Source organism: Amblyomma maculatum, chromosome 6, assembly GCF_055883805.1.
Source record: "Amblyomma maculatum isolate TAMU_Amacu chromosome 6, ASM5588380v1, whole genome shotgun sequence".
Lineage (NCBI taxonomy): Eukaryota > Metazoa > Arthropoda > Arachnida > Ixodida > Ixodidae > Amblyomma > Amblyomma maculatum.
In genome coordinates this window covers 34,594,972-34,667,060 of record NC_139349.1, presented here as the reverse complement: position 1 = coordinate 34,667,060, position 72,089 = coordinate 34,594,972, and the positions used below count along the sequence as shown (strand labels likewise).

General features: G+C 44.1%; 2 protein-coding genes across 2 annotated transcripts; one reads left to right on the top strand and one right to left on the bottom strand.

The window, feature by feature from the left end:
- The first annotated feature begins 38,159 nt into the window (after positions 1–38,159).
- On the top strand, positions 38,160–44,358 carry LOC146185479 (uncharacterized). Its single transcript, XM_084607834.1, has 3 exons — positions 38,160–39,219; positions 39,460–42,830; positions 44,260–44,358. Exons 1-3 carry the CDS (start codon positions 38,160–38,162, stop codon positions 44,356–44,358), a joined length of 4,530 nt encoding a protein of 1,509 aa, XP_084463960.1.
- Positions 44,359–55,258: 10,900 nt separating this feature from the next.
- On the bottom strand, positions 55,259–67,024 carry LOC146185478 (uncharacterized). Its single transcript, XM_084607833.1, has 6 exons — positions 66,919–67,024; positions 63,784–64,134; positions 60,451–60,765; positions 58,770–59,021; positions 57,017–57,156; positions 55,259–55,366 (listed from the first exon to the last, which is right to left on the bottom strand). Exons 1-6 carry the CDS (start codon positions 67,022–67,024, stop codon positions 55,259–55,261), a joined length of 1,272 nt encoding a protein of 423 aa, XP_084463959.1.
- Positions 67,025–72,089: the final 5,065 nt, after the last annotated feature.

Genomic DNA, 72,089 nt, shown 5'->3' with positions numbered 1-72,089 from the left:
GCGTCACTTATTGGGTGCGAAAAATAAGAAGAGAAACAATAACAGCTCATAAACCTAGTGTTTTCACAAAAAGATAACAAATAGAAGTGACTAGCACAAGTCTCCTTGTACGAGCGCATTTGTTACCGCGCAACCCACCCGGTCTGCGTTCAATGTGGTGTAAGACCTACTTTCAGCTCTCCCTTCCGCGCGCTCTATCTTTTCCAGGAAGTATTCTTTTCCAACTTGTTGGCCACTTTTATTTCTATACTAGTGCGCCCTTTTCTTTCCTCGCGAAGAAAAGATGAGTGGTGGGGTGTGTGTTGCAGCTTCGATCGCCATTACTGTGTCATGCCTCGTGACGGTTGTTAGAGCTGTACGCCGACGAAGAACAAAATTTCAAGAGATACGGGGCACAGAGAACGATTAGGATCGAGTGCGCGCTTCCGTGGGTGGGCCAGTCTAGTTACCGAGACCCTTGTTACCCATGGGCTCTCCTGATTCGCGCTCGCTAAGAGTTCTCTTGATAGAGCGATTTTTTCTCCGGCTTGCTGGCTAGACTGTCAGTTTTTCGGTATATTACGGAGTGTTCAGTCACAAGGAACTCGTAGCGGCAAATGTTGAAGCGCATACTGAACATTGCTGAAAATATTTATATTACAACATTTCTTTACACGTGCAAATGCATGTTTAGTCTGGATCATAAGTACTTATGGCAAGGAATTTTCGTCTGAATTCTTAAATAGATTTGTGACGCCATCCATTAAACCCCGAGTAGCGGCGAAATGAAGACAACACAAAGATAGGAACACAGTCCCGGGGTTCACTACCAACTGTAATACAAACAACGGAACCTGAACTTTCTCTTTCACACCTTCCTCCTGTACGCCCAAACACATCCCACTGCACGCCTCTTCTTTCCGAAGCAGATATGTCTTGCCAACAATAAATGTTAGCAACCCTCACATCCAAGGCAGCTTCCAAGCAACAAACTTTTATCGTTGACCAGACATACCTGCTTGGGAAAAAAGATGTGTGCGAGTGTGATGTGCTTGGGTGTAGAGGGGGAAGTTGTGCCTGGGTCCGAAAGAGGGAGTTCGGGTACCGGTGTTTGTATTACAGTTGGTAGTGTGCGCCGGTGTTGTGTTTGTCGATTCGAGTTGTCCACATTGCGCCGCTGTTCTGGGTATCATGCACCAACTCGCCTCTCAAGCTGTGTTTCTTAGACACCATCATTAGAGGCCGAATGACCTTGAAAATGCTGGGAGATGGTTTCTTGAAGCAGCAATAAGTGTCTCAGAGTATTTTACGGCCCTTTAGTCATTACTGGTGATATGACGGCTTCCTTTGCGACTGAGACAAAAATCCTTTGGGTTTAAGACTTTCGACCAAGACTGTACTTTACTCTCGCAAAGGAATCTCATGCTGTGCGCGCGTGCTCTGCCCTCCTATTCTGTCTCGGTTTCTTATTAGGCCTTTTCAGAACAAGCAAGCCAACAGGTATGCTATACAATAGTAGCGAAGTGAAAATATTTGCTGAACTCTCGGTTCCACTCGAGTCACGGTGAAACTGATATTCACGCAAGACAGCAGTGAGAGTTCACGGAGACATACCTTTGCTTACAGGAATAAATTTGCTAGTATACGTTTTCTTACATATCGTTTTTCGTATGTTAGACTTTGAAACTTACGCCTTTAAATGTAAACGCGATTTATATGCCTACTACACGTGACTCGGAGTTCTGATTGAAAAACTGAAACCTAACTCACAAATGCTGAGAAGGTCGAGGCAAAAGGTCAGATCAATTATATGCGTCAGCGCAACAAATCGCTAGCGAAAGTACGGCACCAGGTCAGAACTCGAATATTAGAATAACAAAAAAAAAGTGTGATTCAGCACATCAGACCACAAATTCCTTTCGTCGGCGCTCTTACACTTTCCTGCCTCTAGCTAGTTTTTAATCTTCGCTTTCACGGCTTCTGTGTCGCAGTTACACTTCAATAATGTACTTTAGGAGAGTTAAATGTTGGACTAACGCCCGTGTTCGTCCTGTCGTTCTGTTACCGAGTCGTTTTGCAGGAACGATTATAATCGTGACTTCAACATTACTTTCCAAGCCAGTGTTCTTTTTGCCAACACGCTGTAGTAGAATACAGCTCAAATCGGCAGTATCCGTCACACAGTTTCTCCGTAGAATAGTCGAGATTGCTGGTGAACGTTTTCTTGCCCCCTTTCTCCCCAACACATAAGAAAACGAAAACACCCCACGCGGAAAAAACTACAGAAAATTTTCTGATGTTACGACAGAATTTCTGTGTGGTTTTTGACGGGAAACCTGTTGTGACAGCAGAAAATTCTGTAGTAACATCAAAAAAATTTGTAGTTACAACAGAAACGTGCTACAAAGCTACAGACAACAGAAATAAACTACAGAAGAACTGCAGAGCTACAGAAAAGTACTACAGAACTACAGAAAAATTTGATGGTTACGACTGAACTACAGGATATTTTGTCGTATTTTTGACACAGTTCTGTAGTTTTTTTCGACTGGGACGTACAATTTCATATTAAAACCTAAGCTCAATAATTTCAATGGCCGTAGATTATTTGGTGCAGCCAAAGAGCAAAAATATATTCCGTTTCTAGTGCAGAGCAGAAATATACACAGGCCTTGTACCGTGGCCTACATTAAGCAATAGCCTTTTTTTTTTTTTTTAGAAATTGTATCTTGCTGTAGTTGCTGTAGTCAAACCTAAAAGCTCCTTTTAAATTCAGCTGCAAAGTTTTCCGCATTATTTCGCGGTAATACCAGCATCTCCCAATACATGCCTTCAATTGCGAAGGCGGTCGTTTTTCATATCGACGTCTATTTGAACTGTTCGCGCTTTGTTAATCTTAATTGCGAGGTTTTTCATTTTCCGCGATAAAATGCCTTTTTTCTTCGCTGTATACTCTGCATGTACTCAAGTCGGGTGATCATTCTGAGCCGTCTCAAAATCACGAGGCTTCTATTCTTTTCGGCTGTTTCGATACCACAAAGCCGTTGGATTATTCTCTCTTCCTGCAGGGATGAGCGCTCGTAAGAACATACAATGACTGAAAGTTCACTCCAGTTACAATGCATACATCAGTCTCAGTCGCCGTCAGAAATGCTGATGACTATGATCGTGGTGCAACATATGTGTGGCCCTTCCTCCTCATTTCACCTTCATCATTCTTCGAAGATAAAACTTCTTCATTTTTTGGATAGACAATATTTTTGTTATACATAAGCGATATCGTAAACATAAGAAATTACACAAAGTTAACTTTATACGCAAACGACACGAATGTGGTCTTCTCAGGCACCGACGTAACAAAGGTTTTTTATCATGCTGACGGATGGCTAGCAGGGCCTAATTCACGGCTTTACTCCAATAAACTTCAATTAAACACCAATAAAATTAAATACATCATCTTCCGGCCGAGAGGAGCCAATCCGGCTACGAACCTGAGTTTAAAATATCAGAACATTCCTATTATACAGTATTTGTTAATTTTTTTTTTTTTTTGGGGGGGGGGGTAGTATTAATTGAAAACCTTTCATGGACGTCTCACATTGACACTCTTCGAAGTGACATCGGGCATGACTTCAAAATTTCAAATATAATAAGATATCACGAGCCGTTCGATGTGAAAAGGTAAATTTATTAGGATCTCTTACATTCACGTTTTTGTTACGGTTTTTTAGGATGGTCCACGGCAACCAAAACTAACTTGGAAAGTATTTTTCCCTAAAAAACGAGTGTTGCTAACAATCTGTAATTTAGAGCTATCAGAAGCTACTATGCATTGTTTTAAAAGAAATAAAATATTGCTCCTCATGTATCTGTACAAATACAGACTAGCCCTTCGAAATATCGCGACAGCACAAAACAGACGACACATTTGAAACAAAATATTCTGCAAAGACTGGTCCATAGTATCCACGGCACATTCGATACCAAATCCATGTTCCGTAGGACATATGGAAGTCAAAAACTAAGTTTTTTCATACCAGATTTTCTAAACGTATACCCTGAATTATTTGAAAAACTGGCTACTGCTATCTCGATTCCGCGACTACGACGCATTCTAAGAAAGTTCTAAACGTGGCCTGAAGGCTGTGGTGGGCTGATTTTCTTTTGTTCCTGTTTTGCTCCTGATACGTATTCTTATGGTTTGTTAAAAAATATAACTTTGTGAACAACCTGCTGTTTAGGGAATCTAAATGAGTTTGTAATGCCTTATTCTTCTAATGAAACTTGTGTGTAATACTTTCAATGTGTATTAACTTGCTGTGTACAACGTGTTGCATGTGCGTGACAGCCAAGAAGGGTGCGGCCTCGTCAGCCTCTATTCTGCCTTTTGTCGCGTTTCCCAGGGCATTCCTGTAAGGAAATTTCTAGAACAAAAGAAAGAAAGAAAGAAAGTGCAGCAAAATAATCACAACGATTGACAGTACTCATAAGGAATTAAGAGTTGGGGAGGCGTGAGTTTGAGAAGCAAGTATCTAAAGAGAAACACGTTGACAAGATTCATAAAAAAAAATTAGGGGAGCACACAAGCTCCACCAATAAGTGTAAGACGGGATAACGTTTCACACACACACTAAAGTGGTTTTGTCAGTTTCTATCTTCTTTTTCACATATTTTCTCTTAAGGTTTGCGGCAAGCTCAAACGCCGCTTAAAGGGACGTACGCATTCAGCGGAACGTACTGTTTCCGTTCGATGCAACACAAAATGGACACCACCCTTGATTACGCAATGGCATTTCACACACACACGGAGGATGTTTATCACCTTTTTCGTTCATGCATTGTGTATTTTCGCGTTACAGCTGATAATGACGCCGACATCGGCTTTTCTGGGACACGGGGCACTTATCCTCTCACGTAAAATAAGAAACACGGAACGTTACATGTGCAAATTCGCAGAGGCGTGAAGAGAACTCGTCCATAGTTAAGACGGGAGTCTCTAATTTTGAGACCGGAGTGAGGTGTACGCCAACAGCATAATTCGGACTTTGTTTATTCGTTTCGTGCGCCAAGAAAAAGCCACTGTCGTCGTCATTTCCGTATTCTACACACGTTGGTATACACAGGTTACATGGAAAATGTTTACTTTAACCATCTCATTCCTTTATGGCTGTCTCCTCACAAACAGATGTTACAGCTCGTTTGAGGCATGGCAAGCGTGCAACGGTGAGCAACTCAGCCTGCATTTACCTTCCACCGGTTATTCTCTCGTTAAGTCATTGCGGGTTCCATCCTTAAAAAAGGTACAGATCATATTCGCAGAACTTTCGCTGTTGGCACACTGGAGCTCTTGATTGAAAGAAGCGTTTTGGAGCTTGGAATCGAGTACGATAATGAGAAAACGGAAAGCCAAAATGCAGCACACTGACAAAGGACACGTTACAGGAGTAATCTTGGTGTAGAATAAATTGCTTCAGCTCATATAATATGTGCTTCCCAGTCAAGGTAAAATCGCAGATGCTAAAGAATAATACAGGTATTTTAATAAGCGTCAGACACAAATCGATTCGCTCGATAAACTTGGTGAACAAATGAAAGCCGTTTTTCATTATAGCGAAGCAATGAAATGTCAGCTTCAAAAACTTGATCAAAATAGGAAACAGAGAGCGTTACCTCACGAGCGTAGGGGCTATCAGATCTAACAATAACACCTTCAATTATATCTGCGGCTTCCGGAACGGACTTGATAATTTGTGCCTGCGGCCCAAGGTCAAACTCTTTAGTCCCAAACAAAAAACTCTTGCGTCAATTTCTTTTTATTCTTCTTTCGTCGGAGCGTCCACATGGTGTCATTTTGTGCAAGCTCCATTCGACGTTAAAGTAAAAAATTTCGATTTCTATATCCTCCCAAGGGTTCCTTCCTGCAAAGCTACCCTTTATGCGGAAAAGCCCACCGCGGAGTTCTATCTCAACATGGGCGCACAAAGCAGAAGCTCCTCTTACCCTAGATGCTTCGCGAAACATGCCGAAAGCCGCGTGCAATTCCGAGCAACGACAAAGCATAGTGTAGGAGGGAGCTGCTCCATGCCAATAGTCGACCACAATTTTCGGGAGCCGGATTACTTCGCAGACCCGCGTCATCGCATCAACAAAAGACAAGATATCTTTTGGGACTTTTCGTTGCAGTTTCTTAGAATTAATGATCCAAAGTACAAACAAAACAAAGAAAGAGAAGTTGAGATATAAAGAAGAACGAGGGGAGAAAATGAAGATATGTCTTCGTAGGCACAACAACAGAAAGGGGGGGGGGGGAGTAAAACTGCCGGGTGATCATGAATGGAATTTGTCAAATCTGGTTTAGCAGAACTGGTTTTACAATTTGATCTTGGACGACTACTTCCCATTGCGTCTTTCGACTTGACTTGGTATTTGCTTTTTCATGCCAGTTCTGCAAGAGCTTCTTGCTACAAATTTGTTCAATGAGTACGGTTTGGTGGATGAATGGCGGAATCCTTCATTATAGTCTAGGTGTGTAGATGGATAGAGAATGCTAGGATGGAAGACGCGGTTTTGAGCGACGACTTGATCTGACCGTCGCTTTGTCATGCAGTTTGTGCACTGCATCTGGCGGGTTCAGGCTACCAGAGGTTAGTAGAGGTGGGCGGGTGAGAGTTTGACGGTTGGAGGTCTTCTGAAATGTGACTGTGAGTCCATAGTAAGAGTGCAACTTTCTTAATGGAAAGGTGGGCGGGTGCTACTCTCTGCAGATACGAAGGGCGTTAGGTGGTGTTTTTGGAGACCGGGGTCGTTGCGGGGTCGTAGGAGACTCGTTGTTGCACCCACCAGAAGGTGGTTACTAATGGCGCACAGTACGCGCGTACATACATGGGTACATACGCGCACACACACTTACATACGGACTCACACACACATACAGGCACTCACATGCGGACACACGCACTCACATACGGACACACACACGCGCACACATACGGACACACATACGGACACACACACACACACACGGACACGCGCGCACCCACATGCGCATACACGCGCGAACACACACACACACACACACACGCGCGCACCCACATGCGCATACACGCGCGAACACACACACACACACACACACACACACACACACACACACACACACACACACACACACACACACACACACACACACACACACACACACACACACACACACACACACACACACACACACACACACACACACACACACACACACACACACACACACACACACACACACACACACACACACACACACACACACACACACACACACACACACACACACACACACACACACACACACACACACACACACACACACACACACACACACACACACACACACACACACACACACACACACACACACACACACACACACACACACACACACACACACACACACACACACACACACACACACACACACACACACACACACACACACACACACACACACACACACACACACACACACACACACACACACACACACACACACACACACACACACACACACACACACACACACACACACACACACACACACACACACACACACACACACACACACACACACACACACACACACACACACACACACACACACACACACACACACACACACACACACACACACACACACACACACACACACACACACACACACACACACACACACACACACACACACACACACACACACACACACACACACACACACACACACACACACACACACACACACACACACACACACACACACACACACACACACACACACACACACACACACACACACACACACACACACACACACACACACACACACACACACACACACACACACACACACACACACACACACACACACACACACACACACACACACACACACACACACACACACACACACACACACACACACACACACACACACACACACACACACACACACACACACACACACACACACACACACACACACACACACACACACACACACACACACACACACACACACACACACACACACACACACACACACACACACACACACACACACACACACACACACACACACACACACACACACACACACACACACACACACACACACACACACACACACACACACACACACACACACACACACACACACACACACACACACACACACACACACACACACACACACACACACACACACACTTGTTGCGATATTTAATAAATGAACGTTACACTAACGCACGTGGTAGCTCAAGAAAGCAATACGAAGGGCAGGGTTTAACGTCCTGAATAGATTCAGCCTATGAGTGGAGGGATCTGTCTATTTCCACCACCTGGTGTTGGAATTCTTGAAAGTTGCAGTTGCAATTTCAGCGCATGCCCGAGTTGCATCGCGCCTTTGTTCCCGTCTATTAGCTGTAGATTCAATACTAAGAATAATCAACTAGCCCAATCTGTTCACCTGGGGTTCTACCATACAGACATCGCAAAGTATACGGGTACTTTGCTTTCCGTCTCACTTGAAAAGAGACCGCTGCTGCTGAGCTTACGTCCCGTGTCCTTGGGTTCAGCAGTGGAGTATCTAAAGCGCTCAGATGCCACGGCGGGGAGCAAGAACCGTTCAGCAAAATTACGCCTAGGAGCATACACATTTCGATAACTGTTCAAGCTAACCAGCATAGTATGGAGTCTCCTCTACTTCCTCTTAATAATAATAATAATAATAATAATAATAATAATAATAATAATAATAATAATAATAATAATAATAATAATAATAATAATAATAATAATAATAATAATAATAATAATAATAATAATAATAATATAGGTTATCAGGGAGGGTAAGGCGCTGTATTTGTCTCACTTGTTTTTGTGGACACCTTAACCGCGCATTAAGGGAAGAGAAGAAGGTGGAGTAGAATGTAAATATGGTTATATATAAAGCTAAGGAGTGCTTAGATCCCCATTTGAGGAATATGCTATATAATTTTTTACACGGTGTTGTGCCATAGATTTGGCCGCGCAACGCTCGTCACCCGTTACGGCATTCAGAACTGCCAGCTCCCTTGGCGCTAGCGATAATTTCGAGCCAGTCTCGGTAAAATGAACAAAATGCATCTTTACACACAATATACAGGGCATTATTTACAGTAACATATAGGCGCAGGGGCTGACGGCCACTAGCCATACTTGAATATTCTCCCCCGGCAATGGCCGGGGAACTCCGTCGCATACTCTCCTTGCGAGCGGCACAGCACTCGACGAACGTTCGTGACAGTCTCCCTCTCCAAGCGGCAGCGCTCTGTGAAACATTTGGCACTCAGACAGTCCAAACTGGAGGCAGCACGTGACTTTGGCCCAACAGGTCCACTCAGAAGAGGCGCTGGTCAACCACTTAAAATCTGCGGCGGCGCCAGGGCGGTTCCGCCGCCAAGGGATCTACAACAAGCTGTCAGGAATTTCGCTAGCAGGTCTCGACATAAAGGTCGCCGATGATTCCTTCCAGTGCGGCGCAGCCCCGCGGAGCAGCATCAAGGCTTGTCAGAGTTTGGCATCTGGTTTAACTGGAATGCGGGTTGCTTTCCCTAGAACAACTGCGATAATAGGACACCAAAAAAAGAGTTCGATGAAAGTCTGAACGAAAATTTTTGTGGCACATCCAGTTGTTAATTTTCGCCTCAGTCTAGTTCGCCTCTTTACCTACATAACACTGAGCCACAAAGAGCCTCTTTACTTACATAACACTGAGCCACAGAGAGAGAGAGAGAGAGAGAGAGAATGAACTTTATTACTAAAGTAATTACGGAAGCGGTTCACCTAGGTCCAGGAAACCACAAAAAATGGATGAACGAGATAACAATAAGTGTGACGTGGAACAGGTACAATATAAATTGGGCTGAACAAGATTTGTTCTCGAGATCAAGAGCAAACAAAAACTTCAAAATTTCAGTTAGGAGCACAGAAAACATCAATTACTTTTTCTGAAGGATTACATAAGCTGTGGATGCGGTCCGCAGGATTCGTCTTCGAACTATACTAATTAAATTTATCGTATTTCATGCAGCTCCTATTCAAGACGGTGAATTGTTTGAGGCGCAATCAATAATTTTGTATCACTCCAAATATATGCCTGCTCTAATATTTATAACCAACGCTTACTAGAACTCTTGATTTCGCTTGCGCGTTTGTCGGACGCAAATTATCTTCAAAGGCAGGATCTGTCAGTCTCTCGACAGAGGCATGTTGTTGAAATTGGAAAAGATGTATCTTCCATTCGGAAATAACGGTTGTGATCTATAAGCACAATCGATACACTAACGCGAAGCGTGCCAGGAACTCATACAAATGCACTAGCATGAAAACATCGATCCCGCTGATACCTTTTTCTCAATGTCTAGGTGCTTCCTCTGGCTTAAAGTGAACGCAATTGAAAACCAAGAATGCATGACACTCTGGCAAGCAGGAACGAACGACCGAAAAAAGTTAGAAACGCAGAATCGCATGCTTTTTTTTTTTTTAGCATTTCGTTCGTTCACATACGCGATGAGCTTCTCTGCAGACGCGAAGGAGTGTTACTCTGTTGCAGAGAACCCCCTGAGATGCTCATTTCTCTTCTTCATAAACTTCCTCCATCATCATTTTGCGGCCTAAGCCTCGCCCCTTACTCCTTACTTCTATTATTGCAGATAAAGACAGAAACAGTCACTGCTAGAGAGCATTACAGCGGGAGCTGCTGATCAAGGGCGCCTCCAAATGAAGGGAGCGCCATGCTTAGATGACCGGCGTTCTTCAATTATCATCCGTAATTCTCTGCTGATCATCAGCAGCCACCAGCATCACTTGCACTCTCGTCAAGTAAAATATGCTCCCGCACGTCCTTCAGTTTTCACTTCGCGCGTTGCTCCATCATGCAGCAAAGCTCACAGTCGAGTCTTACTCCTCCCTTCTCCATTTTCTTCATGAAACCCACTTACCGGAAGAATGTGTTTTTCGTAGTGTTCGCCTGGTGCTTGATTCTCTCCCGCCGAAACTTTTGTCGTCCGCCTCACTTGACCTTCCCACTCTCCGCTCAACTATCATGCCATCGTTCGTACACCTCTAGGGTCATCCGCAGCTATGCGGGCACTCGAGTTGCGCCAGTGTTCCCCAATCTCTGAACGAGCGTAGGCCGATGAAAATAAGATAAACAAGAGATTGAGAAACCTCGCAAATTACTTTTTGTCTTCAGAGCAGCCCCTGGATGAAATCGAGAACGCCATTACGATCCTCTTGCCTGAGTGCGACGCCTTTTGTGTTTCTTTGCCTGTTCTTTAAGCCTTCGCTCCTGTTTCTAACCGGTCACAAGTTTCACTTGAATTCAATTTAATACAACACCTCCTGATGCGTTTTTGCCCGCCTTACCGCCATCCCAGTGTCCTCGTAGATTTCAGGGTGCTCGCGGCCTTTGTCACTCCCATCAGCGAAAAAGGAGAGGCTCGCGACGATGTTTTGCGAGAAATCTTTTCTGCTTCGTGCACCTTATCTTCAAAATCTAAAGCAGTAGTACTTGAGAACACGGCAGACTGTAAGCGTCTGCTTAAATAGGTTAAAATTACGCAAAGCTGTATAAATATAGATGAGTCAAAGAAGTTCATGAATAGGGTGGTGCCGCTGCATCCTTCGACCTGCTTCTGACATCAGAATCGGTAAGTTTGATATTTTATCACTTGAATTTTTGTTCGCTCAAAACTGAGAGAATTTGTTTTTCAAAGTTTAGGAGCCTCGTAAGGGGATTAGCATCACGAGTAACCAATACAAGGCTTTAAGCTTTGCTCTGAATGAATATTTTCAGCAAAAGCAGGCAGCAGAGCGATTTTTCGGCTGGCTAAAGTAAGCAATCTAGAGCCACCGTTCACAACACTCGATAAGTGGACATTTATGTAGTTCTAGTGGTTGAGAAGAACAGAAAGCTAGCAGCCAGGAGATGCTGGCTATTTTGAATAGCCACCTGGTATAATTTGAGGTCGGTATAGTACATTACTTATCCATGCCATGCTCCGGTAAGTTTCGGGTTGTCCTCCGAAAAGTTCCGCTTTTGCTGCGCGCTAAAGTCATAACTGTTATCCGCAAGGTCTGAACGTCATTCGGGCGGGAACTACTTGCCGCTGACATTGCAGAGAGTCGTGTTTTCGGCAAAGAGAGAGCCAGGGGCCTACCTCGGCGTTGCGCACCGGAGTTCTGCTGCGCGCTACTCAAGAGCCGTAGATTTCTGCCTACTCTTCTTTACAACATAAATCACCAAGGAGCTATGTTCGAACACCAACAAATATGCGTGGATGCATATTCTCGACAAACCTTCCTACGGCTAAGCAGACGGTTCTTGACGAAATATCACACCGACAAGGATGAGAAACTTTATTGGGCTGATTATATACATGGACATTGTTCAACTACTGAGAATGCATTGTTCAAGTACCGAAATTGCATTGTTACTGGAGCACGGGAAGCTTGTTTTCAGGCCTCGTTCCACAGAGAGTGATGGCGAGGACATGATTCAAGGCATTGCTCGCGCTCTTAAGTGTGAGAGATCCGGAAGAGTCCACTGCAGAATCCAATGACAAGCTTACCGCATTTCTAATGCATCGATGTAGCAATCGTCAACAGTTTTATACTTCTGGCGCGCATCACCAGGAGCATCCCGACGTTCCAGACTCATCAAGGTCCTGAAATTACGATCAGTTTGCTTTTAGGCTTGAATTGATCGAACAACTACTTGTATTTGATGAGCCACATCCTGAGAACCCCGATGTTCGCCCTCTGTTTCCGCCACGTGGTGAACCTCAAGGGATGCAGCACAACCCCCAGAAGATAGCAAAATACAAAAACTGCAATTGTGCTAGGAAGAAAAAAAAGTGCCTCAAAAAACAAAAGTTTTCTGTGAGACATGTGCAGCACACCTGTGTTTCACGGCAACACGGAACTGTTTCGCGCGGTGGCACGATCGTTACTAGGTGTAACATTTTCTTTCGTAACTTCATTACTATTGTATCTAGACAGTTAAAATTTACTGCATTGTTAGTGCGGTCCCTGACACACAAAACCTATTTTCAAAATTTTAAAATGTGTTTTTGTGTGAAGAATTGTTAATGTGTTTGTGCGTTTTTTATTTTTCACTATGCTTTTTTTGTGATTGTTTTTATTTTTTGGCAATTCTTGAATAAAGACATTCCTTTCACCTACTTTCATTGTAGAGAGAATTTTCTCCTCTACAATTTGAGTCAACACACTCCTATACCACGCAAGTTTCTGGTAAAAAAAAAATGTTTAATGACGCCACCCAAAAACCACTACTTTTCCCGCTGACAGGAAAGCACTAACTAAGCCTTGCACTCTCAATTGAGCTTACAAAGGCATGATTAAACCACTGAGCGTTCAGGTACACTTCAGGTACACTGACACTTCTTTTTCTAAGTTGTGCGTGTTTATGGCTATTCAGTGTTAACTTGACCAATTAGCTTTGTTTTTAGCTTTAACGTGAGCTTGCTCACGGTTGTGTTAAACCTCATGGTAGCCATATGGTCTCTCACAGCCATTACAGTATAACCCCGACTGCAAAGGTATAAGCATGGGTTGTTACCATAAGAATACCTTTATACGCAGATGCAAATAGGAATCCGAAAATGGATGGATTCTGTCGCTCTAGACTAGAAGTGTTTTACCGCTAATATACTAGATTTCACTAAACCCTGAGTGCTGTGCCTTCACCCGTTCTATCGCAGTGAAATGCTTACAGGAACAATACACAAAACTGAATTTGGCACTAAATATTACGAAAAAAAAACATACTCTAAAGCTACAATATGAAAATCAAATAGATTTTACACGCTGCCATTTTCTGCGGTGTTTTCGTGAGCCCCTCATGAATAACTACTTATTTAAGACTCGACGGAGCAGTTAAAAACACTGAATCTAAACCGTAAATAGACGAGGACTCGGTCAAGCAGAAAAGACGAGTATTACTGGACGAATCGGTGATTAGTAGCAACCCTATTAATCTGCATCCGCACATATTGGCGTTGCTAAGCCAACTCGGTTGAATAGAGCGCAAGGGCATATTGCAGTGGTCAACGAAGATTGACAACGTGTTCGTGTATAAGTGACACATGTTGAGAGAATGAAGAATACCTATCAACATCCAAAGTACATACTGCGGAACCAATGAAAAGTCTTGGAGAGCTCTTGCCGGAAGCTAAATTTGAGCTCGTTGAGAGGCTTCCCAAATTACATCTTCTTGCTTTCCTGGCACTGTGGGCTGACAGGAGGACATGGTGATAACCAAATGCGGAAAACAATCCTCGCCAAGGCATGCTTACAAACTGTGCGACGCCTTGTTTTTTTTTGCTTTTTTTTTAATTGTACGCTGTGCGTTGTATTTGCTTGATACTTTCCTTTCCTGCGAGCTTGGCGTTTCACTTCTGTTAATGTCTTTATTCGGAAAACATATCCAATCACCATAAGTAATTTAGTTTTTCAGTGCGACAGGTAGCTCCTAGGACTACGAGAAACCGAAATGCACTGCGTACAGAATGGACCAGCAGACTTTTCTCACAGGGCTTTTCTAAAATGCTGAGTAGTGACGGAGACAGGTGCTACAAATGAAAGGTTCAAGTGTCGAGCTTGCTCAGCACGCTGACGTCTGTAGGGCGATTTAAGCATTAAAACCGTACCAGTAGCGTGCTCCTCCGACATATCAGTACTCCCCTGGACAACGCATAGATGTCCCATTAGTCGAATCAGAGCCGCAATTTGGAACGGGAGGAAAGGGAAAGTGAAAATGGAGCTCGGAAGCACCCGTGGTGCACACATTCGTGTCGTAGGAAAATCGATGCTCCCAATCAGCAAGGAATGTTAATAGCGCAAATAATAAATATCAGCTGATGTACAGGAAAAAAAAGGAGCAATAACTGTCACCCTTTTTCTGTGAACATTTGAACTACGCAGTAAGGAAATAGGAAGGCGGGAGCAAAAGCGGAAAGAACAAAAAAGAAGCGCCGTGATGGAAGGCCACGAGTGTTTCCTAAGCACCTGGGCCGCCGATCGCCTAATTGGCAGCAAGAAAGGCCTCCGGGTTGCCGATCAATCAATTACATTGGTCGGAGATAAATTAGTTTCGGCACGCGAAGATCTGAGCATGAGCCTTGGGCTTCGGAAGAAGGGCTGCTTCTCTCTGTTTTGTCTTCTCGTCGGATGTGAGTGATGCCTTGAATGAGATAGCGGTGAAAGCCCTCTTTTCTTTCTGGAGTTGAACCCTTTTACCACTCTATTGTTGGTTTTTCAAGCTGTCTGTAGCCAGCACTGCTAAAGGAAAGGGCGACCTGGATCAGTCAGGTTAAAGCGCGCAATTACCATTGTCATAATGGCATCCTTTTTTTACAGCGCGGTCGAAAGATTACCACGAATGCAGCACGGATCTGGTACATATGATATGGATGTGTCCAGAAATCGAAAATATAAATCAAGAGACGAAAAGAGAAGAATTTTGGGAGACTTTACTGTTGAGCTCGCACACTGACACTCAGCTAGGTGCAAACCGACTGGCCGAACACGCGACCCAGGTCGAAGGACACCAAAACCGCCGTGTAGGCGGATTGTCGTAATCCGCCTACACGGCCAACAACACAACCACGGTCGACAGCGGCGTATGAGCCCAATCATGCAGTGCGCTCCATCTTGGTCGGCACAAGAGGCTTTTACGTTTCAAAGTTCTACAAACCGCTTGCGGAACGGAGTAGCACTACCTTCTGGAATAAAAAACAGGTACGTCCATGAAATGCATCACATTGTTGCAGCGAAAAGTGTTCATTGTCGCTTTTTAATAGTTTGTTTTTTTTTTGTTTGTTTTTTTTTGGCACTATTATGAGGTTTTAGACAACCTTTGCTGCCAGCGATCTCGGTCAAGGAACGTGACTATCGCAGCTCCGCACTGTCGACTACCAGCGGACAGAAAACTTTGTGTACATCACCTAACCTCATGACTTAACACACTTCGGTGGTGAAACAGCGCTGGCTCTTGTCACGCGGCATTATGATGCCGCACAACCAGGCGTGCAATCAGTGCCTGAATGCCTCTTGCCAAGTGCTACCTGCTGGATTACCTGCTCATTCAGCCATGGTATATATTATTTGATTGAGAGGCTGATGACGATACATGGCTTCGTGACGCCACATGCATCGCCAGCCAATCAGAGCTCAGTGATCGGGTCAGATGATTTTGCTGTCTATTCGCGGAACGCTGATTGTTCTTGAGGTTGATGAGGCCACAGCGTCACGTCACCTCAATTGGCCAGCCAGAATTTAGCGATGCATGCCGCTTGTTAACGCGATGTGGTAAATGACATGTTATCCGGAAAGTCCGACGTCGGCGCTGTGAACGGAACATCACGTGCATGGCTCCGGCCGGTAATAGCTGGCAGCTGACACGGCCAGGCACCGATTGGCCGTCATGAGACCTCGTGACAGTCAATTTTGCAGGAGCTGTCACCTCGGGCTTCTAATTTCCTATGTCTTAAAAATGCTCATTGTAATGTTGTCTCGGTTTTTTTTAAAGTGTTTATTTTTTCGTGTTCTTTTAAGCCGCCCTCACACCATGTTTGAGAGAATAATCGCAGAGAATCGTCGAAAAACCCAGCAGACTTGTGCAACGCAAGAGTCTCTTATTGCTGTCTTAATTATGGGGCATTACTGAGAGAGCACAATAAAAGGCCCTATTTTTTTATTCGAACTTGCCACCGAAACGTGCCGACTAATGATCTGTAAACAATTCTTGACGTGCATGTTACCGACAGTAGAACTTTACATCGGGACGCAGAGCGCTAACTTGCACGATATCCTCACAGCACGAAACGTGGCGATTAAGACATGAAGGAAACATGGTCTAAATGGATGCTCCTTTAAACGCCGTCACTATACCGTCAAGGAGCCATTAGAGTGATAATTCTGATCTTGATGATGTTGCGCCGCAGCGCTGACGATGGAGAGCCTTTTGACAGCCTGAGAAAATAAGGTGGTGACGAACGACACTCATATCCATGTGCCGTATTGTGTCCACATGCGCCTAAGCGGCATGATTGAATGTACGCCTGAACGCAGTGCTTTCCTTCCCAGTAAGTTCACATGTCTAAACTAATTTCAAACATAGCAGGCTAGCTGTTCGTGGGAATGCATTCTTACATATCCGTGTTCATAAACTGCTTAATTATTTATCAGGAAATAGTTTGAGATACCAAATGAGCCAACTGCCGCCGTCCTACGCAATAGATGGGAACTAGAACTTTACCGTCTTAACTTTGATCTTTCGCATAATTTAGTGAGGCTCATTTCAAAACCGCAGTATGACGGCGATGAAAAGTTTAATGTTCGCTAGCCGAGGAACGAGCACGGATAAATACAAAGATACTCTCTGTGTTGCTTTTATTGCTTCGTTCGCCTCTTCGCATAATTTTCAAAGCAAACGCCAAAGCGTCGAACCACTCGCATTAATGTAGCGATACATAGTGCTCGCATTGCCATGCTCGTCCGGAGGAACTTAGTTTAACTCTATAATTCCACGAGACATACGTGGGGCCGCTATTCTAAAAGCCTGATTGACATTTCAGCTCTGGTTTTCAAAGAAGAACGGAAATTTACGGTTTCGATGGAGAAGAATATTTCTGTTTAGGCCGACGCAAAACATTTGTATAATAGCCGATCGCAAATTGAGTACTAAAACGCACTTCACCCCTGCGTGTATCCCCTATCCCATTAAGGCGCATCCTCCTCCCACGGCATGTGGTGTCCCCACGTTCCTCTATCTAATACTGCTTGAGAATTCGCCCCAAGGCTAAGCTCACTCGCTCACTCCATCCTTAAGCCTAGCCCTATGACATTTTCTCGTAGGGGTGACAATTCCATTGGCGATAAATGAGGAGGCTTGAAATTCGCTTAAATAAACTCTTTATTGGGGGCTCTATTGCGCCCGCAAAGGAACTAAGCAATCGACGGCAGCGATAGCAGCAAGCGTGCTCGGCGGTCGTCGATCCACGAATGCCCGTCGCACCCGTCAAATCTCGAATTAAAGGCCGCAAAAAAACAACCAGATAAAGACGCTAACTGTGACTACCATAACCTAAAACATTGTAGAAACACGCGCAGAATCTTCGAGATACATCTCGGTGCATCTTGCGAGGCAAATAAAATGATAAAGCTGCGTCCCGCGGCAACAAGCATGAACAAACAAAGAATACAGACTCGATCTGCGCGCTACAATAACACTGATAAGGCCGCATGCCAGCGGCTGTAACAAGTACAGATTTGAACGGCACATGGCATTACTCCCCGCGTAAAGAATACCCTCGATGTTCCAGAAATAAACAGAGAAAGGTAAACATAAAAATGAGAAAGTTTATGAACTTTTGGCTGGCCCTCCAAGGCGACAGGAACAAGGCTGAGGTATCAGCTTGAAGAGGTAGATAGCTCAACTAGCAGCACTTCCACCAGATGTCACGCATAGATGAGTGCACCCTGTCATGCACTGCTGTAATTGGGCACATCTTCTCCTTTGTGACCGATGCTCGGCCAGCACAGTGAAGGCATCTCTAATGACCTGCGTTCAGCATGGATGCTCCGTTTGGCTCCGTCTAGCGGACCTCGCCGATGGTGTCGCTTCTTATCTTCTCGCCTTTAAACCGAAGCCGCACTCTCAAATCAAAGTGAATAGCAGGACTTTGTGACAAGCGCAGATGTGAGTGCCTAGACGTGACAAGCTCTGCTAGGCTATTCTGTGTTGCCAAATACAAAGGCCGAAAAATGAGGACAAAATGTGTCCGCAAACGACAATGAAAACTTGTGTAGTGATGAGTGGATTAGCAACAAGAAAATATTGATGAGATTAAATTGTAAATAACTAATAACAAAATAGGGGATACACAATTAGTGAAGAAATTAACTAGGAAATATAATAAAATTACTGATTAAGAGCTTAGTGATAGGTGAATTGGTAATGAAGAAATCAATAAGAACATTAGTGGCAAAGAAATTGGTGATAAGAATGCTTTCGTATTTTTCCAATGCGGGTTATCGCTGTGACTTCAATAATTTTTTTCTTAAGCCCCTCCTTTCGGCAATAAAGAAGTAAACTAGCTAGAATATATGGGAGTGCGAATAAATTCATTGAAAATAGCAACCTAATTTATTAATTATAAAACTCGTAGATGCAGTCATCACCCAATACAATATCACTGCGCTCCCGCTAGTTTCTTGCCTTCTTATAATTTTACTGTTATTGTGAAATTAGGAGGCCCAAACCAACAAAAAGAAACCAAATATTTTGTAAGCAAGTGCAGCAGAGGCGATTTCTTGCTTTCCCGGTAATCGTTAAGTGATCCCTTCGTTGTCATCGCCTTCTCAGTTTTCAGACCACCCAAAGATCGATTCACATAAATATAACCGATCGTAACATAGCGCTCGAAAAGGAAGATCAAAGACGCTAGAAACAAAGCAAATTATAATGCACACGCTTCCAAAAATACTGTGACAAATGTGTTTGGCTCTTATTCCTCCTTAAATAATTAGGGCTTGGCGCATTTAGACTTTACATCGAATTTTCTTGTAGCATTTGCAAGCTTTACACCGTATATTGGAAGCCAATATAGACATGCTTGTCATATTAGTAAAATGTTACTCAGTTTCAGTTTCTGTGTGGGGCCTATTTTGAAGTACAAAAAGGGCTCGTAATGTAATCAAAGTGACATTATAGCATTTCCCCGACAGTCTACCAAGAGATACAAGACTAACCCCTAGAACATCTACCGTGAGGGAAGGCGTGGCAAAATAATAGCATCACTAACTATAACAAAGGGAGGAATGCTGACCTCTGTCTGCCGTCCAAATCGGCGATCCAGACGAAGTGAGCAACTACTCTAGTCAAGATTGTGAAATGGGCTGAGGCAGCCTTTGTTCTTTTCGGTCAAGTTGTTTGGTTCTCAAATAAATGCATATATACACGAGAGGGATTTGTAAGACAGGGAGCAATTCAAGCCTGAACATTAGCTAATGCTCTGCTACATGCGGAGAATAAGGAAGATGTTAACATGTTAAGGGAAAAGTGAGTGGCTAGTTTACCTAATTCACATTTGACCTGACCCCGCTGAATCGTCTGTCAGTGATTTTTTTTTTTTTTCACTTGTGAAAACAAACCACGGCTTTTTCAATCCCGCTTTCTTCCTGGCAAGCTATAGCATGCTGACTTTAATTTCGCCGTAAGGTACGATTTTGTATGCGACCGTCAACGCTAACGCATTATATTCAATCCAACGGAACAGATGAATAAGTTTTTGTTTTTGTTTTATTAGTCAGCCTAAAAAAATAGATGCGTTCGTAGTTGGTATTAGCCATTTTTCTATTTGCTTGTTCTATTGATTCAAAGGAAAGAAACGTAAGCACCGCTGGCATTTTGTTTTGTATTTTTCTTGTATTTAATTGGCTCAATGTGAAAATTTTCACACAAGGCATAACATTTTAGACGACTTTCCTTTGTGCATAACCTGTATTCGTATTGTTGCGGTATATTGATCTTGATAGGATTTTCCTTCTACTATGCTGTTGAAAAGTCGCCTCTCAAACACCTCTACAGTCAAGTTCGTCTGCTGTCTAAGATACTCATTTTCTTAAGCCTAATTTAAGCCTTTCCTAAAAAGGAAAAAAAATGGCTATCTTATAACTTCAAGTGTTAACCTTGTGAATAACCGGGCTGCATTGCCTGCACGTATACGGCGATGCTGACCCAGCTACATGTCGCAAGCAGCTGACACGAACATTTGCCGCACAGTTCCTATCACCAGTTTCCAAGCTGGAGCTTGCAGGTATGGCGCGTAAATGCTACCACTTTGTTAGAACTTCCTATCGTACACGGCTCGTCCAGTAACGGTGATAACCACGTTTCCTTGCCGGTGACAGCAGAGAAAATATATTTTTCGGCGCTTGGAAACACGGAAGCTCCGGATTCTCGGTGAATTGCTGACTCCGAAGGTGAAAATCGGCGGGACGTGAAGAAACCTTAACGATATCTTGAGGAGAGTTTGCGTGCGTTTCGAGCAGCAGATGTTCGTGGCACTGCAGATCGGTGACAGGAATAGCAAAGGTGAAAAAGAGGAGAATGAAAAAGGGAGCTTCTCCAATTCCTCCCTGCCGACCTGCTTCCTGCAATCCTTCAATCGAGAACCCTCAGAGAGCCGGATCCAGTACGCAGTTGAGCACGCATGCTTCGCTACGATCATACTTCCTGTTTCCGGGATCCTTGGATGCGCTGGATATGCTTAAACTGCGGCAGAACTGAAATGTTCCAAGGTGCTGATGAAGGAAATGGGAATTTGGATGGTGCCTGCAGATTCTGACTTAGAGGAAGAAATCTTACTTTTCCCCGTTACAAGGTGCCCACTGACACTCAGCCACTCATTGTTTACAAACATTTTGTGCCCCTGATGTATTCCCTTCAAAATATAAGAGAAAAATATTTATAAGTATCTGCGACAGGTATTAGCGCTACTATGTTTCATGACATAGCATATTATACAAGTTCAGACCTTCTGCTCTATGAGACGATGTTTAAAAATACAACGCACTTACTAAACTCCCTCATTTAAGAGGTGTCCTTCATTGGAACATTTTATTGTTGCGTAAATTCTCTGTTCTTTACGTCATTGATCCATTTTGTTTTCTTTTGCTGGGAGAAAGTGTCTCTCCGGTTGGAAGCGCCTTTCCATTTTGCGTCAGATCCGCCTCGTGGGGCAAACACATATACAAAATTACAGTGACAAATACAGGGGCGCCATTTATTAGAAAAGCGAAAACGTTTGTGCAAGAAATATTATCAAAAAACTTGCTCGTTCATTGGACTTGCAAAGTGCTCATGCGTACGGTTACTCTGGAATCAGTGCGCTAGCCCAACCCGAATAGCGGCAGCCACAAAGCAAACTCATGAGAAAAAAAAAAAAGCAAAAGAAAGTCCGGACGCAGTGTTTATAAAAGCGCTTGGAAATAAACCTAGTCACTTTTACGCGCCGAGGGCCTCGTCGTAATTTAGCATTTATGTTGACAGCTCTGGAAAGAATGGCGGGCACAGAACCATCACAGAGAATGAAAAACGAAGAAAACGGTACATGGGGTCGCCTGAGAGACATGCTATTATGCATAAACGTGCCAAACGCAAAAATAAATAAAATAACAAAAACAACCACGAGGAGGAACAACTGCAACAGTGGAGGCTGCGGCCCTTTGTCCCCAAGCACTCTGGCTCCATTCCTGGGAAGGCGGCGCTTTCTGGCCTGCTGTAGATTAAGATTAACGCAGGCATTCGGACGCTCCGCTCGTAAGTAGTATTATTTGAACTAAGGGCAGGGCTTTGACATGCGCAGAAAGTATACGAAGGGAAATGTACAATTACCTCTTCAAAATACGTTTCTTGACGGTGTCTTCCCCGATGAGCAAAGCAGAGGATGAAGGTAGTAGGCGCATGAATTTTTCAGAAGCGGGAGGCAGCTTGTTTCTCTCAACACATAGGGTTCTCGAGACAACAGTGGTTCTTAGTTTAAAACGTTGCAACACCAGTTGGAAGTTCTGGAGATGACACTAGAAAACCTCAGATATTTATCAGTCCTTTGGTCGCGGCGCTACACCGGTATTTTCTGTAGGCCATCTGGGGTACCTATCACCTTTACCTCATGAGGAAAACCGAGCGTTTATAAAAGCATGCTGCTCAGTTTTTTCGTTTATGAATATTCTTGTTTCATCTAATTTGCAGTCTTAAAGGTACATGCTAACTTGGATGCTTTATTTCTGCGTCATACATTGTCACATTGCTTCGCGGTCGAAGTGGTTCGCCGGCATACTTGGACAAGGCTATCGAGGGTTTGCTCTAAGTAATATACGTTAAGAATATTTTCACATCAACGTTTCTCGTTGGCGAGATAGAGGATCAGCTAAGAGTTATTATAAGAGGTTCTTTAGCCAACAATAGAGATAAGTTGGAAGCGATATCATTGCATGCCTTAGAACGTCTGAGGACCACGACATAAATTTTGAACGGCCAGTGAACCTGGAGTTCCATACATTATTTCTGTGTTCTAGAACGCATCGTACTTATACCATATAAATTCCTGCATTATATGCAATATCACTAAGCACTCATAACTACGTGTACAGGGATGGTCAAAAGTTACCAGGCCACAGGGCCTCCTTCTGGCCGGAATATTCTGGCACTTACGATCCCATTAACGATATCAATTATATCAGAGGTTAGAATAATGCTTCTTCTATCCTCCACAGATATTTTGAGACTTGGGGTCGTCATAGCGGTCTGATTATAACTGCTTAGAAGCAGAGCCTGTGGCCTGGGAACTTTTGACTGCCCCTGTACATGCTATGGACGAACACTAACTTTGTGCTAATCTATACCTCTATTTTCGGCTCTTGTTACGCAATGCACGTACTGGGCGGAGTCTAACAGTCACAAAAAATGTCTAGATAGAAACAATAGAAGAAAGGTCGACTACAGCATGTGTTATATATGTATAGGAGACTTCCCTTGAACGCTTGTCTTTGGTCTTCTACTGACAAACTGAGATACGAGAAGGCGCTACGCAATGTGCGAAAAAAGGCCACGTCGTTCTCCTCCGCTACCCGCTCATTGAAATAAAAATCTATGTTCATATTTTAAGCAGCTAAGAATTACAGTTTTTATGACCTCGTCCTCGGTATGGACGAAGTGCGACCTCTTCTGTAAACGATTGTGTGCACAACTGAACATATGGTTTTCCGCTCTCAGAAAATTGAAATCGTACAAAATGACATGGTTTATTATGTCATTTTCAGCGCCATTTAAATCCAGAAAAAAAAAAGCAACAATCAGCTGCAAGCATCTAATAGGTAAAATGACTGACGAGTTTATTGCGATATCAACGAAAATACCAACGAAGAAATTGCAAGGTTCAGTGATTAGTCAATATCTTTTTGCGATAATTCCTTTATGCGAAAACCTGCAAAACAACATCCGTTGGCAGACGGTTTTTTACTATCTCTATTTCAGATACAAACCACACTGATGATGTGGTTGGAACCATCTGCAGACGGGTATGTTGTCGATGTAGCCAACACCGATTATCAAAAGACTACTCTAACAAAAGGAAACAGGAGAGGAGGCAAGTACTCTCTAACAAGATTCATTGCAGCGGCCGCCTGTTGCCATTACTGAGTGGACTGTGCATCCGCACTACTAATGAATGGCAGAGTGATCTCTCTCCTTAGAATTTGGCTGTTTGCCACCCGCAAACCCTGCGCCAACATACGATAGATCCCTTGCACTAGCGTCAGAAGAGTGTGCTAAAATTTGCTATTTCCTTATATAATAAGCCAACTGCACAAAAAAAAATCGTTTGTTAAGGATCGCTGACTTTTACAACCTATACCGTGTTGTTAGTAGGAGTGATAACTGCAACACAAGCAAGTTTCCGCTCTTATAGTCAGCTGCCGCCGTCACGGCGCGGCTCATCGTCTGCGCCGTTACTAAATCTTCGCCGAAAAGACACGTATCTGTCATTTCTTATGAGTCAAAGGGATTGACAGTAAGCTATTTCCATTCACTCTAGCGCTGTGCAATTCCAATGCGTCGTGCGATGTGTCCGATTAAAAGAAATTTAGAGCGAAGACTTGTGAGTACCGTGCATGGCACGAGCGCCGTCGTCCGCCACGCCAGCGGACGGCGCCGCTTGTGTAAGCTCGCGGCATCCGCTGCGCTATAAATGGTGCGAACTTTTCACCTACTTACTGATGTAGCAGAGGCCGCGCGTTTTTTGACGTTCCGCTCAACAACACACTGCGTAAACGATACTGCAACGACGGGACGGGGCGGTGCTGTTGCTGCGCTGTCGGACGTATACTCGAAGGCTGCATAAAAACGCCGTCGGACGGCACTCGAGAAACTGCTTATTTTATGAGCTGCTCTTGAAAAAAGATTTAGCGTGAAAAGTACTTACGTTGCAGAAGCCGGCCAGCTTGATCGCACACTTTTCAAACTAGGGCGGCGGCGAGCCACAGGCGCCAACATTCACCAAGCTCGGTTCGCGATAGCAGCAGTTAGCGGCGTATCCGCGATTGACGCTGACCATGTATAACAAGCCTCAAATCTTTAGTTTTATATGAAAGCAACGCAATACGTAATGCAAATACTGGCCATATCGGAGAGTTCGCTGGCCGCTGGTACTGCTGGTTAAACTGATTTCGCCGTGAAAAACTGGTCCCATGGTTTGCTGGTGCCCTAAAAAACACGAAATAGCATCACTATGCCGGAAAGCTTCCACGAGCACGGCTCAGTATCCGTTGTACACTGCTACTACCGTAGCCCACACGGCGCACGCGCAGCCCGATATGATGCAGAGTGGAGCCGGCGCGGACTTTCCCGGTTTGACTCATACGGCACGTCAACATCAACTGTAGATGGCGGCACCCAAGCATGGAAACTAACACGTACCAGCCGGTAGCAAAGACGCTTCATGGTGAATTTGCAGAAGTTAATAGGCTGTTATACATAAGGGAAAAGCTGATAATTTTTTACTTTGAACGTTTTGTTTCAAATTATAAAAAACGCGCCTTATGAAAGAAGTGTGTCAAAGACATCAGAACGGAAAGTTTTTGTCAAAATTTGTTAGATCCCTGAAGTGGCCAGGAGAGAAAAAAAGCGCCATCTTGCTAACTTTGAGACGAAGGGTGCGTAAATTTATGTACCTATTACTATTCATGGTTCTCTTCTAAATAGCGATTTACCGATTTACCTGTAGTATTTGAATTGCGGCTTACGTAAAGCCGTGTTTAATGTTTCTATGGATGCTGACACGCGTAATAAATGAGAGAGCTGGCTGCTTTGAAATAAAATAATTACAGTATTTGTGGCAACAGTCAAGTAGACTAAGAACCATGAAAAGAAAATAACGACGAGCGAGGGGAAAATGACATGTGATATACGTAAAAGCTGATATAAGAGAACGCAGCCCATTTTAGGATCCGAAAACATCAGTCAGTGCCAAAGGCTGGTTTGTGTGGTTTAACGTCCCAAAACGACCTAGGCTATGAGAGACGCCGTAGTGGAGGACTGCGGAAATTTCTACCACCTGGGATTCTTTAACGTGCACTGACACCGCACAGCACACGGGCGCCTTGCTTTTCACCTCCAACGAAAAGCGGCCGCCGAGGCCGCGATCCGATCCCGCGTCCTTGAGAACCGTAGTCTAGCGCCGTAACCACTGCGCCACCCCGGCGGGGCAGTCAGTATCAAAGAGCGATATACATAGTAGTATGTTATTCATGCAAAAGTGACATTTACGGTCTGACAAAACTCACTAACGTTCTGCTCAAAACAAGCTCTTTTCTGCTCGCAATTAATCACAGAGAGGGGTAAAATTTATTTCGCTGTTTTCTTCATTCGCCCATGAACAGTTGTGTGTGCGAACGCGTGTGCTTCCATGCACGGCAGGCTGTTGATTTTCATGCAGCGGAAGAGGAAAAAATCGATGTCCTGATGGTCCTATCTATCAAATGACACCTTTCTCTTGTTTCCTTTCGTGTGCAGGTTATACATCTTGGGTCAGTTTGAAGGTTTTGATTGAGTGGCTAATATGTTCCCCTATTTTTTTCTCTCTTGCTCTCGGTGGGCAGGCAGTTATTGCAGTCTAGAGTATTACGATACTGCTTTGAAGTGTACTTCATTACATTTGTTTTCAGACGATTTCATTGTCATGATTGAATCAACAATAGTATAGCCAAGAATAAATGACACGGGGGTAGTTTATTTGACCCACAGACGATTTTACGCCGGGGAACCTTTGCATTTTCGATATGCGTTCTTCTGTGCTGACGCCTTCAAATTGAGCTTCAGGCACCTTTACACAACATCTGTAGTCCATTTCAACTCGCCCTAAAAATCAAGCTGCTGCTAATCTATCAACCAACTCTACAAATTATTCGCCTCATGTGTACTGCGGCCCTCTGCAGTTGCGATCTATTAGGTTAATCAAAATTGCGCTTCTTTTGGCATAAACAACCTTTAGGCGCTCAAGAAAGGCTATCATCATCCGATATTGCGTACTGATCACATGAGGACGTTCATGTGTATTTCTGTATAGCTTTTTACCCCTGCATGCCCTCCTGCATATAATTTTAACGTGAAAGTTTACTGTACGGAGACCGGATTTTTTTTTTTTTTTTCAGAGAATTATACACTATAATGTAGCGAAGGGTTAGAAATAATAAAACTGAGCCTGAAAAACTGTTTCGCACACAGGAATAACCAGAGAATTTATAGAAAGAAAAACGGACACCATCGCTGCACTTTCGCCTAAAAGCCTTATACGTCACTGTCATGTGGACACGGTGTTGTTGGAAGCTGAGATTCCAGGACAGCAGCCCTCACTGGGAAAAACAAATCTGTCAAAGCCGGCTCAGCCGTCAGCGTGGCCTGAGAGAGAAACACGATTAGCCTGGAGCTTTTCACCAAACGTCGGCAACAAGCTTTGCTCTTTTTTTTTTTCGGCTGCAGAAACACGAACTAAACAAAAAAGAAACCAACGCTTGTAACATAATTCCTGAACCAAGACACGAAGCTTCGCCCATTTCGCGGGTGACCGCTCATCGACGTGCCTGTGTTTGCTGATCGTATAGGAAGAAGTAATGATAGAAAGGATTTGAGAGCCTTAACGTTACGAAACACTACACCAGCGCAAACATGTGCTCACCCGGGCCATTTCCGCGAGCGAAAGTAGGCTTCTTGCTCCCGTGTCCCCGCACGCCTAGTTACAAAGTTTGGCTGATGTTCATGAAGGGTGTATGTGCTAGTAGCGCTTTCTAAGAAAAACCCACTGTCGTATTTTTCTTTTCTACTAAAAAATAAAGAAACCGTATATAAATAAGGGCACTTCAGGTTAGTAGATATCATTTGTGAAAATGTTTTTAAACGGTAACGACGATCCGCTATCCATAATTCCACCTTCAAAAGGGGCGCCTGGGTGGTACATTTCGCGGGTCAATGTTTGCTGTAGCTGGGCTACTTATCTGCAGGATTGCATTTAGGCTGATACATGTTTCGTTTCCATGTATACACACGGAGTGTTCTCAGCACATATCGCACATTTATGCAGTCGCTACTCTGCGCCCATGTTTTGTGCTGACGCATAGGACGGCGGCCGAGGGTTCAAAGTGCTGCAACAAACGAAACCCAAATTTACACCCATTTACGCAAGGCATCGTGGAAGCTGGGCTTAACTTCATACTGAGGGCACCACTCTACCTGATGCTCGTAACTTCTTAGTACTCTTTGGAGCTTACTTTCGCATTCCAGTTGTCGCTTCTCTGTGGCAAAAGCACTTGCAGGTTATTACCTTGACCTGTGGGAGCCTTTTCGAACGTTCTCGATTTTTTATTCACGTACGCAGACCAATTCATTGAATGAATTCGCAATTCAACACACCGGAATCAAGTAGTTTTCTAGCACTGCCTTCGACACAACAACAGTAATGCTACCACGAACAGCTTGCCTGTAATAACAAAACTAGTTAGGGTGGTTACTGCCTACCCGCCCAAGAAATGCTTGCACATCAACTTTGCATGCTGACCAGATACGCGGGGACATTATAGAAGTGAGGCGAGGTGAGAGCGAGATTCATGTAAGAGTAAGTTTATAATAAAAGAAGAGTAAATAAAGAAAACCTACTTGTGTCATCAAATAGCAGTGCAGTCGCTCAACACCAAATGGTTTTATCATTTCAGAGGCCCTTAATAGGAAAGACCTCGGAAAGTATACACAAAGAGCTGTCCAAAATAAGTCAGAAATATACCTACACACAATCACACGCATGTACAAGCATGCTTGTCAGCACACAGCTTCTTACGTTTCTCTTGTGGTTGGCCATTTTATTTCGGCTTTTTTTTTTCTCGGAAATACGTGATGTCATAAAATGGGTCGCGGTAAGTCAATGCCACCTGCACATATATAGATATCTGGCTGGATAGGTCATACATTAAAAATGTGTTCATTATTTCCTTGTGCTTTTATTGAATGTTATTGGTCTTTCAGTTTTATTTTTCTAAAAGGTGGAAAATCCTGCAGTTCAATGCCTAGTGCCTAAGATTACAGATAGATGCAGCCAATATACACAAATAGCCTATTAACATCATTTTGTTTCATTATTGGCCTATAAAATAAATTCATTTAGGGGTTAGAACAAATTATTTATTTATTCCAGCACTACATATCGCCCTGGTGGGCGTTACAGTACTTCAGCCCCTCCTTGTCCAGCTCTCCATCTACCCCCCCCCCCCCCCCCCCTCTCATTCTCTCTCTCTCTCTGATATATAAAAAGAGAGAGAGGGTAGAGGGTGGAAGAGAAGCTCTCTCTCTTTCTATTCTCCCTCTGTCAAGAGAGGCCGAGAAAGAGAGAGTAAACAGAGAGACAGAGTGAGAGAGTGTCTCATTTTCCTTGACAGACTGTCTTGACCACTTTTTCTCTCTCTTTCTTTCTCTCTCACTCTCGATAATCAGAGGCGTTCCAAGAATCGCAGCAGGGCGTGCAAAAGGCTTTCGCCTTGCTGCACGTAAGTGACTTGTCTTCCCCTGAAATTGATAGAATTCGAGGACCCTATAGGTCAGGGGGATAGGGTAATTGCGGGGTGACAATGAACAACGCGGAGGGCTGCAATAAAAGGGCAGGGGGCGCGGAAATTACTCTGAGCATGCGCAGATTTGCAGCGCTATTACACTACTCCCCTAACTCGTAGGGTCCTCCTATTCTAAAACTCCCTAGTAAGTGGCCTAGGAGCGAGTATCTTTGTCTCGGTCATTTCTGCAGTTAGACAACAACAAAATCGTGTAGCTCACTGTAAAAAAAGAACGTTCTCATGTGTTCGCAGCATGAATCTCAACAATTGTCTTTGACGTGTTTTGTTTTTCGTTCATTTCTTCCTTCTTAAATAGCCGCGTAAAACAGGTCTGTACCGCTGAACAGATGAATAGAGGAGAGAACAGACTATAGAGGAAAGAGAAGACAGGATCTGATTTATGCGAGTAGAGAAAATTGTATTATCTGAAAGATCATATCGCTAGCTCGTCAATAAATCAAATAGGCCCTCTCTGTAGGACTGGATCGTTAAGGCACTTCCACTTATGGAAAACAGATGGACGCAATCGAACTAGGCCTATTATGCCTATTTTATGTTTGGTATTTTAACCATGTGGGAGTGCGCCCTGTCTGCTACGCTGAAAGCCCTCCGGAAAATAAATTTACATGACTTTTACGAAATGTTCAAAGCATATTTCAATTACGGAAAAAATTATGTGTTGATTTGTTATTATTCTTATTCGTCTTGCTTTGATACCTGTCATATATTGCGAAATACTTCTAAACCTGCTTTAAATATCACGGGACCTAATTTATTACATATTCCTGGTAAGCTATTGTCAGGTGCGACAATTTAAGAGTCTTACGGCGCTTAGGATGATCACCTCTAGCCTTCGTACTAGTCTCGATAATAAGGACGACTGTAGAGTGTAAAAAAAGCTACACGAATGTAGAGAGGGAACAGAAGAGCGCTATCCTTCAAGGACTTCTTGCTCTCCAGAAGCGCCAAAAATAATGCAAGCATTGGGAAGAACAGCCAGCCCACTAACATTTCGACTACGAAAAACTACTCGGTGACGAACAAAATGGGTGACGAATGTTTGTTTTGAGCTCACTGCTGACAGCTACGTATATGATGTAGCTGTTTATGCCTAATCGGTTCCCTTCTTCTTCCTAATTTATTACTAAAACTGCCTCACAAAAAAAAATACAAAAAAAAGAGGCACAAATTAAATTCTGGCATTGCACGAATTTTGTGGGCAAAGGAAAGCGCTCGATAAGGCTGCGGCTTGTTGGTAGTCTAGCTTTGACCCCGCTGCAGCTCTGCGGCTACTAAGTTGTGAGTAGTTTCCTCTATGCTAACCGAAGTGCTATTCATATTAGTAAGGTGTAAAAGAAAGTGTGCAGCGCATAGCAACCATACCCCATCCAAGTTTCCGAGCGTCAGAAAAAAAGAAACATCTTCGACTCACACGTGCACGTATCAGCAGCAGTACAAAACTGAATGGAAGGAAATGTCAGTAGCAACGGGCTGCAAAACTCGAAGCACTGAATTTCCTGGTCTGTGATCGATACTCTTTACAGACGGACCTTTTGTCATTTCAAAACGTCTCCGGAAGAAGTGCCCTACATACGTAGGCAACTTTCATTTTTTCTTCTTTCTTTGCCCTCCCCCCCCCCCCCCTTCAGTGCTTTCTCTTTCCCCTATTGCTAGATAGCTGATAAAAGATAAGTGGTAGGGAGTTTTCGGGTACTCGGCGCGGCTCCAGCATGCCACAACATTCCATCGTTCACTGCGAACGTGCCAGTCCAACGCAACGGCGGGGAAGAACAACAACAAAAAAAAGTGATTATACGGCTCGGCATAAAATATTCAAATAACATCGTATTCGTGCTGAGTGCCTTCATCGTCACTACAATCTTTTTTCTATCGCTTTCGTTCCTTTCTACTTCATTTATTTTACATATCTGCCCCCGCAAGAACGCAGGCAGCGAAGTGGTCTCTTCGGGATCAATACCTCTGTTTACGAAGCACTGCTGTATCGCTGTGGGGACTCGTTGGCTTTGGAGCTCGGAAGCCCAACGAGCCTGGCCACTACCGTGTATTCGGTGATGCCCAGTTCGTTTATATTAATTCGATGTCCTCCGAAACGGCTAGCTAACTGACCATCTGGTGCTGTGGAAAGTAAAGCACAAATAAGAGTTCAATATTTTGCATTTACGTCCGCTTTTTTCGGGGCTGCCCACGTGACAAGCAGGAAGAGGGGCCTTTAGGTTTCGAACGGAGACGCTCTAACTAATACGCCGTCACCGTCCCTGGCATTACATAAGACAACCAACCAATGCACGGATCATGTTATTCGCATTGTTCTGTGCATATTAATAGGTAATTAAACAGGAATTAAAAATGCTTGAAGGATGTAGTGAAGATCCTGCTCAGGCTCATTGCGTACCGGAGCCGAAAGAAAATAGGCAAAAACATACAAATCTACAAAAAGCCCGACACGGGAAATCTAGAGGAGCTATCTGGAAATTTTTTCATCATGCCTGCATCATGATTTTATACTTTGCTAAATTTGAGAAACTCGTCTTTGATAAACGAGCAAAAAATAGTCATGGCCTAGGTACAATACGCCGTAGAGTAAAAGAAAGTATCACCAAAATATATGTCCGTTTTGAATAAAGGAATGGGGTCTTTTGCAGGAGGTATCTAGACCGCAGGGGAGTAGAGTTAGATCGTGCATCGGTGCTACGTGCTGTGTCACATAGAGGCTCGTGATCCGGGAACCTAGGACTGAAAAAACTACGAGTAGCTTACTGCGAGAGTAGTATTGGCCAGGCTCTTTTCAAGATGCTGAACAGTTTAAGGGCATGCGACACCTGCCACCGTGTGGGCAATCTAGAGGAGAAATCGAGAGCACCGTTAAAGTTGATGCCCATCATGACGACGTCTTTTAGATGGATAGTTATTGATACACGGTGACCACTTCCGGTAACAGCCTAAGGGCACAGACACATTCTGAGCGTGATTTTTCTGACAACAAAGTTCCCTGAGGCAGTCCCGTTTGAAGAACTGAGTTCAGTAGAGATAGTTAATGCACTGCTGTTCATATTTGCGCTAGTTGATTTTCCTGCGGAGATACAGTCATACCAGGACATAGCCTTAACTAGAGTTTTTGACCATAGCCTTTCTGTAAAGAGCGGCAAAAAGCTGTTGCATAGCTCTGCGTACCACCTGCAGTCGAACTCCGTTGACAAGCTCCACTTCGATATGAAGCGGGTGTTTGTAGCGTAAACCGGACTGGGAGGTATGCCTGCTTGATGTGATGTTGGCGTTAAGAACTGCTCCACGCGATGCTGCATGTTTCCTCACATGAGATTGTGTACGGTCGCACGCTGCAATCTCCGCTTCACATGCTCCGAAAATCATGGGGAGGCCGAGGTGACGAGCCATTCGTGGTCGACTACGTGCTCTGTCTAATCAAGGGTTTAAAATTGGCAGATCACTTATCACAGGAAGTTATCGCCACTTCCCAGCAGAGGGACAAAGTCTATTGTGATCGGACAGCCACGGCCTGTCGCTTTTCAAGTGAGCAACGCGGTAATTATTTTACGCCCATTGCTGAAAAAAAAAAAATTGACGTATAGTGGAAGGGTCCATAAGCGGGTAGGAGAGGCACTAAAATGATTTAAGCGCATAAAAAAATTTAAAATACAATTCATAACATAGTAATTTAACATGCGAATATACAGAGCAGAAATATATTTCGAAAAGGCAAACTGCACAAACAAAGGAAATATGCGGGACAGTTGAATGGACCTAACGGTAAGCGATACACATGGAAAATTGATAAAATATATCATGGTGAGTAATGATTGAACAACTTTCAAAATGGGGCGCGGTTAGGTACGAAAGCAATAATGGCAGTAAGATCATTCCAAAATGGCATGGGCAGGGACAGCGCAGGTTTGGTTGGTTTGGTTTGTGGGGTCTAACGTCCCAAAGCAACTCAGGCTATGAGAGACGCCGTAGTGAAGGACTCCGGTACTTCGGACCACCTGATGTTCTTTAACGTGCACTGACATCGCACTGCACACGGGCGCCTTGCTTTTCGCCTCCACCGAAAAGCTGCCGCCGAGGCTGGGATTCGATTCCGCGTCCTTGGGAACTGTAGTCGAGCGCCGTAAACACTGCGCCACCACGGCGGGGAGCAGATGAACAGAATACCCAAGTAGTATGACTGATGCATGTAAAACTTTCTTAGGTAGCCATGGAGAAGTTTGTGGAAGACAATAAAGTGGAAAGGGACTCGGGGTACTTTACGCATATCTATGAAGTAAGCAAAAAATGAAAATGGAACGATGGATATCTAATAATTCAAGGCTAAGGTGACGTTTATATGTGTTATTCTTGCACTGCGATCATAGGTTTTGGTAATGAATTTGCGGCACGATTGTGGATGGTTTGAATACGGCCTGCAACAATCACTGCAGCCTTTCTCTCCTGGCGACGGAAAAGAAGTCTCATGGACTCAGAGCCCATTAGCCGCATCACCCCGTCGCATCGATGTCCGTTGATGATTCAAATAAATGTGTCAATGCCACATTTATTTGACAAATTCAGCACTTTGCAGGCCCGGCTTACTACCTTGGATAGAGATAAACAGTAGAGAACAGTCAAAAGGCAGGCATCATCAACATCAACATATGCTCGAGGCCAGCGAACCTCTGGCCCTTAGTGATTGGTGTTAGGAAGTAATTATAATGGCAAGAAACAAGTTTGAATATGTCTGATCCTGCGTACTCATTGGGCATTTTCCATGTAAGATACATTTCTGGAGCCGCAGCCAGCTTGTTATTGGGGACGGTGTATAACGTTAAATCATCACAGTTGCGGGTGAATCAGTGGCGCCGTATTGAGAAAGTAAGAAACGAGCATGTGCTGATTCCAGACAGTGAGCGCATGCTGTTGTCTCGGTCCGCTCACTGGTGAACTGCAAAGGTCTAATGTGAAAAGAGAATTTTCTTGTTCATATGTCTCGTAAAACAAAAGTATACCAAAAACGAAAAAGGCCACGGCGTCATTACATTACTTCGAACTAAGCTTTCTGGGCAGTTTTATCTTGGTATGATTATATCTAACATTCCAAACATGTCTTTCAGGAGCTTTCAAGAAAAATAGGGACAGTCTCTGTTGTCAGTAATAAGCATAAATACTGTACTGGGAGGATTCAGTTTTGAGCCCGGCTTGCCTCATCAAATATTTGTATTAAGAAGGGTAAATGATAGATATGATCTTTTGGATTGTTATTTCATAAAACGAAAACCGAATAACCCAGAAACATATTGAACACAATGATTAGAGATGCCAGAACGCAATTTGTAGTGATACGGACCAATAAAAAACCCAATGAAGCTTCCGCTGGGACTTCAGAGCCGATTGCAGGTGTGTTTGAGCAGTGATCGTGCATGCTTGCACAAAAACACAGTTTGTATGAATAAGCAGAAACAAGGTTAACACTGAGGGCAAAAGTTTTAAACACTTTAATTTTATTAATGAGTTTACATCTCTGAATCCAAGAGAAGGTAAATTAAAGTCGAGGAATATGGTATTGACGGGTGGCGCCACCATGATGCGTGTACTTTGATTCAAAACAACCGAAGGAAGGATGCCGTGGTTCCGGGAAGCTTGAAAAAGCGGAGATGAATATCCGACCCTTCAAAATCGTGAAGGATGAAGAGGGCTGACCGCACTGAAACTGTATTTTGAGAGTGATGAACATGACGGTAGTGAGGAGAGCGCCACGCAAGTGCTTTATCGCCGAAAAGAGTTACTCTGTGGTCCTCGAGCTGGAGCGGCAACCTAAAATTGATAGCCTTTTGATGAAGGAGCGTGGTTGACCCAGGTCGGGGCTATGCGTGGCTTCGACGTACTTTGAACACGTTGGTATACGGAGCAGGAGCTTCGCTGCAGGAAAGTGTGAGAGACTGATGGGTTCAGTATCAAGTCAGAACTTCTCTGTAGCGCGGTAGCAGCTTCTCGGTTGGGGTCACTGGGCTGTCCGTGCTTTGTGGATAAGAGACAAGAACTTGTTTTTGTCATGTAAATCGCAAATTCACCGGTTTAACATCAATGTGTCGGTGATGCGCCATGAGGAACACAAGAGCGGAAGGTTCAGAATTAATTTAGACCGCTGGGTATTCAATGAAGTGCGCCAGCGTTTGTACTTTATGCAGTACTAATATTATGAGGTAACAAAATTTATATAACAAAACTTTACATTAGCCTTCTGGTGTCATATAAAGCGTTACTTCCAGCCGTATGAGAACTGACTTAAAATTATATGGGTGGCACTAAATCGTCCACTTTAAGGTATGGCGCGATAACTTTAATGGCTCCCACCTGGGGATCTTTGCGTATTCTTGTTTCGTATTGATACAGATTGCAACTGCCTTAATCGCTCACTCTTTTGACTCCTCTATTCTCTCACATACTCGCTGGAGTACGGTCGCAAGCTACCCGCTCTCTCTGAAAGACTACGCGGCACTGATATCGAGCCCAGCTTAACCAAGCCGTAATAATGCACACTACATGCGTCGCCTAGGAGTAGCACGTCTGACATGGATTGCAAATGCCCTGAAGATCAACTTCCAATCCTTTTTCGCACGTTAAAAGAAGCTACTCGAGTTGGTATCTCCTGTAAACATTGTCATGCAAACTGCGCTCGTGACGCCCTACAATCTGCCGACGAATCTGTCCCCGCCATGCCGCCTGTGATTTTCCTCGAAAAATGCCGAGGCAACCACCGATGCTAGATTTTCTTCAGATTGGTCGCTTTGGCATACATTAAGAAAAGCCTTCTATATATGCAAGCAAATAAATACAAAAGTAACTCAGGACTCTCTGTCTTGTTCAGCGTTGACACATGTTTTGGAATTAAGATTGTAAATCAGAGAGTATGAGAAAAAAGAGCGTTTTCAAGCGCGTAGCATGCATCAAACATTAGGACGTCGCCCTTAACGGTGACAGAGAATGTAATTGGGATTGACGACGTTCTATGACGATTCACCAGCATTTGGACTTTCGATTTCCGCTCCCGGCAAGTAGCTGCTGGCCAAGCCTTTATTTAATGCGGGTTCAACACGAGCACTCTGCGTTTGCACAGGCGGCCGAGAAGAGAAGAGCCTTTAGCCCTGTCGATAAGACCGCTCTCCAGAGTTAAACGACAGCAATATATCGACTCTTTTCACTCGGAGAAATAGCACTGCAAAAAGGATGACTAACCCTCGTGAGCATGGCGGATACCAAGGCCACGGCAGTACAAAAAGTGTTTTACGTAGAATGGTGACAATTTGACGTGCATATCTGAGCGTAAGCTTTCTCTTTTTGTTTTACTTCCGCTTTTTATGTCGTCATGCCATACTTCGAAGTATGTAAAGAAAATACGGAACGTTGGCCTGAAGGCAAGCACCTTATGATAGTCATACGTAGCTAAGTCTTTATTTAGACAGAACTAGATGTTCCACAGCCTTTTTGGAACACCAGATAAAACAGCTGCTCACCATCGCCTTAAAGTCAGCAGAAGCCAAAGGGCCCTTGAGCCTGGACTAAAGACTCCACCCGAAAAATCTTTAACCATCACTTCTGCCCAAAAAAGCATTCATTCATTAATTAAACTCGTCATGTAATTTATATTATATAACCTAGACTACCGCAAACTTTTATCTCGAATCCCTTATTCGAGCTCTTCATCAAGTTAGGCACATCGAACAAGCAGTTACAACCGTTTTGATCGTTTTGTTCAACGACTTGTACGCATCTGCCTTAGTTGCTGAGAAAGATATCAGATAAATTTACGCAGTGAGAAAAATATCCGAAATTGTGATCTGCATTAGAGTAATGTTGCCCAATGCAGCCTGTATGTGAGCCAACGAGTCCGTAGTTATATCATCCTCAATAATGAACTGCTTAGAGTCGTGCGCCCAACAGCGTACGTTGCCAGGAAAATACTTATTTCACTGTAAATCTAGCTTATTCTACACCTTATTCTACAAGCTGGAAGCTGTGGCGAGCGAAAGCTTCGCGAAAGTTTATTACGAATTTTTGACGAAAATCACTTGCGTCCCCTTTACCGCTGTTGCGAAACCGAAACCGAAACAAGACAGCCCCGAGTCGACAGACAAGCCAAGACGAGAAGACTTCAAAGACAAAACCACGGAGAGACGCTTGGGGCGTCAGTCGTCTGCTGTAACCAAAAATAAAAGGATGTCGTGTGTGCTCTGTTACGAAGTTGTCTGATTTAACGAACGCGACATAAAGATAAACTTGGTGCCGAAACCCGGGATGTACGCCGCGACCTAACGAAGACAACTGCCAGTCCTGGAGGCGACTAATAACGAAGAAAAAGCCAATTTCTACCCCGAAGCCGCCGCCCAGTGCTACCAGAGTGCAGCGACATGGAACGACACAAAGCGAAGAGAACGGCTCTTCGGTCTCAGGTGACCCGCCTCTTTTCCGATATTGACTCCTGCATGAAGAGCCGCATGGGCAATATAAAAGAACTCAGTGTTTTTTTGGCGAGACTTAGCGCTCTGCAGACCCAGCTGAACGAAGTTAACGCCTCTGTCGAGACGCTAGTGCCAAAGAAAGGAGCTGAGCAGGACTACGAGGAATCTATCGAGTATGACGACCGGGTCGTTACATACATCGCGAAGCTCCAAGAGGAAATTAAAGAAATTCAAGGAAAGAGGCAGCCGAAAGAAGCATCACACCCCAACGACGCAGCCACGACGAACGAGGCCTGCCAGGTGAAGCTTCCAAGGTTAGAGCTCATAAAATTTGATGGCAAAGAAGTGTCATGGCAAGAATTTTGGGAGCAGTTCGAGCAAATGATTCACAAAAACGACCGTCTGACGACCTTGGATAAATTCGGATACCTAAAATCAGTGGTGACAGGCGAAGCAGCGAGAACGATACAGGGCCTCCCTCCCACATCGCAGTGCTATGACGACGCCATATTGCTGCTCACCAGACGTTTCGGAAAAGCGGACGCCATTGTGCAAGCGCACATGCGTGCGCTCTTGGACCTCGAGCCAGTGCGGAGCGCCGAAGACTTACGCTCCCTCCGGAGGTTATACGATACCCTCGTCTCTCGGATCCGCGGCCTGCAAGCGCTTGGCCAGGAGCAGGAAACGTACGGAACACTGCTCTTCCCCCTCGTACAGCGCGCTCTGCCGAAAGAATTATTGCTCGACTTCCATCGGACCATGGCGAGGGAGGAGGGGTCGGAAGCCATAACACGGAGCCCGGCCGGAGGAGGAATTCCGCTGCGGGACGACGACGCACCGGGAGAGTCAACAGAAAGAGAAACAGCTACAAAAGGTACGCTGTCATTACTCAACAAGCTTGTTGACTTTCTGAGGATCGAAGTGCAAAGCCGCGAAAACCTGGTTGCGCAGCAAAGTATGAGTAAGAGGCAGCAGGCATCAAAGCCGAAGATGTTCAGCCCAGCAGAGAGTAAAAAGAACAGCGCTGGAACGAAATTTAAATCGTCAGCAGCTCTACTTCACCAAACCGCAAAACCAAGTTGTTTCTTTTGCAAACAGAGTGACCACGAAACTGCCGCTTGCTGTGCTAGCATTCCATTAGAAGAAAAGAAGAAAATGCTACGATCGGGAAGACGTTGCTTTCGTTGCGTGAAACCGGGTCACCGTGCTAACGAGTGCAGAAGCAAGATTAGATGCACAATTTGTGCAGGACGACACGCGACAACCATGTGTGATCCGGAATTCACCCATCCGAAAGTCAAGGCTAATGTGAACGATGTGACGACTGTCCCCGTGAACTTGCAGTCTACGTCAGAAGTACCTAAACAGCGAGAAGTACTGCTACAAACGGCAACGATATTGTGTGTCGGTGAACGTAAAGCCCTCTACTTACGTGCTCTCTTTGACAGCGGAAGCCAACGGTCATTCATCACGGAGAAAGCATCTGCAAAACTCGGTTGTAAAATTGTTGGAAAAGAAACGCTGAAAGTTGGTGTGTTCGGCGGACACCAGTCACAACGAGAATTTAACAGAGTGCTGGTGTCGCTAACCGCGCACAATAAGAAGATGTATCAGATCGAAGTTCTTGAGACCAACATAATCTGTGAGCAAAGGATCCCGATCCCTGACCTCAAGATTAAAGAATTACTTGGAGCCCTGACTGCCGCTGACATGACCTGCGATAACGAAAGAGGTGACGTAGACCTGCTTATCGGCTCAGAGCACTACTGGGAACTTGTAACGGGAAGAAACAAGAAGCTCAACGGGAAACTGCGAGCAGTGGAGACACCCTTTGGGTGGTGTATTCAAGGCCCAGTAGGGTACAAGACTTGTGACTCGCAATGCATGCAAATCACTGCTCTTCGCGTTTCACTTGCCGAGAGAGAAGCTACAAACTGCTTGGAACGATTCTGGACTCTCGAGTCGATCGGAGTCACGGATGATGACAGCTGTGCGGAGCACAAGCTGCTTGATTCTTTCGAAGAGAATATCAGGCGCAATGGTTCTAGATACAAGGTAGCCCTTCCATGGAAGGAGAATATAGATTTAAGTGACAACAAGGAAGTTGCTGAAAAACGCTTGTCACAACTGACAAACCGACTTCGAAAAACTCATCTCTTGGAGGAGTACGACGCTGTCATCAGACAGTATTGCATGGAAGGCATAGCTGAACCGATAGTAGAAAAAGAGGAAGAGGGAAAGCTGATCTACTACATGCCCCATCAGCCGGTTTTTCGGGAAACGAGTAATACAACGAGATTGCGAGTAGTTTTTGATGCTTCATCGCATGGACAGAAGGCAAAATCCTTGAATCAAAACCTCGAAAGTGGTCCGAATTTGACAGCCGACCTTGTAGCACTGTTACTAAATTTCAGAAGCCACAAAATAGCTTTGGTAGCCGACATTGAAAAGGCATTTTTGCAAATCGAGATCAGAGAGAACGACAGAGATGCATTGCGCTTTCTGTGGCACCATGAAAAACCGGATGCAAATGGAGCAACAGGCGAGATACAGACTTGGCGAATGAAGCGAGTTCCCTTCGGAACCACCGCAAGTCCTTTCTTGTTGACAGCGACTCTCCAGCATCATTTGAAGATAATGGAACGAGACTACCCGGAGACTGCTTCGCTACTGGCGCAGTGCTTGTATGTGGATGACCTTTTAACGGGAGCAGAAAACGAAGACGAAGCGCTGAAGATCTATGAAGAAGCTAATACAATATTCGGCGCGGCATCTATGAAACTGCACAAGTGGGCGTCCAACAATCCGGCATTGAACGAGCGATTTGTGGCGGATGACTGCGAAGCAAGGCACCTCGGGTACCTCCCAGGAGTTCTCAAAGTGCTGGGATTGACGTGGAACCCAAGCACAGATAACCTGACATTCACCCCACTGGCAAGCGATCCATCCGAGCCAGGTACAAGCACAAAAAGGTCTGTGCTCAAGACTACGGCGAGACTCTATGACCCACTTGGATGGCTAGCTCCATTCACCGTCAGGGCAAAGGCTTTATTCCAGGAGTTGTGGCAGAGAAATGTGGAATGGGATGATATCCTACCGACGGATCTGAACACGAAGTGGGTGCAGTGGTGTGAGGAACTAAACGAATTGGAAAGAGTTCAAGTGCAGCGGTGCTACAAATCCGACACTGTCGAGCCTACCACGAAAACTGTCCTACACGTGTTTGCTGACGCCAGTCCTGTGGCATACGGAGCAGTGGCCTACATTTGCGTAACAGATGCCGATGGGATTACAACTTCGAGCATCCTAATGAGCAAGTCAAGGGTCGCCCCGATTAAACAACTGACTCTGCCAAGACTGGAACTGATGGCGTGCCTCTTGGCTGCCAGACTGAATCAATATATTCTGAAGAGCCTGAAAGAGCCACCGCAAACGACGTATTTCTGGACTGACTCGATGATAGCACTGCACTGGATTGTAGGAGAGCCGTCGCAATGGAAGCAATTTGTGAAGAATCGCGTAATGGAAATCCAGCGTCTTACCGATACCTCAGCGTGGAGGCATTGCCCAGGGTCAGAAAATCCGGCGGATATCATGACTCGAGGAGTTGCAGCTGATCAGCTTGTGGAGAGCTCAGCCCGGTGGGAAGGAACGCACTGGATGAAGGCTACGGAAAACGCTTGGCCACAGATGTCTTCGCTTCCAAGGAACATTCCGCCAATGGAGGAAGAAAGACGAAGCGTAGAGGTCCTTCAAGCGACGAATACCACAGAAGTTCCCATGCTGTTGGACACAGATCGATACAGCAGTGCCACACGACTGTTCCGAGTGACTGCATGGGTATTTAGATGCATCAAGAAGTTGCGACGTCTGAGCAGTGACAAGGGTCCATTGACGGCGGTTGAACAACAAAGCGGCAAGCCGTACAACGAACGTCATCCAGTTGTACTGTCAAGTCGACATCGACTGGCAGAACTGCTCGTGCGTCAAGCACATCAGCAAGTGCTTCACGGTGGAGCAAGAGATACTCTGGTGCAGGTGAGAGAGAGGTATCATGTTGTGCGAGCCCGTCAGCTAGTGAAAAGAATCATCAAAGGGTGCATAACCTGTCAGCGCTACAATGCCCGTCCAGCCACTGAAGTGACAGCACCGCTTCCAACTGATCGAGTGAACGGGGCTCAACCATTTGAGGTAACAGGAGTTGACTTCGCGGGACCACTTCTTGTTAAAGGAGAAAACTCGCTGCACAAGTCCTATATCACACTGTTCACCTGCGCTGTAACAAGAGCGGTGCACCTAGAGCTCGCAAAAGACATGTCCGCAGAGTCTTTTCTGATGACCATCAGACGTTTCATCTCAAGACGAGGTATACCTCGGGTCATTTACAGTGACAACGCGCTTTCCTTTAAGAAGGCCAACAGAGATCTCCTTTATCTATGGAGCTCTATTCGAAAACCAGAAGTTCTTGACTACGTCGCAAAAGCACGAATCGAATGGAAGTTCATAGTGGAGCGCGCCCCATGGTGGGGTGGCTTTTATGAGCGCCTCGTCGGATCAGCCAAACTTGCGCTCAAGAAGGTGATCGGATCCAAGTTTCTGACCTTCGACGAGCTAACTACTGTACTGGCAGAAATTGAAGCAGTCTTAAATTCTCGACCTTTAACTCACGTCTACGACGAACCCGGAGAACCGGAACCCATTTGCCCTTCATTCTTCTTGACGGGAAGACGCCTCACATCGCTGCCTAGCGTGGGGAAAATCGAAGCAGATGAGGTCAACGTATCAGTTCACAGACTATGGGTACGACGCCAGCAGACTACAGAAGCCTTCTGGCGCAGATGGACAAGAGAGTACCTCGAGGAACTGCGAAATGTGCAAAAGAAGAATGAACGCCAAGGAAAAACACTCAAGGAAGGGGATTTGATACTCCTTCGTGATGGCCTGCAGCCACGGCAACAATGGAAGATTGCAAGAATTGAGAAACTGTTTCCGGGAAGAGACGGAAAGGTGAGATCGTGCCTGCTGAAGCTACCTGGAGGATCATCTCTCAAGCGACCAATCCAACTCTTGTACCCCCTGGAAATCACGTAAACGAAGAAAAATGACAAGTCATTTTCGGTGGGGAATGTGTTGCGAAACCGAAACCGAAACAAGACAGCCCCGAGTCGACAGACAAGCCAAGACGAGAAGACTTCAAAGACAAAACCACGGAGAGACGCTTGGGGCGTCAGTCGTCTGCTGTAACCAAAAATAAAAGGATGTCGTGTGTGCTCTGTTACGAAGTTGTCTGATTTAACGAACGCGACAACCGCAGCTCTGGTCGCCTTATGTTTATGAAGGGTCGTCAAATACGAAAAATACATCATGGAAGCCTTTCCACGTCACCTGAAAAGCGCCAGTGTTTTTTACAGCTGGCGCTCCAGTTTGAAGTAAAATTTAGTGAGCAAACATGACCATTTTTTCATGCACAGTTTGTTATAATAATATCAGCTGGTCGCATACACCGCTCGATAACAAAGTGGTTTAAGTTTATATATATGCAAATGGCTATGTATATAGTACTGCTGCTGTCATAATATTACAAACGTTTTTCCTGACTTTCTTTCATTGTTTATATATATACATATACATATATATATATATATATATATATATATATATATATATATATATATATATATATATATATATATATATATATATATATATATATATTTGCATTGGATGTTTTTTATCCCAATAATCGCCATAAGAAATTGCTGTAAATGCCAACAATAATAAAAAACATTTGCCATGTGCTCATAACTGCTCGCTCCTTTAAATTCTCTAATAACGAGCCCCTAATTTCCCTCTCAAATGTCTGCTTAACAGCTTGCGAGGGTCTCGGTTCTGGCAGTCTGGAGGATTATTACGCTGATACTCGTGAAATATATATTACATGAAAGACCACTCTACGTCGGTATGCAATCCCGTTTTAACCAAGTGCCTGCGTGTCCTAGTGGCAGCGTGGAAACTTGGGATCCAATGGCACTACAATGATTGATTTCAGTGCATACCTGCCATCACAAAGGTGAAGCTTCCGCCTCAGCTCCGCCTTTCAAAGTATGCAGAGCCTTCGTTAATGTCTCCTGCCTCCCACTCCCCTTGATCCTCGTTTGCGTACAAGTACTGGCGGGTGCAGAACCGGAGCATGAAGCCCAAGCAATGGCAGACATAAAATGGATGAATGGGATGCAATATAGGAGCGTGCCCTTTGAAACGAAGCGGCAGCAGTTGCTATCATGCTCGTGTTTTTCTCTATATCTTGAAACATTGTTTTATTTCTGTTAACTGTACCATCACTCTATTTATTAAATTTTTGTTTCTACATCAATTACATTACGATATTTTTCTGCTTTTAAGCCACCGATCTTCAAATCGTTTTTTGGTAGTTTTCATCGCAGGTTCATTCATCCGGCCACTGGTATCTCTACACCTCAGGGCCTCAGGAAGAGTGACTGCGCCTGCATAGTCTTCCGGATGGATACCGTCAAATTCAAGTATAAGATGGTTAATAAAAAAAAACTGCATGAAAGGCTATCTAGCCATCACATCTCCGAGCGAGATAGCTAGGTTTGGGCCATTTTTCATCAAGAAGGATGCCAGATAGCTCAGTTCGATGAGTAGAGCTTATTGTCGCCTAAACGTTCCAGCGCAGCGGCAGTCCCTTGAGCGCTGTTTTTTATTTATTAGTTCGCTCCCCATGTGACACGCTAGCTTACGAATAAATTGTAAAAAAAAAAAAAACTTGCGTGAGATAATAGAGGGCAAAAAAAAAAAGGATTAGTTAATCGGCGAGTACAATCGTGCATATAGCCGTCGAGAACCATCCACATGAGTCGCGGAGGGGATTCTTTAAAGATGCCGCGTCAATACCCTTGGAGGAGAAGCGTGAGTGTCCAGGAGTAATTGGAATATAAATATATCAACACATGTTTCCCCAAATGAAGGCGAATCTTCGCGACAAAAGAGGTAGCCAATTTCAATCTTCACGAGCTATGCCAAATCACTATAAAATTAGGAAGAAAAATAACGGGGTCAAAGCAACAGAATGGGTTCGAGAACAGATGGGGAGAATGCAGAGGGCGAATTGCTTGTGAACATTAATATTGTTCCCCCAGTAACCTCTCGAGCAGTTAGCCCATTGTTCGGTTTGGTTTGATTTAGGTGTTTAACGTTCCAAAGCGACTGAGGCTATGAGAGACACCATAATTTAGGCCTCCTGAAATTTTTACCAATTGGGGTTCTTAAAATTCACTGACATCGCACAGCAAACGAGCGCCTTGCTTTTGGCCTCTATCGAAAAGTGGCCGCTGTGATCGGGATTCGATTCTGCGTCCTTGGCCACAAAGCTCGAGAGCCCTAACCATTGCCCCATTTATTTGGTGCATTGCGGAAAAGAAATAGGGAAACGTAACCTAGGGAAACGTAACCTCAGCCAAGTATGGAGCTGACGCAAACGTTTTGATGATTATTGAATCGCAAAACGAACTATATTGCACCGCAAAAAATAGGGATAATAAAAAACAGGTGATACAAGCAAAGCGTTAAATGAAACAACATAAAGTAACCAGAATAGCAGGAAATTAAGCTCGTAATATATTTGTAACCCCAACAACGTTTGTAAGCTCGACAACCTGCTAGGGAAGGAAAGCTACAGCTGTCCCTTTTGTGGCACAGAAAAGACGCGCTCGCAACGTACGCTACTAGCCACGCATCTACAGAAAGACAAAACTCATTATAGTAATAGAGTCTGTACGCAGTGCGCAGTGTTCTTCTTCCTCGTGAAACACTTCGTTTGTCTCAACGGCAGCATGAAAGGAGCAGCAAGATAGTGTAGAGCGTGCTTTTGTTTCTTATCGCGGTCATTTATCAGCGCCTTGTTTGCCAGTATCCCGGTGCTCTACTTCCTTTCAACTTTGTACGTGCGTCTTTTGAGAACCTTTCTTCATTTCGCAGCGCTAGCGAAGCTCAGCATTCTAGCCGTTTATATCTGTTGTTCCTGCATGTGTGCTAGACTGAATGGCTGTCTTGAGGCGCACACCAAGATAAGAGCTATTTCGCAAAGGAAATCTCCTCTGCGAAGAGCCTCTTTCGCTTCCGGCTTTGGCTGTTCAGTGAGAAGAAAAAGCATTGGTAGAAACGGGTAGAATACAGTGGAGGAGCCGTACTCGGACTTCGCCTGATTGCACGCAGATATTGGTTTCGCGTTTACACTCAGCATTCATCGCCTCCTCGCCTACGCGCTTCCCGTCGGACTTTTATTTGTTGTTGTTCCTGTAAAGGCACCATTCCTTCCTTCTCTGCTTATCTCTTAGCGGCACAAGAAAAAGGTGTTTTTCGAGGCGGTCTTCGTGCATGGGGAATAGCTGGATATGTTCCCAACGCTTTCTCACCTAAGCGCAGCGCTCAAAGCTCCTGACATTTTTAGACTTACATAAACGGAAGTGGCGGCCATGTCAGACAAGTCCTGGCAATGGAGAAGGTCTGTTTAGAGCACAAACAATTTGTATTTTGGTTTAGCACTAAAAAATGCTCGCCTTATTATCTTTTCATATCATCAGTGGTTTTGTCAATGCTTTTAGTAAACCACCCAATTGAACATTTCTCTTCGAGTTTCCACACTTCACTTCGAGACCGCACCTATAATATTAGTGAGCAAGGCTATATGCAATGGAGGTCATAACTGCCCTGCCGCACTATATCAGCGGTTAGGGGGCTTGACTGCTGTACACGAGGACATGAGTTTCATCCACTCCGTAACTTTCGCGTCTCGTTGGAGCGCATAGTGCAAGCATTCTGTGCGGTGTCAATTCGCATTAAAAAAACCGCAGGTTGAAGAAATTATCTCGACCATCCCACAACGGCGGCCCTATAAAACCAAATCGCTTTGTGAAGTTAATCCCTATAACCAAACCAAACTAGATTTTATAGTAAGGTAATGAAAAAGAATAACAACGAAGCGCTCTTCATGGAATACAGCGATGGTGATTGTCGGTGTATTAAGTAAATGAATTGTACAAGAAAGGACACGATTAAAACCAGATACAAGCTTTTCGCACTACTGAAAGGCACCATGCGAAAAAGAGCAATGTTTTAGCAAAATGCTCCTAGGCATTGAAGCTGACTAAACGGCCGATATGACGCTATTCTGGTGCGCGCGGAATTTCTTCCAATCACCTATTGGCCTGTACATGTAGCCAGGCGGCTTTATTGTGTGTAAAAATTGTCATTTATAAACAATTTACGCAGCCGTGTAAACCTCGCTTTTTTCCGCGTTGCACTGGTGCTTCCGGGAATGGTACGAAGTTAGCTCGCTTGTCCCAAAATGTGCCGCTTGCAAAGTTTTCGGCATGCGAACTACCGATGAACCTTGCCACAGCGAAGACTCTACCGGGGTTGTCGCACTACATATTGCTTGCTGGACTTTGACACGTAAGCTGGATGAAGGTGCATGTTTGCTTTTTTCCTGAGCACTCTTCTTAGGCAGTGATATTGGTTTGATTGTCAACCGCACACAACAGAAGGATTTGTGGACAACTGAATGGAAAAAAATCTGAGCGCTGAAAGGCTCCCTTCAAAACGACGGTCTCGTAAATACAGCAGGGTGGATCCAGAAACAAATGTCACTTTTTAATTAGTGACAACAAAATGCGTAAACGCGATGTCATTCTACGTCACAAAAATTAACTTCCCCCAGTACAGAGGGGGCAGGCGGCCATCCGCCACCATGTTTTGAAAATATGGGCGTCTATTCCTTCTACTTTGTAGTCAATTATCTGTCTCCCTAAAATGAATACGGTACTATTTCAGGTCAATAGAAAAAGATAAAAAAAAAAACTCCCCTACACATTTCCGGACCTCGCCGACTGCTGGCTTCTTTATGTATATAACCAACCATCCCGTGCATTTTGGTCCTTTAAAATGGAATTTTTTGGCACCATGACGACGCTTTATGGCCGCATGAGCACTTAAATGAGCCAACTGAGTTGATTTGAAGAGAGAGGCAAAAGTGTACTATCATTCCTTTGACTGGAACTTAGTGTTTCAAGTAAGACTTAGGCGGGGCTTCGCCTTATGTCTGTGCTTACGTCTTAGCTTGGAGCAATCAATAACTAACCTTCGACTGCATTACTCTTATAGAAAGCACCACTTTTATCCACTATTTCGCTGCTTTTCTTGGAAGGTAGAGCCAATGAATTGTGGCAGACTAAAACCAGTGCGTAACTGAGGTCTCGGAAGTATTTTAACAAGAGGGTTAAAGCAGAGTGTCGGCACTGCGATGTTTGGCTGCCTGGTTTTATATACACTATCAAAAGCGACCGTTACGCTGAGCGCAGGGCAGGGGCAACTGTACTGTGTTACTCTCAGCCGATAAAAGAAAACTATATTTGAGCCTTCCCAAAAAGCGCATTCATGCATGACATATGGATCACAAAGCGTATTCATGCTAGACATATATGGATCACAAATGTAGTTGTAGCACCGCCATCTGGAAATAAGGATCATTTGCATATGCTATCGAACGGTCCAAACCGGTTTGCAAGAGCACGTAGCCGTCCCATATCGAACGGCTTAGCTCGATTACCCGTTCAGAGAAAAGTAGCTTTGCGAGGCCACGTTAACTTCTGCTTGGGTTTGGCCCCCATCAGTAAAGCTGCAGCGTCAAGAGTTCTCGTCGTCAAAGCGCGAGTTTTTGGAAATCGTGTCAGCGTATTTAGAAAGGAAATGAGTTTGACTCGGCACTCTGCCATTCCAAAAGTACACGGCGATGTTTTTTTTCTGCGCAGGCAACCGGCTTTGTTCACAAACGTAGAAGAAGGAGTAACATTTTATGGGGTAATGCTACTAGTAATATAAAGTATTACTTGAGCTGAGATTGAAGAGAAAAAAATATACAAAATCAGATTTTGCAAATTGTCTTGGACGCATCTGAGCGTTATGAAAAACTAGCCTATATTACTGTCGTCATAGATTCAGAAAGTTTAAACTTTGATGTTTTGTAACCTAGCTTCGCATAAGGAATGAACCAACAGCCTTAGACACAAAGGAAGCATGGGGGATTGTGTTGGTTCTGGTGATTGTGGAGGTCACTGGTAAGGAAAAGAAGAAAAAATAAGCACATGCTGCCGGTCGAATCCAAACCCACGACCTCCTAATTTTGGTTTTGGTGCCGTACCACTGAGTAATAGCGAAGGCTGTTTAATATTTAAACTTCTTAGGTATTCATGCTATGTGGACCCTGCCCTTAAGTGTGTTCACCATGTGGCGGATGTGCAACCTCTGGTGATACAGCAGATATCACGTGGAACCTGGTACCTGCTGGTTAGCTTAACGAGGACTTCGAATTTGTTTGCATTGACGTCACAGGCAGCGTCAGAATTAAAGTTTTTCAATAGCTCCCTACCTCCCCGTTAGATCATGTTCAATGCTCATTTCCTTGCTGAACGTACACATGAATTCGCCGATATCCCAAGCAGCTCATCACGAAATATGTCTCTTGAGTAGGCTGATCATTTCCGCATATACCGCGCGAGTTCTGATGGCAAGGGATTGCCATCATGTCATATGAAGTGCTGCATTTGCCCGGCACCAGATACTGAAATATCAGTCCATGTACGGACTGAAGAAAGTGGCGCGTTAAATTGACCCAGAACAAAAGCTTCCGTGGTAATGAACTCATTCCTTGGTCTGTGCGATGTAGGCGTCCGTGTACTGTGCAATATCAGCACATGTTAAATATCCCCAGGTGGTCGCAATTACTCCGTAGCCCTTAACGTCGGCTCCTCTTTCTCTCTTTACACTTTTCCTGCCACCTTACTTCCTCCCTTTAAGGCGCGTGAGGGTGTCTACAAAGCAAGTGTGACAGATACTGCGCCTTCCTTTCCCGTGAATCAATTACTATTAAATGGACTCATTTGATTTCATAGAAGCTGTTTTCTTGCTTCTAAACAACTTCTGTCTCAATTTCAAAGAAAATCAGCAGCAGAAACAAAGGTCAACGAGTGTGGCCTCTAAGATGTTATTTTTAAGTTAAGCTTATTTTTAACATCGTCTCCGCCCTCATTTGGAACGCTTGGAATGATAAGCCTTGTGTTATTCACTCCACCAAGAAACAATTCCGAGTCTGACAACTCATGTTTTTGTACAGCTCAAAAATCATCTTTAGCGTCTTTTCGAGGGCTCATTTCTGTAGCAGGGAATGATAAAGGTGCTGAGAGGCAGTGGGTCATCGAAAAAACGTACGAATATAAACGTGCATATGTACTAAAGTTGATACTGCGACCACATGCACACTTTTAAGCACGAGCTTCGCATGTTTTCTCCAAATCTTTTAGTACAGTAATGAGGCAAAAAAATGTGGGGATCTTTTCAGCATCTTTGGTCTTTTTAAGCCATTTGCTAAAACGTTTGAGTAGCATATATAAATAAAGTGTGAAAATGTTTAGGCTTACTGGTTCATCTTGAATGGAAACACCCCTCAAGGAATTGCCGCTACTCTGCACGTCGCTCACCAACTCCCTCTCTGTCCAGTTAACACCTGCAAAATTACACCAAATGGAAGAGAAAGGTGTGAAACGCGCCCTTTACAATGTGCCAGCTAGGTGACACTGCACTTATTTATGCCACAAGAATAACCGATATACGCATCATGATATATGCGCGGTCTGACGAGAATATAGGTTTGAATTCTAGAATATCACCGAGATCGTAAAAAGAGGTTTCGCAGAACCTTACCAGCAGCAGAAGAAACTGGCCGCCAGCGGAAATAAAGTATTCTATAAATAACCCATTTCGGCCTTGCGCCAACACAGCAGAAAGAGTTCACCCAGTATAAACAAATAGAAACCATCTTGCAACGGGTAAAGTCAAAGTGCGCGATGGCATTGACACTCTCAGGAGATTATTTCACTTTAGAAGAGATGATTTGTAGATAGTTCGAAACATCGGCGCTGGTTTTATAAAGCGCTGCCTAGTGCACGACATTCATCATTGAACCTTTCGTGTTCGATCACCGATTGCTTAAGGGAATGTCCGAAGGAGGAGTAGATTCGTAATAAGGAATTAATTACTCCTTGACATGTACACAGGTGCAGCCTAATGGCTACAAAGAAAAGCTGTGCAGCTGCAAGCTGTATAGCTTGTAGCTGTAGTTTTATAACTAGGGAATGAAAGGTGGTGATGAAATAGCGTGCGCTAGCTGTGCACTGGTATTCCACATCTGGGATACAGCCTGTAGGGGCCAATCCACTTTATCCTCAATACTCAGTACTACACTGTCAGAGAGTTTGTGTGCCAGTGTTACAGTTTCAACGAACCTAGCACACTTTTTCGTTATTTGCAAGCACACATACGAGCGCGCATATGCAGTCATGTATTGAGAGCAAGAAAATTACCTCCTTCATGTTTCTGTTCAGCTAGGAAATGCTATTCTTCCTGCGAGCGTTTACATGCACGCTGTCACAAATTTTATCCTCTAATCGGCGTGCTAAATAATTATAAATGGAGCTAGCAACGATGGGGTTAAGTTTTCGAGTGATTCTTAGTCAGCGAATAGTTTAACGGGTGTGGGACGTAACCATTTGGTAAGAGAACCACCAGCAATTGCAAGCTTCGTGCGCATTTGACTCAATTCGTTAATTTTAAGGTAATAATCTAAGGTATATAAATGGTACATTTATTTAGAATGGTGTGTCTTACCACACACTGCTGGTATATGTTGATGGTAGTTGGAAAAACGCCTGCACGAAGCTTTGCAGTCAACGGTATAAAGTCAGGTCAAATAGTTGCTTTAACAATTTATTTTGCTCGGAATAAGATCGGAATCAAAAGCAAAGAAACGAAATAAATTAATGGTACCTATCTGAACAATCAGCACAGCTAAATGAACCTTTCTTCAAACATATGAGGATAGCGTAGATGAGTAAGGCGCCTGCATTCCGGAGAGATTCATCGATAGAAGCGTACGAATAGTATGCGGCGAATAAAAAACCTAAGGTGCTCTGTCGTAGAGAATCCATAACTTCGAGATAAGCGGCTGCAACTAGGCTGTAAGGTAGACGTCATAAATTACCACATATACGAGGTTTATAGTCTCTGGGCCGATTACCATAAGAAATGATATCTAGCCAGAGCACTTTGTCCGCGTGCTAACGGTGCGAGGAAGACGAATGGTTACCGTTAGAGAATCTATTTCTTGCGGTGCAAACTGACCGCTTAGATAAGTGCACGTCGCAATTAATTAGGAAATAATTACACCGAGTACTCACAGAGCAGGGAGAAAGATCATTTTTAGCGTTCTGTATTGAGTTCTTTCCTACATCATGATATTTATTAATCGCCTGAGTATTCAGACGCAATAATTAACACGGAATGAGTATGCTGATATTCAAGAAAGTATGCCTGGGCATTATATCTCACTGGAATCTCATTTTCAGCGTTTAACTTTCTCGAGCCTTTCAAGCTGCTAGAAATGAGCGACGTGCTGAATTTTGAAGGCATAGTTAACTCCGTCACGACTGCTTTCATTTCCTTTTCTACCGAATTTAAGGTTTAAATCTAAGATAACAAAATATTTGAATGGATCAACGAAAACTTGCAACATAATATGAAGCAGCCAGAAAACTTGCATTAGTCCTTACTTCAAATATTTGTGTGCCTCCAGATGCCTTTCAAGAAAGACACAGACTCGACACTTGTTTGCAAACTATACGGCCTATATACAGAGTTTCCAGCGAATTGTCGAAAATTTTTTAAGGGTGGAGCTCAAAGAATACTTTTCAGGAAGGGGTGGTCAGCTGCGACGGCTGACTCTTTTCGGTTCCCCATTAGTTCACGGAGTTCAGTTCCTATAAATATAACCTCAAATATTTCGTTACAGTAACCTAATATGATCAAATACATTTTTATTACGGCATTCAGGTTCGTAATGTTATCATGGAATTCAGATCCATGGAGAAGACGATGTTACATGAATTTTTAAAAGGACGAATAATGTTCTCTAAAGCTCTGCAGTGTCAAGTATTCTGGTGCTGTTTTCGGCACAAACTGAGTGAGCGCATGACGGGCTCAGGAATCTCAGTATAGACACGGCGCCCGGTGATGATGTGATGCTGCGCCTGCGGTGCCGTCGTCGTTAAATACATGGTCATTCATTTGGAGAGCTGTGGAGTGAAAGAAATTGCATCACATGAACAGCACAGCAGGCATATCTGATTTCGTGCAGTAAGTCCCTGCAACAGGTCATGAAGGAAAGTTGAGCTTGGACTGGGTTGTTTGCGCACGTGAGCAGTAATCTTTTCCCGGAATATAAAAAAAAAATCGACAGATGCCTTTGCGGCCTGCAAATCTAGAGAGAGTGACTTGCTTTGCTTTCGTAAACTGATATGGTATTTTCTCTGTGGCTTGAGCGCTTGTGTCGTGTTGTCGTTTCTGCCATGTTCGTCTTTTTGTGCTCGTTTAACATAAATACTTACCAACTCGCCCAGCTTCTCACATTAAGTCAAAACACCAGACTGAAGTAATTGAATAAAGGTAATCAGTGAAATTAGCCAATAATCTTATAATGTAAGGACGGACTTGGCCTACCAGGTTTATTGGGGACCTGAAGCCCTGGTCGCAAACCGAAGCGAACCATACCCAGCTCTGATGATGGGTATCTACAAGAGAGAACGATGAAGATGAAGCAGCGCGTGCATCCATCTGAAAGATGAAGCGCCATACAGTGCTCACAATTTGATAAGTTAATTAAAATAAGATGCGTGGCTGCCAATTTGATCCGAAAAATATCAAATGTATGTTTTCCACTTTCTAACATTTCTAATTTTTATAATACATGAGAATAAATAGCCAACATATGGACGTTTAATAAGAGCAACAATCGAGAGAGCATGACATTTTGTCTTCTCAACAAATTGTTTGACGTGATGTTCAAATGAGTGGACACAAAATAATGGTTGTTATTTTTTTAAAAAAACATTGTAGTTTTCTTGGCACAAAATAATATATCACGTTAAATTCTAAAGTTTGGATTCTCACAGAAGAAAAACTAAAATAATATGAAGCGTGAATATTTCATCGGTAACTTAAAGTGATGATCAAATGACAGGACGTTTTGTCATCGATGAGCTGAACTGCAGATCTGAGCCCACAGTTTCGATGAAAGTTCAACAATTTTACACTAACTTGGAATGATGCTTTATCATGATATAAAATAAAAGGCCAACGGGAAGTACGGGATCGGGGAAGAGTTTGTGATCGGGTAACTATAGCTATGTCAGAGCACGCATTCCTCTGACATTATGTTAAACCAGTGCCGTGCATCCGATCCATGCGAAGACAGCCTAAAGTGCAATGGCTTGCGGAATTGCCGCAGCTTGCCGGATATCTAACCCAACGTTACTGGCCGGCGCCAGTTAACCAGAGCTAGCCGGCTAACCATCTTGCCAGCCGCCGTCACCGGCCGCGAGCCATGGACCGTTGAGTCTCGCGCCCATTTGTGGACTTCAAACGGTGATCAGCGGCACTTCCAGATAAGAGGGTTCGAACGGCTGGCATTAGCAACGGATCCCCGCGCTATGAAAGTTGAGCCCCGCCGACAGACGGAGAGAGAGACGCCCTCCCAGATTATCGCCGCGTCTCATATTCTACGTGTGAGCAGGATGGGTTCTAGGCCGCGGAGCCCACTCAGCTTTGCGCAGCAGTGGCCGCAGTCTTAGATATATCAGGTATGATTGTACAACAATGGTGGCAACCCGTGGGAGGCCTAAAAAGCCTCCTACATATCATTACATACCCTGCACGAGGCATAATAATGGTCAAAATTACTTCACCATGCACAGGAAAAAATAACGCAAAAAGTGCTTAAAGTTACAAAAGGTATTTTCTATATATATGCGATGAATATGCGTCTACGAGTGTCTTATCATTCAACGGGATGTAATCATTTTTTCATCCCCGCCGTTCCCATCATGTTCTACGCATCATTTATTCAGGCACCCAGAAAAATGTTAAAAAGCCGAACGAAGGTCCGTCCTTGAGAATGTATGCTCCTCATCCTCCACATTGCCTAAAGCGGACGATTTCGCCGTTCCGCAGCCGCCACGACCAGGCACAACCTGAAAAAAAAGAAAAAAAAAAGATGCAGCAAAGAGTCAAGAATGCTAAGAATGCTGTCGTAGGCAGAAACCTGGGTTAATATTGAGAGCTCATAGAACAGAGGCCCAATCCATTTTTCTTTCACGAGTGGCAGAACTGCTATTCTGTTAGCTAGGGGACAAGGGAAGTGCTGTAGGGGAATGAAGGGTGGCAGGAAGCGAGTAATTTTGTTTTCTTTGCCGCGAGAAGTTGCATTACTTTCTGCCTTAGTTGCTAACTAACCAGATGTGCGACATATCATTGTCGCAGTGCATTTCTGCAAATCTTGCATTGTACATGGAGTAGATGCCAGCCTATAACCTTTTATCGGTGCTTGCTATGGTGCATCTACATACTTAATTTCATTTCATATATTGAAGCTTTAAAGGCCCGAAACTATTATACAAAGAGCGAGGGGGGGGGGGGGGGGAGTAAGAAATTTGGAGGAAAACAGCATATCAATACCAGTTCAAGAAAAAAATGAAGGAAATAAAAAATGAAACGAGCAGAGACAAACTATATAAGAGCAGACTAGTAGGCAATGTCAGATAAGGTATTGAAAATGGCTCGTTAGTTTGTTTCAGAAAATTTCTCGATCTTCATATCAAGCAATATCATCCGGTAAAGCATACCATCGAGTTATTGCATCCGGAAAAAAGTTATTCATTGCTGAAGTGCGCTCAAAAATCACAGCTATCGGGTGACTGTGGTTAAGGCGACGGGACCTTCTTGAGGTAGGTTGTAGGAGAGCGAGCCGGTTATGAGGGTGGTAGAAATAAGAATGAAGGATGCAGGGACGTGGTATTATACGGTGTGATTGAAGACTTGAGAGGAAAGCAGTACATGTATTGCTGTGACGCCGGTTTCACGTGAGTACTGTGACATGATAAATCTTGTGACAAGGTTTTGATGGCTTCTAGTCTATTAGCGAGATATGCTTGTGTAGAGTGCGAGATGGATGAAGCGTATTTTAATTACGGGCTACCATAGGTCTGGAATGCAAGCTATTTAATTTGGGGTGGCGCTGATTGTAGGTTTCTTCGCAAATAACAAAAATTACGTGGAGCCTGCGAGCATATTGATTCAGTGTGAGTAATCCATGATAAAGATGATGTCAAGTGGTCACCAAGATACTTGTAAGATGAGTTTCAAACAATGAGAATGGCATTGATATAGTATGCGCTAATATTAGAGGTGAGTTGACATTTGCTTAGGTTAAGAAGCATGTGCCATTGCTCCCGTCATGGTACAATTGTAGCGATGCCATTTTGTAGCGTAATGGTGTGTTCAGGGGCATTAATGGCGTTAGAAATGACGCAATCGTCCGTAAAAGTCTAAGTTTTGTTTTTACGTAAGTTGTGAGGTCGGTTATGTAGATGCTAAATAATAACGGTGGCAATCCAGAGCCGTGAAGAACATCTGATGTTTCGAAGTAGCTTTACCTAACAATGTATTTAGACAAGGGTGAAAAGTTTGTAGTCGGTTTTGTTTCATGATAAAAAATAGCTTCTGGCACTTGTGATGTGTTTTTTCTGTTGTTCGTTGCCTTGCTTTGCCTCTCTTTTTCATCACATAATACAATTAGAGAGGAAGTTCTGGACACAAACAGCACATTGAGACGAAATACATACCGTAACAGAGTAGTAAGCTGCCTTGAGCGCGTCCATCCATGGCGTAATTGCCAGGATGTCCCTGCAACATCCCATCAGGAGTGAAAGGCAGCCGAAAATGTCTCCTGTTGGTACAAAATTCGAGTCTTCTGTTCGCCTAGCTGAAAACAGTGGTGTCATGGCTCATTTATTGGTCCCTAGAAGCAGAGAACATGGAAAAAAGAACGCTTATACATATAAAAACGGATTTCCGATTTATATTATTAAAAAAATATCAAAAATGGTTTTGCGGAACCGAGACGAGTCTTTCTGTCACGAATTTTTAAATTTAGTGGCACCAGCTAGAGTAATTTGCAAAGAACATAGCATTTATTTCCTTGACTTAGTGCACAGCGTTCAGAACAGCATGATCCTAGGCGGTCCTAGTAGACCTCGTAGCATTCTGGACTGTGTAAGCATTACAACAAAATCAATTTTGCTAACATTTGCTTAAATTATGGGGTAAGCATGCGATGGCGTTAAACTCTAGAGCTCTCTCGGCCCGCTTCTTTCCCTCCTTCATTGCGGCTCACTTGTGAGGCGCATTGCTGAGATCCATGCACCTGCCGGTACTCTGGCGACATAGTTCAATGGTAACCTGTTCCGCTTTCGGAGATTCCCCACGACATTTCATACACGTGGTATTTATTCTGGCTATATTCCAACGCGGTATGCGGAGTTGAGTAGAAACATGTTTAGAAACATGTGTAGAAACGCTGTACTACACATAGTACAACTTCCGATTTCGCCTCACTGGTTACGAGTGACATAATCCAAATTAGGTTTAACTGCGCCTTTCTTTCCTAAAAGTCATGAGGCGCAAAAAATATAAGAAAATATAGCGAAATGAAAATGCGGTTTCACCTTGACCTAGTTAAGTGTAGGTCATGTCCGTTCAAAAGTGAGACAGACATGGCACCTTCCTTTCCCCAAAAGGCTGTGTTAAAGGCGCTATTGTGTTTACTTCTAAGGCGAAACTTGAGTGCCTCCTTAACTGAAACCATCAAACCGTTTGTATCCTTGTTAAACATGGCACTACTATGAACAATTGAGCTTTCGCACGTATCACTATATTTATAGCCCTACTTAAAGCTCCACTATTTATTTCGCCTGCTAGTGACAGCAGATGCTGGACGCACACCGGTGTTACGTTATTTGATTAGATTTTTATTGTTATATAATTATATATTCTCAAGAGTCTAGAACTCTGACCCTTGTCACGCATTTCTTAAAAGCCATGTTATGTCACTGCGCACTCTGAAATTGAGGAAAAAGGAAGCAAACAAAGTCTGTCTCTCACCTTATCATCCCTGCACGCTATCATCTGAGAATCTGGAAGTTTGTTTCCTTGCTTGCGGTTATTTCGCCGAATTCGGTGTCAGGTAGACAGGCAGAAGTAATGGGAATATTGTCATGACGCAAATGAGCAAACGATTCCATTTTAATTGAGCATGTCGGTTCATTTCTGAAAGAAAAGCAGATCATATTCCCGAAGCCCGTTATTACGAAATTTTACTTCAGCTAGTACAGACTTTATTTTTTTAAACAACAACAAATATAAGCATACATTGGCCTAGCTTCTCTACGCTACTGAAAACACGGTAATAAAACATCCTCATGGCATGTGTTTTTTAACTCTCACATTTTTGCTGTCTTTTGAGTTGTCGATTTATTCTGTATTCCTTTTATTATTTTTTATATTTATTTTATTATTTTTGGGGACTCGTGTGCTCACCGCAGATAATGGCTTTGAATGTTGTCGTGGCTGGGGCGACCGGTCTCCTCCTGGAATACGTAACTAGCGGAGGCGGCGCCACCCAGGAGCCACTACGGCACACCAGCTCCCGTGGTCCTCGTAGTTGGTAGCCTTCGAGGCAGTGGTAGCGCGCCACAGATCCGTCGGCCGGTGTGCGCCAGCAGGTCTCCTCACCGCTCACATTGTAGTAGCCGTTGACGATATCTGGAGGCTCCGGTGAGCACCCGGCATCTGCGCGCCGAAGCTTCAGCTATACGTGACACCATTCGAACATGTTCTACTGATGCAACTTCTCATGGTTCGTTAGTATAAAAACTAATGTCATTGCGTTATTGAAAAGCCTTTCAATCGAAATAAGGGCAGATTAGCACCTATTATCGTTGTATATACTTGAGTATTATGAAGTTGTTTTGAACCTGTGCAGGGGGGGGGGGGGGTGGGAAGGGGGAGGGGATATTTTAAATGAAAGGATGCGTATATTAGGAATATAGCTCAAGCCGCAGAAGAAAAAAAAACAGGTCACAGTTACATATACCTTCTCGAAAAAAGTTTGTATTTCGTATCTGCAGTCCAGAAATACAGAAATTTGGTATGACCGAACATTTGTCAATATTACGTGAAAACAATTTTTTTTTTACTCTTCCATTGTGACTTTGCTGTGTGACTGATATTTCACATGTTGTGGGCTGCCATAAAAGCAGGTTTATATGATTCAACTAATTTTCAAAGCAAAGTTTTCTATTCATACCTTGTTGGTCACATTTCTCAATTTGTTTGTTCTTCGATAAAGCATGGTGCTGTTTTCGTTTTCTGCTTCTGCATTACTGGCGCTGCTTCCTGGGATCTTTCAATTTACTTTCTGCATTCTTCGTGCAGGAATAAAAGAATGATGACAGCAATTTCTGCGTGTTGTCATACTGGAAAAGCGGAGAACTCGGTGAAGTTAGTAAGTATTCGCTGAGGTCTTATTGCGATTTTCAAAACCTAAATTGATGTTTAAATTAATGCTTGATTTAGTTATTTATTAGTGCATTGATTTTTTTAAGTTATTGCTTTATTAATACACTTGCGGTAGAAACAAAAGAAAGTATATAAGTTTTCTTGAGCCTGGTACTACATTTTTACTTGATTTTTAGTTGATTCTACACAGCGCTTCTGAGGCAAACGCATTCTAATTCACTAGCGATTCTGTGGTAAGCTGAATTTCACGGCTACCACTTAAGGATCTTGGCAATAAGGTAGAGCTATAGCAAAGCTATTCATAAAGAAAGTAGAACAGGCTGATTTTGTGTCCTCTCGTGTCCATGCCATTGGCGCTCTTGATATAGGTGCATCCTTACATAATGATATGGTAGAAAGGCTACCTTCGTCTTTTCTCCCAAGCTACAGAAGTAAGTTAAATTTTTTTTCCATTGCATTATCAATCCACCGTAGTACACTGTGCTCGGCCTAGATATATTTTATGCGCTATTCAAAAAAAAAAAAAAGAAACTAGGTCTTTCTACCTTTGAAACTGGCTTGCAGCCAAAGATGACAGCGCTCCACCATGCGAACATACTACATACACCAGGGATGACGCGAACGACAATTTCTCCTCTGCGGCATGCTCGGTCTTTGTAAGAAAAGGCAACAACTCCCACCGCCAGAGGGCACCACTCACCTCCAAAGAGTTTGTGGGAGATGCCGGAGCGCCAGTCAGTCCCCAAGACGATGACGTGGCAGCGGAAGGTCAGGTTTCGGTAAGACAGCCAGTCGCGCACTTGGAAGACGCGCTGGAGCCGCACCTCGTACGTAGAGTTGGTCCCTGCCCGAACACTGTCGAAGGGCATGGTGTTCAGGTATACGCCGGTTTGGTCATTGTACACGCCGCACGCTGGCGAAGGCTTGGGGAACATGCCTCGGCAGTCCAGTTCCACAGCCTCTGTGCACGACACGCGGTCTGAGAAGGTCGTCCAGCTGCCTTCCTTGCACGAGTCTGCATTACAAGGGCAGAGGGGGGAACGTTTCAGAAGTTTTATGGTACGCTTTTTTCGCAGCAGAAAATATAGTATTACACTAATGTGTTGCCCGTGCGATTTGCATTGGTCCGATATCGTGCTTCCCGGATATTGAAACTTAATTGAGGCTGTTCTGGTCAACACTGAAACATACAGCCTTTGCAAAAGTGCAGAGTCCAGGGAGTCTGCTTCTGAGCCGCGTAGTGGCGCTGTTTTTGCATTAGTGGAGGTCCTTTCCATTGCAGAAGGTAGGACAAAAAATCTTCCTACAATCAATAGATTCGAAACTCTGGGAATGCCTTACAAGCTACACGAAGTGGCTCAGAAGTGGCTCCCTGGGCTCTACACTTTTGACAAAGACTGTACGTACATGCCATACACTCGGTAATATATATTTGCGATGACGTCAAAGGTCCTGCTGCGCAAAAAATCCAGCTTTGTCGCCGTTCTGAGAAAACAATCACGAGCATGGCTTTGACAGGTCTTAGTTGACAGGTGACATGGCCGGGCACTCATTGATTGGCGGGCTAAGCAGCGGAACGCGAGCACATGACACGGTAGGGTCTGCCAACACGTGCGTTTGCTTTGAAATTTGAAACTCAGATCGGAATCAAAGCCTCTATCACCTTAGGAGATGAGGAAGACACGTTACTTCTAGGCCACACTGGAACGTTGATGCGACGTGGTTAATGTGAGGCTTTTTAGGGATCTAGTTGTATTCCGCATAATTATTTAGCTTATGATAGCACTCAATAGAATACGTGAGGGATACCAGAGTTACAATTTAATAGTCTAGGAATTAGGCAAGCAGTAATGTGAATTCTTCAACGAGGATCCTTGAGAGCATCCGCAGACGGAAAATAACGTTATTGCATCGCGCCTTTAATGGCAGAGCAGCTGCGGCAAAATTCGCCCATTTAGCTAGACAAAAGAACATTACAAGGCAGTGACGAACTCACATGCCTTACGATAGAAATGGTCCCTCCATGAGCTGTATCTACACCAGTCGCGGCCAGAGCGGCGTTGTGATGCCGGTTTTTCATACATTGCCGTCCTCTGGTGGTTGTATACCAGTGTTCTTCCTTATAATACGCCCTCCAAGTATACCGGTTTTGCTCCTCGCACTACGGTCTTCCCGCCTGGAGCGAATGAACATTTTTTTTAGCATGCAAATTCGCTCGGCGTACGAAACGCAAAAGGCCAGCGGCCATGCGGCCAAACTTCCAGTGTAACGGGCGCGAAAAAGCGAACCGCCTATGAGGAGCGAGTTCGAAAGCATGAGCGCATGCGTGAATACACAGAGCAAGTCCAGCAAGCCCAAGTCTCGCTCCAACAGATTCTAGGATTTAAATACAAGAAGGGTAATGCTTGTTCCAATAGAGATAAAGTACACCAGGAAAAGCTACCCAATTCTGCGCCGATAGGATTTTTTCAGTAGCTGAAACAATAAGGATGCTATGGTAAAACCACAGGTTTGAAGAATTGAAAGCCCTGTTCTTTAAGCAAGAGAAATCATCACATGAAATGGAAAGTGTAAAATCATTAGGTAGCGGTCACGTAACGGCGCATTTGTTGAATAATGATATAGGCATTGTGCAAAAGAGGTTTCTCGCTTTATTGGCACACTGCTTCAAGAAGTTGAGCGTGCCTGAATCTTGCAAAAATGCTATCTTCATCTTAATTATCAAGAAGGTTCATCCAGACTCGAAAATCGGAAGGGACATATAAACTACCGCTTTAATGGTAGAACCGAACGCATTAACGGCTCCCGCCTGCCGGCTCCTTGCGGATCCTGGTTCGCGTCCATCTGGCGAATCAGTACGGCTGGCACGTAGGTGAACCGGCATGCGCTGTTACTAAATGCCTCGCCTTACCGCCGATATTTTCTCTATACCACGTTTGCGTCCGACAGAACGTTAAATTTTTCTCGGTGATCTCTCTCTTCATGAGAATGTTTAGGCTGCCTCTTATTTCAGAGCTCGGTAAATGCTCTCCACGTGATACTTTGTTGTGTCATTTTCCTTAAGCTTATTTGTCAGCTTTGACCGTTAAGCCCATTCAGCTTTATCTGCCAAATTATATGTTTTCATGCCTTTGGCTGTTCTTAATTGAAATGTTTCGCTTTCCAAGTAAGCTTCCGCGTACGTTATCTAGCTACTCTACCTCCTATTTTATTGCTCACTTCACTTCACTGAACTTCAACGCTCTCTCTTAAAAGATAAGCTTGCTCTTGTTTCGCTGAGGCCCCAGGTATATAGCTACTTTATTTATTTATTTTGAGTTAGGGTACGTTATTCTAAACACGTATTCAGCTTTCTCATGCAAAACAATACAAAAATATGAAACTTTACGAGAAGGTTTATTCCAAAGACGGAAGGAATAAGCTTAAATGGACGTGACACCCAGTATGAAAGGTCTGCAGAAACTAGACTTCTAAGTGCTCGCATTTACATGGATGGGTGTATGCACGGCTGGACTGATACGGGAGAATTTCGCTGGAACATGCAACGCATGAATAAAGCAAAAAAAAAAAAAAAAAAAAAACGGGCTAGGAAACAGAGGGAGGCCTGGACAGCACATAACCGACGTATGACCTTATTTTCAATTCCTTGTCCGTTTTGTACGTGTAGAGTCATTTTTAAAGCTAGCCAACCAACCATTGGATTTCAGACGTGGCGTATGTATGGTAGTGTTCCAAACAACATAGGCGTAGGATCTGCTGTCACTGAATGACCATCTCGGACAAGTCAGCAGTATTTCAATCTATGTGGGTCACGTACTGCGTCCGGGATGCTTAGCTGATCTTAACAATGCAGTTCGAAGCCATAATACAGCAGCTACCGGCACATCGAGTGGTCAAATAGACTACGCAACAATGAAAAGCTGTTTCGATTCCCGTGCAATAACAAGGCATTTTCTTTTACAATGTTCCCGTCCCATAGATGGCGAAGTAACGCTTTAGCCGAAGCACAGAGACCCAGCACGCATTCACCTACCGACAATGACGGTTAGGAAGAAGTCGTTTTCGGAGGAACCGGCGTCAGTCTCCACTCTGCAAGTGTAGTTCCCCTGCATGGACATGTGTGCGCTGAGGATGTTGATGAAGGAGGGTGATCGGTTGCTCAAGTCCACGCGCTTGTTGAACAAGTTTCGAGCCAGGGGCCGACGCCCCTTGCGCCACACGTACACCTCGGCACCGTCCTTGAACCACAGCACGCGGCGGAGGTCCTCATCGGGCGACAGCAGGAAAAAGCAGAGTAGCGTGGCCCCCTCGCCCTGCAGCACGTACTGCGTCTTGTTGCTGTCCGACAGGAGGCGCACTTGGGTGACCACAACGCCCAGCACGCCTGCACATAATAGTCATTATCGTCATCACAATCTGTGACAGTCATCATTAACAGCAGGTGGTTCAGGTGGACTGCAGGGCAAAGGCGCATCCAGGATAACCATTTGTCCCGTCCTCGACGCTGGCCACCGGTATCTTACCCCAGAACATTCCTGAACCGCCTCGTCTCTTCTGAAGCTCAGTAACGACTGTCCCATTTCTCTTGGCTGTGCTTCTTTTTTTCCTCCTTTCAGTCAACTGTGGTTCTCCAAGAGACCATCAGTTGTCTGTTCGGCCATTTATACTAACGCCGAAGTTAACGTTTCAGCGCCGGGGCATTGAAGGCGCGGTTACCAGAAAATTTGGTGTCGTCGTTGGCGCAGTGAGCTACACATAAAGAGCACAACTCTGACAGCTGATATTTGGCAGGTGACGTGGCGCGACACTGAATGAGCAGAGGGTTATGTGACGTCACGGAACTCCATGCCATGGCGTGTTGGGAAGACCGGCCAACTCGTGTAGCTTGTTTGAGATGAGAGGGCGAGGTAGGAACCGAACGCATCGGCACTCTTAGATCTCGAAACACACTCAAGACCACGCTGGCAGTGTAATTATATCTTATATATCTATGTCAGGTATAGCCTTTCGCACAATGTAGCAGCTACTATATTATATTGAGTATCGGTGAGACTATAGGATGACAAATTGAGGGATGAATACGCAACACGTAAAGTGTCTGCACGTGAACGAGGCTTGCCAGAGAAAGCCGTTTACGCTCTCATGTCATCCAAAGACAGCTTAAATGTCATCCAAATGTTCCTGCTTTGATTTCAATTATTCCTGTTTCATTTCTGGATTTAGGTAGCTCGCTATAGGCCTATTAAGGTTACCCATCTCCATTTCTTCTCATAACGAGGCGTGCTGTCGCTAATTTAAGTTATTTTCAAGCCCTTTCTTTGGAAAGGTCCTTTCAGCCTGTTATAATGGTTGTAGCGGGTATATCATGCGCTTGGAAGCGTATGCGCGCCTATGTCTGTACTCGAAAATCTGAAACGTCACGTCATATATGCTATTCACTTCTTCCATATATTAAGTTACGTTTGTTTCGTTACCTTCGACATGCACGTAATTCGTCAGGCCGAAAGAAACCCTTTTCAGAAACAGTTTTCACGGCATTCAGAGAATGTTTAACCTCCCGTCTACGACTTCCTTGTGATTTTCTATCTCGTACATAGAATTTGCAACCCGCCTAATTACTAATCCCTAAATTTGCTTTCCCGTTATATTTGAGCATACTCTTTACCATACAGTTGAGTGAGTGGCCACTCGATATAGATATTAAGTAAAACGTGGCTGCGTACCTAGGGGTGGTTTCTCGGGCTCAAAATGCAAGGCTCATGGAAGGCTTCTTCTGATCACACCCTCCCATCTGTAAGGAGATGCCCCAACTGACACCTCCTGCCAAATCAGCCATGTTATGTGGTCACGTTACGTCAGACAACCATGCGTCCAATCATTTCCCAGTCAGCAGGAAATAAAGAGTGAGGGCAGAAGAGCCTGTTATTTTTGTTCCCATCCAAATTGTTTACGAATTTCGAAGCTCAAAGATAAAAGCAAAGTTCTTTTGTATTTCGTTTTATTTGTCAGTAGAAATAAATATTAACCGCTCCTAAACTGACTAGGTTGTTGCTACATATAGCACAAACTCAAAATGTAAGAAAAAAACGAGTTTACACCTGGAGAATTCTTGTTATAGCGGTGTGTGGCAAAAAATGGCCACTTTTAGTTTGCAGTAAAATGACCGCGCTGTCAAGATTTGTTATGCGAGAAAGAATGCTGCTTCAACGCGTTGTTCCCTTTATATATTTTTGCGCCGACAAACGGAAACATTTTGTTACTGCCGCTAGTACTCTTTTCAAGACATGCAGTCTTAATTCGTTCTGCAGCTTTTATGTGACTTTTCTATCAATGAATAGACGCTACTTCTCAACATTTGCACCCATAGTGCTGAAGAAACAGCTTAACACTAAATCAATCTAAAACAAAGCTCATTGGTTTTCGTGCACCTGAACTCCTACCTGTAGCACTCCCAAACATTACATTTGGTCTTTATATATCAGGGCTATAAACGTGATTGAAAACGATCGGCGTGTTTTTTTCTAAGCACATATCTTGGAACGCCTATATAGGTACCTGTCGATAAATCTAACGATGAGTGTAAGTATTTTAAACAAAAGCCGTCACACAATCCCACTTGTTAACAGAAAGTTTTTACTTAATGCCCTTTTCAATTCATAATTACGATCATTTCAGGGAAACACTACCAAATCAAACATATAGAAAGTTGAAGAACTGAGCAAGGGTAAATGGGGTACGCCTCAGTTCGCAGATGATAATAATTGGAACCTTATTATGCCATAAAAATTTCCTCATTAAACAAAATGCGAAGCATGCAATCTGAACAGCTATTTTATGACGCTGTTTTTTAACACAAGCAAACAGGAGGATAATATTAGCAGAGGGCTCTAAATAAGCACAAACACCGTTTAATTTACGGATTACATAAGGTCAGCCTGGAAGTTGCAGGCTACGCCCCATTGCCGAGCGCACTATATATGTAAAAAAACTGCATGCCAGCGTTCATGTAACTAACAATAACTATTCTCGGGAGCTTGAAAACGCTGTAGGCATTGCCGTGTACGCGAGCTCCGGCGCACCCACCCTTAGTGTCTCTCGGCCAGTGGCGTGACCCGGCTCTAATGACGAACGCGTGACCGCGCCAACGTATTTGCTGCGGTTGCCCCACCTGACAACGCAGAGACAAGAAGCAAGAATAGCGTGGCACAGCGACGCTGCCGTCGTCCCCGTTGGTCACTCGTAGCGCAGGCAGTGCTTCCGACACACAACTCCATGTCCGACACTTTTCCTCCATGGACGGAGCAGCCTCCGATCCACTGCAACTCCGGCACGACGAGCTTATTCCTTTCGTCGCTTTACTGCCTCGGTCGGAACTCCAAGCGCGGCGTGGAGAGGCATCAATACGTGGGCCCTCGAGCAGCTCGCCCGCTCGCTGCCAGCTATCGACGCCGAGTGAGAACGCGGCGAGCTCACCGCGGTGCTCGGCGCTTCTAGCTGCCCTAGCGCCCTCTTTTACGAAGAGGTGTATTGGAGAAAGATAGGGCTGCCTACAAGCGGGAGTCACAAAGGCTGTTTCACGTTGTTTGATGTCTTTTGTAGCCAATGAAGGAGAAGGTCGGGAAACCTACACTTCCTTTTTGGTTTTAAACTCTGGCTAACAGGTGTTCTTACCGAGCAAATGGATAAATGAACCGCAAGGCACTGTGAGTGACAATATGTAAGCACGGTCAATATTATTTTGCGTGGTGAGTGCCTTTCACGTTTGTCCGGCTCACCTCTTAGTGAACGCTTGAATGGCCAATCAGAAGAAAGCAAATAAGTTAATGAACCAAATGCGCAAAAGAGATTTCACTAAACACGTGAGTGCATTTGTGAATCAACTCGTATATTTATGTTTCATGGTCCTGCGACAATGACACAGTGGCCGCCTTTTGAGTGGAAGAATCATCTTTCGCTGGGTTCTGTTTTTTCAGGTCGGAGTGGACTCATGCAAGCTGTAAGTGGCCTGGATGCGCTACTTGTGCTCTCAAGGCTTCTTTGATAATGTGTAAGAAGTTGGATTTTGCAGCTATCTCAGCGGACGAACTAAAATGTACAACATAGACAAACCTTTTCGACATGGTAGTTTACTCCAATCTTTATAGCAGACAGACAGCAAATAGTACATTTAACACACTTTTTGAACACGAAAGAGTATGCTACAAAAACTATAAAAATTGATTTCCACCGCGCTCAAGATACAAGTCCCGCTGGGGTTGCACAGGCACGTTATGATCGAACAAGAGAATCCCTGCTATCGATCGATGTGCCAAAGTTAGAGCATTTATTATAAGCGCAAGCTTTGCACAACTTCGCATATCGTTTTTCTATTCCTGCAGTTCTTCTTTTCACCACTGTTCTCGCAGAGCTTGATCGATAGCGTTGCCTTTGTTTTTCTCAATCCATTTTGTTTTGCATAGCTCCTGTGCGTTGTCTTTTTTTGTCGCCGCGTGGGGCCTCATCAAGGGTTCGGTGTGGAATCTACTGAAATATTCACAATACCTCTCGGGAACTTCAAGCTTGAAGGAACACTAGGGCTGGCCGGTCATAGCCCTTTCCCTACGAGTACAGCAAAAATTGGCTGGAGGCAGGTGTTACACTTGCGTGTTTATTTTTATTTTTAGGGGAAAGTCCTTCTAGGTTCATGGTGAAAATCTCGCGTTCGCGAGATTCCACGAGATGTGTCAGTAAGACGTCACAATAGGTTCTGACGTCTACATAATTTCCTCGGTCACGATGTCGTAAATAGGTTCTGCAATCGACATAATTTTTTTTTTGGGTGTTAGGCCTTCATGATTGAATGTCGAGTTGAATGTCCATTCTGGAATATTTATGACTGAGCTTTACATTGTTCAGCTCTTCGGTTAAAGTTATACGCTCACTGTTTCAGCAAAATGAAATGAAAAGCCAACAACACGAAGACATTATTCTGGGTGATAGTGAAACTTCTTAATGACGGGTTGTTTACCATGTGTCCACCTTTAGTGGCAGAGTTACTCTGTTTTTACTTTCGCCTCTGCCAATTTTTTGTGTCACTTAGAAGCCTCGAAAAGTCGTCAATGTTTAGTATTGCCTACTCTTTGCTTAAAGGAACAATAAACGGGGCACTTTGTTCTCGTAAAGTGGAACGAAAGCACTAAATTTCAGCACCATTACAAGTGAACTATGTATACGCAAAAAAATAACACCAAAATTATGCTGCAGTATTCATTATGTATACGGTTTTGAAGAAAGGCTTAAGGTAATTTTAAAATTGCCCTTTTCGAGGCGCATTTCTTGCACGACAATAACCGTGACCGCCACAATACGAATTGCAAGTGAAATTTTGCTAACGATGTACCAGTGCTTGTCGCCCGCTGTTTCATTATAATAATTAAGGCACATTTACGAGATAATAAGTGCATCTCATATGCTGCATCAAATCTGGGAAAGAGTAGCTGCCTGCGACGCTGTGGTGATCGGTGTGTTACCTCTACTTTTAAACGCACTCACCGAGCCCTCGGAGTCTGCAGGGTGCCATAAACTCACGCCCACTGGCTGATGCCACTCGGAGCTGCATGCGCCACAGGCATATCGCCCTTTTAACGCGATAGGGAGTAGGCTTCTGCTCAGTGGAAAATCCAAGTTTTTACTTACCAGAGGATTTGAATACAGAAGTTGCCGATTGTTCGAGAGGGTCGTGGCATCACGAGTGGGACTGCGAAAGCGAAAAATCATCGTATATTTCTGTAAACTGTAAATATATGATCTGGCATGTCCTAAGCATCTCTATGAGATATAAGAATGCAGAGTAAATAATTGTGTTGAAAATAACTGGGTTAGTTAGGTGGGAATCGAACTGCGACACTTTGGTCGCGAAACAGGCACGTTAATCCAGTCATCCGGACAAGTTTGTTTCATTTGTTTAAACGGTGCCTCTGGGATAAATAAAGATTAGAAATAATAAAATAAAAAAGCAGTTTCCACATCCCACTCATTAGCAATATTGCGCCAAACCCTTAAAGTAGAGGTTAAGAGTTCCCGACTTTCCATTCAGCATTCTGCGCGTCTCTTGCACTCAGTTACGGTTTCGTACGAAAAAAAGCGCCAGATTTCGGAGCGCTGCGGGGCTTTAAAAAAAATGAGGTTTTATTTGTATCGAAAGCAGATGCAGCATCACTTGTTCGCGGTTTGGAACTCCAGATGCGGCTAACCACCTAACAGCGAAAACTAAAGTTTAATTAGTTGTTGGTAAATTATTGAAGGCTTCATAATAAAGAGCTTTGCATCAACATCTTCGTTTGGCGATGGGGAGTCTGCTCTCGCAATTTTTCTTATATCTGGAATTCACTGTTTTTAGGAATTTTGACAGGCATTCGCTGCAACATCTGGTATATGTCGCTCCTCACAACGACAGATAAAGCCTAAGATAAACGGAATATAAACGTGCGGGGATTGTTTGTATTTGATGTGACGTATAGACCAATGTAAGTTAATTCAAACCACGGAAAGTAATGTAAACCCAAGGTAAGCCGCAAAGAACGCGGTCCCACTATGCTGGCGGGCTAAAATTTGCAAAGAGCCCCAAGATAAACCTGATCGTATTTACATATATATATCAGTGCTTTCTCTTTTCCTTAAGCGGTTTGATCCCCACGCTTCTTGTTTCGAGAAAGCAGTTGCGCCCTAAAAGGTTATTCGTAGCATGTTAATGGTCAACTTCTCAGCTTTTAGTCAAACTATTGATTCAGAGTTGCGGAATGTTGTTCGTGTCCTGAAAGGAATAAATTTTCCTCGAGGCAGAGACGAAACAACGCCTAATTTATAGAAAGACTCATTGAAGGCTCTAAATTGGGCTGTATCGAGAGCATTGAACAACCAACACTAACAAAAATCTTTTGTGCAGCCCTAAATTGCTTACAAGGCACGTTTAAATAAAGGTCTTAACAAAGTTCAAGCGAATCCTAGCTTAACGCTAAAGCTCCATAGCCACCAAAAATCCGATGAAATGGAGCAACGACAGGGCCCGAAACTCTGCTCTCACTGCTTTTTATGTAGCTTGATGTGCTGCTGATTTACTAGCAGCGCACTGCGCGTGACCTGCGTCAGCAACCTAGAGGGACATCAACGGAGTGTAACGGGCGAGCGTGGTGTCAGCGTTTCACAAGACGCATCCCGGATGTCCGGTCACGGCCAGAGTGCGTGACCAGAGCAGCAGATATACGAGGTCGAACAGCGCAGAAGCAGAGTAGAGGTTATAAAAGGGCACACGTTTTCCCCAATACAGCCAAGCAAAGCTATAGAAGTAGGACAGGGACTGAGCGCCGTGGATAGCTGTTTATTCAGTTCCCGCTACGTGGCTAAAAGCGTTCTTGTTGCGGCCGCTTAGATGCAACGATATAGCAGGTACTCTTTTGCGTTACTTCCGAAAAGAATGCATTTTGAAACCGAGCCGCGAAGTCCAAAACCAGTAGGAAACAACAACGTTTAAAAACATACAAATAAATAAATGTTTTAAATATTTTAATAGTTTGCGTATGGAAGTATCATTAAGTTCTGATAATGCAACTTTAATTACTTTCAACCGCTGTCTGACAAAATGGGGTTCACTTTAATTCAGAACTCTAAGCTGTTCTTGTCGCAGTACGCAGTATGAACAGACAATGTTAAAAACGAAGCCGGCCACCTTGTATGCTTCTCTCTGAGAACTAGTTTTTCTTTAAATACTACAGTGCTTGTTTCTTATGAGTCAAGCTAGGAGGACATTTAAACTTCGCCTCAAGAGTACACGTGGTAGCGCCTTTAACGTCGCCTTTTCATTGAGCGATTTTAAACGTTGAGGACAGCTACAGATCTTCACAAAGTGTTAAACGTATTTAGTTAGTTTGGCTTTGGGGGATAGGAATGTGCCGTATCTGCCTCCCTTCTTGGTTGTAACCTCCACTCACAATTAACGGCATAAAATCGGAAGCACACATGTCGTAGGTGACAAGTCAGCCTCTAAAAAATTATAGGACCTGTAACTCCGCCGCGGCGGTCGCTTTTCGATGTAGGCGAAGATCAAGGCGCCCGTATGTGCTGTGCAATGTCAGTGCACGTTAAAGAATTCCAGGTGGTCGAAATACTTGGAGTCCTTCACTACGGTGTCTCTCATAGCCTGAGTCGCTTTGGGACGTTAAACCCCGCAAACCAAGCTAAAAATTATTTTTCTGCTCAGCGTGCACAGCTTCCAAAGCGAACCTAATGACCTATATTGCCCAGATTTTATTGAGGGTAGATGAAATAAAGAAAATAAGCCAGGTTCAGACATTAGGCATTTTG

What these genes read in the sequence shown, in the direction of transcription:
- LOC146185479 (XM_084607834.1), top strand. Translation starts at nt 38,160, where the DNA reads ATGGAACGACACAAAGCGAAGAGAACGGCTCTTCGGTCTCAGGTGACC. An exon ending in GATGTTCAGCCCAGCAGAGA is followed by an intron (nt 39,220 to 39,459) that starts GTAAAAAGAACA and finishes CAATTTGTGCAG; the next exon opens with GACGACACGCGACAACCATG. An exon ending in CCTTCGACGAGCTAACTACT is followed by an intron (nt 42,831 to 44,259) that starts GTACTGGCAGAA and finishes GATTGATTTCAG; the next exon opens with TGCATACCTGCCATCACAAA.
- LOC146185478 (XM_084607833.1), bottom strand. Translation starts at nt 67,024, where the DNA reads ATGGAGTTGTGTGTCGGAAGCACTGCCTGCGCTACGAGTGACCAACGG. An exon ending in CTTCCTAACCGTCATTGTCG is followed by an intron (nt 60,766 to 63,783) that starts GTAGGTGAATGC and finishes CTTGTAATGCAG; the next exon opens with ACTCGTGCAAGGAAGGCAGC. An exon ending in CAGCTTACTACTCTGTTACG is followed by an intron (nt 55,367 to 57,016) that starts GTATGTATTTCG and finishes CTTTTTTTTCAG; the next exon opens with GTTGTGCCTGGTCGTGGCGG.